The sequence below is a fragment of the Mauremys reevesii genome, linkage group 1 (genome assembly GCF_016161935.1).
Source record: "Mauremys reevesii isolate NIE-2019 linkage group 1, ASM1616193v1, whole genome shotgun sequence".
NCBI classification, from domain to species: Eukaryota; Metazoa; Chordata; order Testudines; family Geoemydidae; genus Mauremys; species Mauremys reevesii.
Window position 1 is genome coordinate 213,558,263 of NC_052623.1, and position 54,163 is coordinate 213,612,425.

Sequence of the window (54,163 nt, forward strand, 5' to 3'; positions counted from 1 at the left end):
TGGTGGAGAGGGAGGACAGTTTGCCACCCAAGGGAGAATGTTGTGAGAGCTCAGTGAGATGTATCAATGAGTGATTATGTTCCTAGTAGTTATATGGTTAATGAAGTGTCTTTGCTATAATGTCCCATATGACATGCATGGCTAAACATTCACATCACAGCCAATGTTTTGTTTTGCCATATTAATTTCTCTCACACACACACATGTCAAGATGGGGAAACTGTCCCTAAGAAGTGGGTATGTTTGGGTGTAGCCAAAGGAAAAATGAGTATTAGAGAGGCACACATAGACAGGTGGCTGGGTGCAGCATGGGGAAATGCGTACGGGCAACCATATTTTTTGGGTTTTGTGTCATGCACAGAGGTAATAGTCAACTGAATATTTTGGAGCAGCTAGGCTTTGGGGTGGGGGTGGGGAGTTATAGGGTAGATGAGCCAGAGCAAGCGTTTCAATCCTGGTCCATCTTGAAGGCGTATATGGTACAGGACATATCTCCTTTATCTGAAAGAGAAGCTTTAAGGGTTGAGAGGGGAGCAGAAGAGACCTTTAAAGATACTCTTCAGTGGCCTTCTCAAGGTTGACCCAAGTGCCTCCAATTTTGATAATATGTGCCCACTCCTCTCTCACCCACTTTGAGGATGTTTTAAATGAACTCACTGATGTGAAAATGTGGCATGTGGATGGATCAGAGAAATAATGCACGGCCACACTGGAGACAATGGGGTACATCGGGGCCATAGATTCCAAGGCCATAAGGGACCACTGTGATCATCTAGTCTGACCTCCTGCATAACACCATTCCTAGAACTTCCCCAAAATAATTCCTAGAGCACGTCTTTTAGAAAAACATCCAATCTTGAGTTAAAGTTAATTTAGCCCCCTGTGTGTAACAGTTATCAGCCTATGTGAATCGATTATAATCTTCTTTCAAAATACTATAAAATGCTCTAGATCACTGCAGCAGAGTAGATTGGCCTTAGACTTATCTTGAGCAGAGACAAACAAAGGTCTGTGGAAATGCCTTGGTTAAAACCTCATTATTCTTTTGTTACTATTGTTGTTGTTAGGTTGTCATTTTTTGTTTTTGTTTTTGGGGGTTTGTTTTGGCCAGGGCAAGAAAAATAAACCTTCCAGGTGATATTGCCATGTAAGGGCTTTTTTTACTATCTGCACTGTTAGCTGAGGAGGAATATTGTGGGGAACACAAGGGTAATCTGAACTTGGAGAGACACCTTTTCAAGATAGGGATTAATTAACCTTTTCATTGCTGTGTGTGCCTACACCTGTGACAGGCAGAGCTTATGATTATATGTAGAAAAACAGCAACAAATTAATTAAGTGACCAACATATTAAAATGACATTTGATAAAAACAATTAAACAGCAGGGAGAAAACTTAAAAATACACACTGTGGAACAATTTTAAAAGTAGGCTCTGCCATTGAAGCCAAAGGTACTCAACACTGCTAAAAATCAGGCTACATATATAGGTACTTAAATATGGACTTAGGAGCCCAATTTCAGGCACCCAATTTTGAAAATCTTGGTCTCTGGCTTTAACTGAGTGAAAGAAAATGGCCACTAGATGGCAGGAATAGCTAAAGAATAAGACAAGTAGGCTTCTAGCCTAACCCTGAGACTAGTTTCCAAAAGACATGTCTTGGTTCAATAGATCATCTGCGAAATGGTAAACATAACTGAGACTCACCTGGCAGAATCACTTCTGCAGACTTTACGAATTACCAGAGTCACCGGCCAAGGCACAGTTGCATTCAATGACTAAAATTAAAGTATAAACAGGAAAACAAACACACATATGTCCATGGCCACTGCACAGATGAGAGCTGGAAAATAACGTATGGCTTCCTTCTGTCAATACTCATAATTTACATAGGCTGAAGGGAGTGGATCAGGGCTGGCCTTACCATGAGGTGAACTGACACAACTGCCTCAGGTGCCAAACTGGGGAGGGGGGGGGGCGCCACTAGGACCCAGAGTGTAGAAAATTGTGTCTGCTGCTGGTGCATATGTATTCTCTCTGCTCTAGGTGCACAGAGATGGTGGAGTGCTGTGCTGGAGGAAGGAGGGCACAAGAGACATAACAGGCAGGCAGGAGAAAAGGTGAGAGGGAATAACACAAAGCGGCAGGAGCTGCAGGGAGAGAGAGGAGGAGGAGCATCTTATGTGCCTCTCTAGCACCCCCAGGAGCCTGGACTGATTAACACCAGCTTCTCAGGGAGCTTCCTGTTTCCTGCTGCTTCCCTGAACCCACTTGAGGAGAACTGGCAGTCAACTGAAATAGTAGGAGCCAGTTAGCCCCTTAAAAGCAACAAAGAATCCTGTGGCACCTTATAGACTAACAGACGTTCTGCAGCATGAGCTTTCGTGGGTGAATACCCACTTCTTCAGATGCAAGACTTGCATCTGAAGAAGTGGGTATTCACCCACGAAAGCTCATGCTGCAGAACGTCTGTTAGTCTATAAGGTGCCACAGGATTCTTTGTTGCTTTTACAGATCCAGACTAACACGGCTACCCCTCTGATACTTAGCCCCTTAAGATGCTGATATCTTCTCTCACTCAGGCCCTGCTACCAGCCTGCTTATTTGTCCCCTTCAACTGAGTGTTGAGAACCACTATAGCTGGCACAGAACAGCAGTCATGAGTGAAAGAAGAAAACACTCCTCTGGGGCAGCATTCAGAAAAAGAAAGAAAGCAAAGGAAGCTTTTCTATCTAATCAGGAAGGAGCTCTCCTGAGATACAGAGACAGAAATGTTCACGGTGAGCCTTCTGGCCCTAGTGAGGATATGAGTGGTGAGGAGATGCCTGATCTTCCAGTTAGTCAGAGTGCAGGTGACCTGACAGCTACTACAGCATCCATATCTCCATCTCAAATGGATGTAACCATGCACGTTCCTGAAGAAAAGTGTAGATCACAGAGGAGTGTGGTGGAGGCACAAGAAACAGCTGCTGATGAGTTTAGTTCCTTAAGTCTAAATGATCCAGGATTGTGGACCCACTTGAGCAGTAGCCTGAGGGACTTCCTTGTACTGCATGGGTCACAGCAAGAAAAAATTCATATTCCCAAAAGATAATGAAAATAGAAGTTTCCATCGAACACATTACTGGTGTGAAATCCCAATGATGACAAAGTGGAGAGGCCATGGCTTATGTACTCAAAAACCCAGAATGTTGCATACTGTTTTTGTTGCAAACTCATCCAGTCTAATGTTCCAGCCTCATTGGGTTCTGCAGGAACACAGGACTGGAAAAATCTGGCTAGAAATCTGGCATGCCATGAGAAGGCAACAAATCACCAGAGAGCATTCCATAAGCAGAAAGAGCTTGAGATGAGACTAAGGTTAAAGGCAACCATAGATGATCAGCATCAAGAGAAGATTGGATCTGAGTCTCTTTACTGGCAAAATGTTCTGAAAAGGCTCATTGCCATTGTGAGAATGCTTGCTACCCAAAACCTAGCACTGTGTGGCACTTCAGATCAGCTGTATGTGCCAAACAATGGAAATGAAACTTCCTTAAAATTCTGGAGTTTGATGCTGTACTCCAGGAGCATCTAAAAAGAGTCACCACCCAAGAAATGTACACATAGCACTACCTTGGAAAAACAATTCAAAATGAGATCATAATGTTACTGGCAACAAAAGTCAAACAGAAGATTGTGGCAGATCTGAAGTCAGCAAGATATTACTCTGTTAGTCTGGACTGCCCACCTGACATCAGCCATATGGAAAAAATGACTTTAATGGAGTGTTTTGTAACAACAACAGAACCTAGTGAAAATGTCTCTGCAGTGGTGACTGTCAAAGATCATTTTCTAGAATTTGTTGACATTGATGATACTACAGGAGCTGGTATGACAAATGTGCTTCTTAAAAAGCTGGAAGATACGGGAATTGCAATAGCTGACATGAGAGATCGGGGCTACAATAATGGAGCCAACATGAGAGGAAAGAGCAGAGGAGTGCAGACACAGATCTGAGAGTTAAACCCTCAAGCTTTTTTTGTCCCATGCAGTTCTCATTCATTGAACTTGGTGGTCAGTGATGCAGCATCAGCTTCTAGTGAGGCTGCTGAATTTTTTAATGTAGTTCAAAGTATCTATGTATTTTTCTCTGCATCAACTCATCAATGGCAAATTTTGAAGCAACATCTGGGAACATCCTCTCTGACACTGAAACCACTGAGTGCCACAAGATGGGAAAGTTGAGTGGAGACGATAAAGCCTATCAAACACCAAATTGGGAAGATAGATGATGTCATAGTTGCCATTATGGAGGATAATGCTATGACAGGAACTGTTCGTGGGAGAACAGTGGCAGAGGGAAATGGAATCACCAGAAACATACATAACTTCAAATTTCAGTTGTGGCAGGACATACTGTTTGAAATAAATGTTGTAAGCAAGAGACTCCGAAGTGTTGACCTTGATATATCTGGAGCAATGGAACAACTGGACAAAGCAAAGTCATACCTACAGTCTTCCTGGTGAGATGAGGGATTTCAAAACATTCTGAAGCGTGCACAGATGTTGGCAGAGGAACTTCACACTGAAGCTATTTTCCCACCCATTCAAGAATACAAGAGTCACCGAAGAAGACATTTTGATTACAAGGCACGGGATAATCCCATAAGAGACCCCAAACAACAGTTCAAAGTTGAATTCTTTAACCAGGTGCTAGATTGTGCAATACAGTCAGTTGAAGAATGTTTCATGCAGCTCAAGGAACACAGCAGTATATTTGGGATGTTGTATGATATTCCAAAACTCCTCACTATACCTGAAGAAGACCTACACCAGCAATGAGGGCACTAGAGACTGTGTTGACACATGATGACATGCACGATATTGATGCGAGTGATTTAGGTGACGAACTGAAAGCCCTTTCAAGATACATTTCAGCAGGATCGACTCCAAAGGCTGTTCTGGAATATATGTTCACAAATAAGATGACCACCCTCTTTCCAAATGCTTTTGTTGCTCTGAGCATACTTCTAACACTTCCTGTAACAGTTGCCAGTGGAGAACGCAGCTTCTCCAAGCTGAAGTTAATAAAAAACACATCTATGCTCCACAATGACACAGGAGAGGCTGGTTGGCCTTGCAACCATCTCAATAGAGCATGAGCTGGCCCAGACTGTGGACCTTCAGGAAGCAGTTCAACTCTTTGCAACCAAGAAGCCATGGAAAGCACCACTTTGATTATTCAAACAGATAAAAATGCCAGTGTTTACTATGCAGACAAGAAAAGTTATATTTGCTGTTCAGGCGTTTGAAAGTTTAGTGTTACTTAAAAATTTTGAACAAGACATTTTAAGTTGTTAGTTCTCCTTTATTGGGGTAGGTAGCAGAGCAGTACCATGAGAGGAGTAGAACAGGAAGAAGGCAGAACTGAGACCTTTCAAAGTTTTGGCCCAAGCGAGGGGACATGGGGGCGTCATTTGAACTCCCCACCTCCAGTGCCAATATATTGTGGGCCAGCCCTGGAGTGGATTTATCTTTCAATGGATAATGTTCATGTTTATTTCCAAGTTTGGGGGTTTTTTAAATAGTTTATATCTACATAAAGTGCAGTTCTACTATGAAAAGTGACTTTGCTATCATAAGGCCCCATATTTTTGGAGTCACCAGTGACTCCAGATCAAATGTATTCAGTTTGCAGGTAAAGAAATGGATGAAAAGGTGATTCTAATTGTCACCACTACATAGTCATCCTGTGGTCTGAGAGTCAAACTGGGTTCTGTCCTTGTGCACCTTCACCAGCAACCCTGATCTAGTTTGATGTGTACAATAGGTGCAGTTTTGATGCAATAGAAGTCCTAAGGAAAAGGACCCATGTCATAAAGGGGATTGCCATTCAAGTCGTCTTTCACCAGCCAAGACCATGAGCTCTCCACCTGACAACCCCAAGAGGGGAAGAAGCTTTGATTGGGCCTGTGTCTAAAAACACCTTGCAGCACACACAGAATACTAAAACTTAAAACAACTTGGACACCCAGCAGTGTCTTTCTGCCAAACATACAAGCAAAAGATCCACCATGGAGGCCAGACCTGTCCACATGAATGACAGCCCCTCTAGATGGCTCCCAGACAGCCTAAAAATATAAAAACAGCCATATTGGGTCAGACCAAAGGTCCATCTAGCCAAGTATTCTGTCTTCCGACAGTGGCCAATGCCAGGTGCCCTATAGGGAATGAACAGAACAGGTAATCATCAAGTGATCCATTCCCCTGTCGCTCATTCCAAGCCTCTGGCAAACAGAGGTTGGGGACACCATCCCTGGACCTATCCTCCATGAATTTATCTAGTTCTTTTTTTAACCCTGTTATAGTCTTGGCCTTCACAACATGCTCTAGCAAAGAGTTCCACAGGTTGACTGAGCGTTGTATGAAGAAATACTTCCTTTTGTTTGTTTTAAACCTGTTGCCTATTAACTCCTGCTACAGCCCTGCTGCTATTTGTAGGGTCAACCTGTGGAGACACTACTGTTACTACAGCGGAGGAGACCCAGAGAGAATATTAACTTCATATTGGATTTCCACGGAAATCTGTCTGGTGTGCTGGGAATGGTTCCAAGGAAAGCAACTAGTCTGATCCACTGTCCCCTCTATCCTGACCCCAGCGAAGCCCCTTCTGCACAGAGCCACAGCAAAGTGGTATCTATGGGTTCATGGGAAGGCAATGGATGGTGCCACACAAGTGAGACTCTTCCCCACATTCTACATTTCAAGTAGGAGTCTCTGGAGTAGAGTTACAATCTTCCCTCCACCCCCTCCTCAATAAGTGGAAGGGCTAATTGGTTCATAAATCCCAGTGTAAAGGTTAGGGTTATTACAAAATTAAGTAAGGGCAACTGACATGATTTATTTAAAGTTATAATTTTGCATAGGGGTTAGGAAATTCAGAATGGAGAATGAGGAGACATTTTAAGTGTGGGTGGAGGCCCTGTAAAGGATCAGAACAATACTGGCTCAGACTAATGGACCATGTAGCCCAGCATCCTGTCTTCTGACCGTGGACAGTGTCAGATGCTTCAGAGGGAATGAATAAAACAGGGCGCTTATTGAGTGATCTACCCCCAGCCTCCACTCCCAGATTATGGCCATCAGAGGTTTAGGGACACCCAGGGCATGAGGTGGAGTCCCTGACTATTTTGGCTAATAGCTACTGAGGGATCTATCCTCCAGGAACGTACCTTTTTTAACCCAGTTATACTTTTAGCCTTCACAACATCCCCTGGCAATGAGTTCCACAGGTTCACTGTGCATTCTGTGAAGAAGTACTTCCTTATGTTTGTTTTAAACCTGCTGCCTATTAATTTCATTGGGGACCCCTGGTTCCTGTGTTATGTGAAGGGGTAAATAACACTTCCCTAATCATTTTCTCCATACTATTCTTGACATTATAGACCTCTATCATATCTTCCCTCAATCGTCTATTTTCTAAACTAAATAATCCCAGCCTTTTTAATCTCTCCTTGTATGGAAGCTGTTCTATACCCCTAATAATTTTTGTTGCCCTGCTCTGTACCTTTTCCAATTCTAATACATCTTTTTTGAGATGGTACAACCAAAACTGCATGCAGTATTCAAAATGTGGGTGTACCGTGGATTTATACCGTGGCATTATGATATTTTCTGTTTTAGCTAGCCCTTCCCTGATGGTTCCTAATGTTCTGTGATCTTTTTTCATTGTCATTGCACACTGAGCAGATGTTTTCAAGTTATTTACAATGACCCCAAGATCTCTTTCTTGAGTGGTAACAGCTAATTTAGATCCCATCATTTTAAATGTATAGTTGGGATTATTTTTTCCAATGTGTATTACTTTGTATTTATCAACATTGAATTTCATCTGCCATTTTGCTGCCCATCACCCAGCTTTATGAGATCCCTTTGTAACTCTTCCCAGTCAGCTTTGGACTTAACTATCCAGGGTAATTCTGTATCATGTGTAAATGTTGTCACCTCAATGTTTACCTTCCTTTCCTAGATCTTTTATGAATATGTTGAACAGCACAGGTTCAGTACAGTGAAAACTGCCTATTTATTTCTATCCTTTGTTTCCTATCTTTTAACCAGTTACTGATCCATGAAAGGATCTTCCCTCTTATGTCATGATTCCCTACTCTCTCTAAGAGCCTTTGGTGTGGGGCACTGTCAGAGGTTTTCTAAAAGTCCATGTGCACTATATCCACTGGATCTCCCTTATCCACATGCTTGTTGACACACTCAAAGATTTCTAATAGTGTGTTGAGGCATGATTTCCCTTTACAAAAGCCATGTTGACTCTTCCCCAACATATAATGCTCATCTATGTGTCTGATAATTCTGTTCTTTACTATAGTTTCAACCTATTTGCCTGGTACTAAAGCTAGGTTTACTGGTCTGCAATTGCCAGGATCACCTTTGGAGCCTTTTTTTAAAAATGGCATTTCATTAGCTATCCTCCAGTCATCTGGTACAGAGGCTGATTTAAGTTATAGGTTACATACCAGTTTGTAGTTCTGCAATTTCATATTTGAGTTCCTTCAGAATTAGTGAATACACCTCTACCCCGCTATAACACGGTTGTGGGGAGCCAAAAATCCCTACCATGTTATAGCTGAAACCCCATTATATTGGGGTAGGGGTGGCAGGGCTCCGGCTGTGATTTAAAGAGCTCCAGGCGAACCCGTGTTATATTGGGTCGCGTTATAGCGTGTTAGAGGTGTACCATCTAGTCTTGATGACTTACTGCTGTTCAATTTATCAATTTGTTCCAAAACCTCCGCTTATTGTCACCATGGTGGCATTTTTTTGGTACTCATTACTGATTTTTTTTATTTGGGGTATACATTTAGTTTGAGCCTCTATTGTAGTGTTTTCAAATAGTTTCCATGAAGCTTTTGTGACTGTTCCTTTTAATTTCCATTTAACTAACTTCCTCATTTTTGTGTAGTTCCCTTTTCTTAAGTTAAATGATACTGTGGTGGATTCCTTTGGTATTTCTCCCCCACCCAAAAAATGTTACATCTAATTACATTATGATCTCTGTTACTGAATGGTTCAGCTTTATTCACCTCTTGGACCAGATCCTGAGCTCCACTTAGGATTAAATCAAGAAATCTCCCCTTGTGAATTCCAAGACTAGCTGCTCCAAGAAGCAGTCATAATAGTATCTAGAAACTTTATCTCTGCATCCCATTCTGAGGTGACTTGTACCCAGTCAATAGGGAGATACCTGAAATTCCTCATTATTATTGGGTTTTTGTAGTCTCTCTAATCTCCCTGAGAATTTCACAATCACCATCACAGACAGCTGGTTGGTAGTATATTTCTTCTGGTATACAGTTATTATTTGAGCATGAAATTTCTATCCCTACAGATTGTCTAGCACAGTTTGGTTCATTTGAGATTTTTACTATAGTTGACTCTATGCTTTCTTTCACCTATAGTGCCCCTCTCCCACCAGCTCAACCTACTCTGTCATTCCTATATATATTGTACCCTTGTATTACTATGTCTCATTGATTATCATTGTTCCACCAAGTTTGTTTTACCTATTATATCAACATCCTCATTTAATAACACTCACTCAAGTTCACCCATCTTGGTATTTAGACTTCTAGCTTTTGTATACAAGCATTTACAAAATTTGTCAATATTTAGTTGTTTGCCTTCATATGATATATTTGAATAGAACTTTTTCACTTGACCTGTTTCTCTTCAGTTCCTACACGTACTTTATCAACTTCTGTCCCCTACTCTTTACTAGAATACAGCGTATCCCCTTTAATAAATATGCACCTACTTGAGGTCTCTGTCCAAACCATGTGCTTCTTCACTCCTCTCGGCTTTCCTTGAGCCCTGAGTTTAAAAACTCCTCTACGATCTTGTTAATTTTACATGCCAGCAGTCTGGTTGTGTTTCGGTTTAGGTAGAGCCCATTCTTTCTGTACAGGCTCCTCCTTTCCCAGAGGGTTCCCAGTCCCTAATAAGCCTAAATCCCTCCTTCCAACACCATTGTCTCATCTACACATTGAGACCCTGCAGTTTTGCCTGTCTAACTGGCCTCGGGGGTGGAACTGGAAGCATTTCAGAGAATGCTACCAATACCATGGAGGTCCTGTACTTTAATCTCTTACTTAGCAGCCTAAATTTGGCCTCGAGGACATTTCTCCTACCCTTCCCTATGTTATTAGTACCTACATGTACCAGGATCACTTGCTCATCCCCAGCACTGCAAATTAGTCTGTCTAAGTATCTCACAAGATCCGTAACCTTTGCACCTGCCAGGCAATTGACCACACAGTTCTCCTGGTCATCACAAACCCAACTATGTATATTTCTAATAATACAATCCCCCATTGCTATTACCTGCCTCTTCCTAATAACTGGGGTTCCCTCCCTCAGAGGGGTATTCTCAAAGCAAGATGATATCATGACATCATCTGGAAGGAAGGTCCCAACTATAGGATCATTTCCCTCCACTCCAGCTTAATGTACTTTTTTCCTGAAACTTTCATCCTCCTTAACAGCACAGAGACTGTCAGTCTGGGGGTAGGACCGCTCTACTGTGTCTCTGAAAATCTCCTTTATATACCTCTCTGTCTCTCTTAGCTCCGCCAGTTCAGTCACTCTGCTCTCAAGAATACATGCTGAATTCACTGCAATAAAATGGATAGCCCCGCTCTGCTGCTGAATGTCTACCTGCATTCTTTTTATTCCTGCGGTGGGGGGTGGGGAGGGTGGGTGTTCTATATTTGGAAGGTTATCGGCCTAAATTCAATCAATGTTTGTTTGGTGTATCTGCCTCTCATGCTCCCTCTCTAAACTAACTCGCAGAACTCCTGTTTGTTACTGTTCTGGTCACTTTTTTTAAACTCCTGTATTCCCTGAGTTAGTCCCTCTCCCTTTTCAAGGATCCTGAAGGGATTAGGGATCAAAGGATGACAAGCTAGACAGTAAACTCTCAGCCTAGCCTAACTCATCACATGGCCCCCAAAACAGAGCACTCTATAAACTTCAATCAAGCAAGAACATAGCACACAAACAAACCTGCTCTATAGTCTCTTTCAGTTTTATGAACATTCATTACAGAGAGACCACACTGTCTCCATAGATAATTCTGCTGCCAGTTTCCTATTCTAAGCACTATAGTTAGCTTCCCTGTAACTTTGGCTAGTGAAATTGGCAAGGGCTGAAATTTGCCAAGGAGAAAATTGCCGGAAATTTTCTTCCACGTGGGAAAAAAAACTGTTCTCTCTGTTGCGGAATATTAAAATAATTACCCTGGTTTAGAAATTTGATGGGAGTCTACCTCCTTGTGTTTCTCTAGATCAAAAATCCCCTTTCAATCTCACCACATAGTTAAGTCACCTTAAAAATTCATAAACTAAATTTAAAGAAAACAGGTTGTAATTTAACAATTGCATTTAATTGTAAATGTGTGTGTGTGAAGGGTTTGCTCTCAGGTGGTTGGTTGGGTAAGAGACTGCTCTTTATATTGCTTGGCTCCAATCACCTGGCCCAGGTGACAAAGATTAATAGGGTATATTTGCATGCTCCTTGGAGAGCGGGCTGCAGGTTTTCCAGGGCAGAGGCTCTACTCCATAGAGAGAGAAAGGAGGGAGGCCATGGCTGGCAGCTCTGTGGGCCCTCTTGTGTAGAGGGGCGGCTAAGCCGCTTTAACCTGCCTCCCTGCACCCCAGATTTCTACCCTCCCGACCCTGCTTTGGCGTGAGGGCCACGCATTCTCTGCCTTCACAGTTCTGCCTGCCCCTATGCTGGAGCGAGAGCAGGATGGGCTCGTGAAGGCAAAGCAGGCCACACGCTCCCATCGCCCTGTTGCAAGTGCACTTGGCCCGCTGCTGCTACATGCCAGGGACTGGAGAGGATAGTGCCCATTTCACCTTGTGACTCTTTGAATACTACCCTACCCGCCGCCCCCCCTCCACATCCAACCCAGTCTGCTCCCCTTGCATGCCCCAGCCAAACCCAATCCTCCCACTGACTGAACCCAATGTGCTTCCCTTCCCCACCTAACCTCATACCTCACTGACTCAACCCAGTCTGCTTCCTTCTCCTCCCGGCCAAACTTGAACCATCACTGACTGAATCCGATCTGCTTCCCTTCCTCTCCCCAGCCAAACCCGATCCTCCCAGTGACCAAACCTGGTCTGTTCCCCTTGGACGCCCCCAGCCAAACCCAAACCCCCACTGACCAAACCCGGTCTGCTTCTCTTCCCCACCTAACCCAATATCCCACTGACTCGCTCTGCTTCCCTTCCCCACCAAACCTGATACCGCACTGACTCAACTCAGTCTACTTCCCTTCCCTGTGGAAAAATAAATGCTAAATAATGTTACTCTGTGACAGTGTATTGTGTATAATGTATGTTATTTACTTTACGAGCCATGCTATGTTGTGCCAAGTGAAAACAATAACAGTGTCAGCACTGTCAGGTTATTCATTTTCATTAAATATGTCAACTAAATAATTAATACATTTTCAGGCCAAATGTGTATTAATTCTAATGAACCATGCCACATTATGCAATAGTCATTTTTGAAAGTTTTTAATAAGCGATGGGGGGGGCACAAGGTGGATGTTTCATCTAGGGGGCAAAATATCCTTGCACCGGCCCTGAACTAGGGTTAATGCCAAAAGACCCGCTGCTTGTCTGCCACGCTGACCCAGTGCAGGGCTGCGATCCTGGGAGAGGAGTTCTGCCCACGCCCTTCCCCGGCGCTGCTACTGCCCGGAGCCACTTCTAGTGCCCCAGACTGGCCCTGCCCAGACTCATTCGGCGCTAGGCGGCAGCCGGGCTGACGCGAGAGGCTCTTCTCAAAGCCTCCCGCCTGCGCGGCGAAGGATTTTGCTGCGCGGGTCACGGAGCGGCGGCCCGGGCGTCCTCTCCCGCGGGCAGGGCTCTCCGAGCAGGGACCGAACCAAGCGCGAGCGATACCGGGGGGGGGGATTCAGCCACAGCCCAGCGCGCGCTCCGGGGGCTGCGCCAACTCTCCGCCCCCCCCCCGCGGCTGCGCCACAGGCGCTGCTGCCGCCTTGCGCTCAGTCCGCGCAGCCCGACCAATCCGAGCCGGGGCTGGGATCACGTGACGGAAGCTTGGTCGCTGCGCTTTGGCTTGCGGCGGGCTCCGGGTTGCGCCGCCGCCGCCGCGATGAGGAGGTGCGGGGGGCTGACGGGCGCCCAGCCGGCCACCCCGGAAGCGCAGCAGGTTGCCGACGAGGTGAGGGCGCGCGGCCGGGTTTCCGGTCTTCAAATAGCGGGGGGGGGAGGGTCCGGGCCGGACTGAGCCGCCGAGCGGGGCCTCCCCGGCAGCCCAAGCCCCTCCCGGCTCGCCCGGCAGCCTCCGCTCGCCGGCGGGGCGGGGCGGGGCGGCGGGCCAGACGCGCCGCTCGGAGCGGGGTGGGAGAAGGGGCGCGGGATGCCGGGGGCGCTGAGCTGCCTGTTCTCCCTGATAGCGGCTGTTCCCTGCGCAAAACCCTCCTCCCCCCCCCCCCCCGTCCTGCCTGGCCCTGCCGCCTCTCCCCCAGGTTACAGCTGGTTTTAACGCCGGTGTTACCGGTTCGTGTCTCTCTGTCTCAGGCCGCATTCAACGTGTAACTTATTTTACTTAGAGCAATGGCTGAAGAGATCATGGTAAGACTGGATCACCCCCAGGGCCACCCCCGAGACTGCCCCGCCTCTGCCTCCCCCAAGCCCCCCGGCGCCCCGCGCCCAGGAGCGGCCCCGGACAGAGCTAGAGCCCTGTGGCGGGGGCGGGCCGAGCTCCTCCCTGCTCAGGGCTGCCTGGTGAGGGGGCGGGGCTGCGAGTCAGGCCCCACTGGAGTCAGGCGGCTGCAGCGCTCCCCAGGGCTGCTCCTGGACGCAGCGTGCTGAGGCACTGGGAGGGAGGGAGGGCGGGGTAAGCAGCCTGGCCGGGGCGGGGTGGGGTTGGATAAGGGGCAGGGAGGGGGCAGAGGTTCTAGGGCGGGGTGGTGGTCAGGGGATGGGGAATGGGGGTTGGATTGTGGGTGTTCTGGGGGTTTGTCAGGACTTGGGGGGGGGTGGATAGGGGTTGGGGCAGTCAGGGGACAGGGAATGGAGAAGGGGTTGGTGGGGGGGCTGTGGGGGGGAAGAGGGGGTCTTGGGGGGCAGTGAGCAGACAAGGAGCAGGATGAGTCAGGACTTCTGAGGGGGGAGTTGTGGGGCAGGAAGTGGATAGGGGGCAGGTCCAGGCTGTTTGAGGAGGCACAGCCTTCTCTACCCTACCCTAAAGCTCATTCAGCAGTTTAAGGCTTGCAGAGAGCTATTTAACACAGAGCCAAGCTGTTATTTTTTCTGTGGGAGCGGGATTGCCTGTGAAGAGCAATATCCTACACCACCTACCTCCTTCCCAACCCTACCAAGGGAGGACCCTCCCTCCCCTGCATTCCCCAAGGCTCCAGAGGGGTTAATTCATTGGTTCTCAAACTTTTGTACTGGTGACCCCTTTCACATAGCAAACCTCTGAGTCTGATTCCCCCATATAAATTAAAAATACTTTTTTAAATATATGTAACACTATTATAAATGCTGGCGGCAAAGTGGGGTTTGAGGTGGAGGCTGACAGCTTGTGACCCCCCAGTAATAACCTCATGACCCCTTGAGAGGTGCCAACCCCCAGTTTGAGAACCCCTGGGTTAATTTAATTTTAGCACCCTGTGTCCATTCACATACATGTGCTATTTTGAGCATTTCAGTTTTCACAACATAGGCTCATCCCAGATTCTGGAACAAGCTCAAATGCTCAGTCTGTGGAAATATGTACATAAGCTATATTAAAGACAAACCCACAGTAACCATCTCCAGTTTGTGAGGGACGCTGTGGAGCCAGTCTCTAGGAAACAGATACATTCACCGAGGTTAAGTCCATTAATGGCTATTAGCCAGGGTGGGTAAGGATTGGTGTCCCTAGCCTCTGTTTGTCAGGGGTGGAGATGGATGGCAGGAGAGAGATCACTTGATCATTACCTGTTAGGTTCACTCTCTCTGGGGCACTTGGCATTGGCCACTGTCGGTAGACAGGATACTGGGCTGGATGGACCTTTGGTTTGACCAGTATGGCTGTTCTTATGTTCTAAGCTAAATGAACCCAAAGTTGTGGAGACAGATGTGAGTCAAGGATGCCAGCAGAGTATCAGAAACCTGGAAAAATCTCTGACTGGATGGGCTCAGGCGTTTGGTCACAAGCTGAGGTGGTTCAAAAGTTTTGGATTTTTTTTAAAGCAGGTTTTTTTTATTGTTTCTTTAAACAAACACAGCAAGCAGCAAATATTTGGCCACACACTTCTGAAATCCCAAACCATGTTCAGGTTTTGGCAGACTAATTTCATCTTTTCAATTAAAAAAACACAACAAATTTTGAAGGAAAGCAGACATTCTGTGATTTTTTTTTCTGCTTTTTAAAAACCGCTAGTTTTCGATCCAAAAAAAGTTTTGACAGAAAATATTTGTCCAACCCTTTTAATGAGCTTTAGAGCCTTTTAGCACTAGCTGATGCTGAGAACCAGTGATACCTTGTAAAGGTGACTTGAACAGAAGTTTTCTCAAAACTGAGTTTGTGCCGAGATGCAGAAGATTTTTAAATGTTTATTTTTCCCAGGGCTGCCGCGGGGGGGAGGGGCGGGCAGCAAGTGGGGCAATTTGCCTCGGGCTCCGCAGGGGCCCCCATGAGAATATAGTATTCTATAGTATTGCACATTTTATGGAAGGGGCCCCTGAAATTGCTTTGCCCCAGGCCCCCAGAATCCTCTGTGCGGCCCTGAACACTCAGCATTCTAAAGAGGCTCTGTCCTTTACACTTTGTGAATAGGAAAAACAAAACTTGTCTTTGAACTTTATTAACCAATGTAATTGCTTTTAGCACATCAGGAAGAAAGGCGAAGACTTTAAGACCTGTTTGTATAATAATGAAAATATTATGGTTTCTCACTGGCTAACAGTTAAAACATCATTTCTTTTGTTTACAGCCACTGGCAGTAGCTATGTAATCCCTTACCCACAATGGTCTTCTGTAACGTTTGCCAGGGCTACTGTCTAAATTCTTGCCAAGCTTTTCGTCAGATCCACAGAACAGAGATTAAATTAATGTAACTGCTAGCTTCAGTTCATACTAGTGCTTGTAAAAACTGCTTCGTCAAAGCACTTAGTTCAATTTTGCAATAAATATCAGAATCCAATAAAGACTATTAAATCTGACTCATTGCCTACATATGTATTATATTTGGAGACGCAGTCAGCTATTATTCAACAGTGATACAAACTGTGGTGAATATAAGACCTGGTCTATAAAACTTCCTCATAAAAACTCACTGCAAGTCATGCATTCGGAGAAGAATTAAGTGCAAGTCTGAAAATGGCCAATATTTATATTTGAAGATTCAAGTTCTTTGATCTGGCAGGAAGGTGAATATGAATCCAGAAGAAAATAAAAACATTTGAAGTGCTTAGCTTTTGGAGATCTTCTCGGAGCTTTCTCTATTAACGAAGATTTCAGAGAACTTTTTGAAGTTACTTCTATTCTGCTTTTATTTACTGAAAGAGATCCCCTTTTCTATGAATATTTATCAAGGTTTTTATTACAATGATGGAGAATGACTATTTTTGTTTATGGGAGTGTAGCAGTAATTTTAAAATGTGACTCCCAAACTGTTGAGGACAAGTGCTATGGCTGGCATGCAACTCAAGTCACTGAGGTCAAGGGACAGGTAGGTAGTGGGATCCTAGGGGGGGTTGTTGGGGGGGTGGTCTCAGGGGAGGCAGTTGGGGGGGTGGTCTCAGGAGGGGGCAGTGGGGGACAAGGAGAAGGGAGGCTTAGATAGGGGGTAGAGTCCTGCGGGGGGCAGTTAGGGGCAGGGGACCTGGGAGGGGGCAATGGGGACAAGGAGCAAAGGGGGTTAGATGGGATTGGGGGTTCTGTGGGGGGGAGGGAGTGGCTAGGGGGTGGGGCTGCCCCCCCTTCCCCTTGGAGTGTCCTCTTTTTTGAAAGTTCAAATATGGTAACCCTAGGTTAGGGAGCCACTAATCTGGGGAGGAGGGACATTGGGAGGCCTTTGGCCTGAGCACGCCTGTTTAAGAGGTGGAGGGGTGGGGTGACCATATTTCCCCTCCTTATGCTGAATGTGAGACATCTGGTAAAATTACTCATTTTCAAATGAGTTCAGCGGCAGTCAGTCAGTACAAACGTTCAAATTGACATCAAGTTAACTGAGCCCATGTTAAAAAGACAGTGAGAGGGAGAGCACGTAAAGGGCTGAGAGGTGGGCAGGAGAGGTGACACGTAACTGGCCGCCACCTGGTACCTGCCTGCCCTCGCCAGCCATCGCAGCTCACGGCACGCAACCAGTGCTGGCTGGAAGTAGGACGAGGGGGCAGGGTCCTGCCGGCCAAAAGCCGTCATGCAGCGGGGGCTTCACTGACAGACTAGCAGGAGGAGCAGCCCGTACCTGCATGCTGCATCTTTGCCCTGCCACCAGCCTTGCACACCCACCATCGGCCACTGGACCTGCTCCTTCCTCACACTCCCCGCTGGTGGGCAGGCGGCTGGCGAGCAGGGATCCGACCAGCAGCAGGACCCAGCAGTACTGATTCGGGGGGAAGACAGAAAATATGGGACAATTTGCCCATTTAAAAAAAAAAAAAGTTGGCACCCCTGCAGGAGGGCTTAAATACGGGACTGTCCTATTTTTAAAGGGACATCTGGTCACCCTACAGAGAAGGAAAGATGACCAGGCACTACAAAATAAAAGCAACTTATTTTTTTTTTTTTGTAAACAGCATGTATAGAGAATGGAAACTGAGTGACAGGCGGAGTTGCTGTTCAGGGCATGAGATGCTTGTCTGCTGCAGAGAGTCAAAAAGTGTGGTGATGCCAGTGATGATTTCTCAGAAGGGTCGCATCTGCACGGGAATGTGGGGTCTGTAAATCAAGAACAGGGGCCACGGCCATCCCCAGCTATTCTGGGGCCCTACACAGCCTCCCCTTCCCCCCGGTGGGGTGTATGTGGGGGCCCCAGGCCTCCGCAGGGAAGGCAGGGCTGGCTTGGGGGGGAGGAGGGAACCATCCCCAGCACTCAGAGGTGGTGTGGCTGGGGCTGGACCGCGCTGCTGCACTTCCCACCACCAGGGAGTGCAGGCCCGGCCCTGCTTCAGTCTTCAGGGGAGTGGGGTCAGGCTGGGGTGGGGCAGAGCAGGGGCGGAGGCCATGGGGAAGAGATGGAACAGGGGCTGGAGCAGCATGCAGCTGCATAGGGCGCAGGTGCCCCAAACTTCCTGGTGCCCTACACAGCTGTGTACTTTACATATGAGTAAGGATGGCCCTGGCAGGGGCTGTCATTTAGGGACACTTTGAATGAGGGAGATTGTTTGTTTTGCTTAAAGAAGACCAATTAGAGACTGTTTTATGTCTTGTTGAAACACACAACGAAATCCTTCTCCACCGGAAAGGAGAGGTTTCAAAATGTGCCCAAAAAATTCTTCAAAAATGACAAGTCATACATAATTTAATAAAGACGAAATCAAAAGGGGTTTATAAAAATTACTCTAAAATGCTTATAGGCTCAATTCTGGCTTTGCTATGAGGCTTGGGCAAGGGCATCGGAGTCTTCCCAAAAGTGGCCCTCCCAATGCCCCAAGGAGCCCGCCCAGGGTGAGCCGAAAACAGCCCCCGGTGTTCCTTCCCCCTGGCCCCCCTGCCCAGTGCAGCTGTAGGAACCCAGGCTCCCCACAGCTGCCTGCACAGGTCTTACCATGGCTGGGCAGTGGCCCCGAGGCCCCTCCCCCACCCCGAGAGCCGTGCGGGTAGCTGTGGGGAGCCCACGCGGCGTCACGGACCTTCCACCTCCACAGCCCAACGGGGATCCTGGGGGGCGGGGACACAGGCCTGGGACTGGTGTAGGATCCACGTGCAACTGCCCCAACTCCCCAGCCAAGTTCCACGTTGGCCTGGCTGGGAAGTGGGGCCTCAGGGGGAAGAGGAGGGAGGGGGGCAGAGTCTGCCTTGGCAAAAATTTGATGGGTCAGGCCTGTCCACTTTCAAAAAGTGGGAGGGCTATGGCCCCCCTGACACCCCTGATTCTGGGGTCCCTGGATCTGTATAAGGTCCCAAGGGCAGACCAGAAACCAAATTGGAATTTAGACTCTCCTTGCTCCAGGGGAAAAGTTCTCTCTGCCAGCCCTGTATCTGGAACAAATTACAGTAGAGCCCCGTTTATCTGATCTAATTGGGACTGGGGCCAGATCAGATAATCCAAAATTCAGCTCATCAGGAGAATGGGCAAAGAGCTTTTTATCCATTATTTTAAAATGTGAAGTTGCTTTTAAACTAGCTGACCTTGCCCGGAAAAGCGTTAAAACAAACATACCCCCTATTAAAATAATAGAATCATAGGACTGGAAGGGACCTTGAAAGGTCATCTAGTCCAGTCCCCTGCCCTCATGGGAGGATTAGATCATCCCTGACAGGTGTTTGTCTAACTTGCTCTTAAAAATCCCCAATGATGGAGATTCCACAATCTCCCTAGGCAATTTATTCCAGTGCTTAACCACCCTGACAGTTATGAATTTTTTCCTAATGTCCAACCTAAACTGTCCTAGCTGCACTTTAAGCCCATTGCTTCTTGTTCTATTCTCAGAGGTTAACGAAAACAATTTATCTCCCTCCTCCTTGTAACAATCTTTTATGTACTTGAAAACTGCTATATTCCTCTTTGGTTGTCTCTTCTCCAGACTAAACAAACCCAATATTTTCAATCTTCCCTCATAGGCCATGTTTTCTAGACCTTTTAATCATTTTTTGTTGCTCTTCTCTGGACTTTCTCCAATTTGTCCACACCTTTCCTGTAATGTGGTGCCCAGAACTGGACACAGTACTTCATTTGAGGTCTAATCAGCATGGAGTAGAGCAGAAAAATTACTTTTTGTGTCTTGCTGACAACACTCCTGCTAATACATCCCAGAATGACGTTCGCTTTTTTTGTACTCTCCCATATGTGATTCTGACTGGCCAGCCTCAGACTTTTCAAGCTACAAGAGGATGTGCAGCAGGTGGAATATAGAAATGTAGGGCTCAAAGGGATCTTGAGAAGTCAGTCAAGTCCAGCCTCCTGTGCTGTGGCAGGACCAAGTAAACCTAGACCATCCCTGACAGTTGTTTGTCTGTCTTGTTCTTAAAGCTTCCAGTAATGGGATTCCACATCCTCCCTTGGAAGCCTATTCCAGCGTTTAACCACCCTTATAGTTAAAAAGTTTTTTTTCCTAATATCTAACCTAAATCTTCCTCGCTGCAGATTAAGCCCATTACTTCTTGTCCTACCTTCAGTGGACATGGAGAACAATTGATCACAGTCCTCTTTAAAACAGCCCTCGACATACTGGAAGGCTGTTACCAGGCCCCTCCTCAGTCTTCTTTTCTCAAGACTAAACATCCCCAGCTATTTGAACCTTTCCTCATAGGTCACCTTTTCTAAATCTTTTGTCATCTTTATTGTTCTCCTCTGGACTTGTTCCAGTTTATCCACATCTTTCCTAAATTGTGGTGCCCAGAATTGGACATAGGACTCCAGCTGGGATCACACCAGTGCTGAGTAGAGTGGGACAATTACCACCTGTGTCTTCCATACAACGCTCCTGTTAATACACCCCAGAATGATATTAGCCTTTTTTGCAGCTGCATCATATTGATGACATATTCAGTTTGTGGTCCACTATAAATCCTAGACCCTTTTCAGCAGTTCAGCCACCTAGATCAGGGGTCGGCAACCTTTCAGAAGTGGTGTGCCGAGTCTTCATTTATTCACTCTAATTTAAAGTTTCGCGTGCCGATAATACATTTTAACATTTTAGAAGGTCTCTTTCTCTAAGTCTATATTATATAACTAAACTAGTGTATGTAAAGTAAACAAGGTTTTCAAAATGTTTAAGAAGCGTCATTTAAAATTAAATTAAAATGCTGATCTTACGCCGCCAGCCTGCTCAGCTCGCTGCCAGCCTAGGGGTTCTGTTCACCTAGGCCGGCAGCGGGCTGAGCAGAGCCTGCAGCCGGGACCCCGGGACCCCAGACTTGGGGGGGCGATTCAGGGGTTGGGGTTAGGGTAGATGGCTGGGGGAGGGGGTTCAGGGCAGAAGGCTGGGGGGAGAGGGGTTCAGGGATCAGGGCAGAGGGCTGGGTGTGTGGGGGAGTGCAGGGCAGAAGGCTGGGTGGGGGAGTTCAAGGGTCAGGGCAGAGGGCTGGGTGAGTGTGGGGGTTCAGGGCAGAGGGATGGGACTGTGGGGATGCAGTGCAGAAGGCTGGGTGTGTGGGGGAGGTTCAAGGGTCAGGGCAGAGGGCTGGGGAGTATGGGAGGTGAAGGGCAGAATGCTGAGTGTGTGGGGTGGTCAGGGCAGAGGGCTGGGGGTGTGCGGGAGTGCAGGGAAGAAGGCTGAGTGTGTGGGGGGTGCAGGGCAGGGGGCTGGGGTGCTCGGCTCATGGGGGTGCTTCCAGCCCCCTGCCCTGAGCGGCTCACGGCAGGGGGCTGGAAGGGATTGGCCCTGTTCCACCCCCTTCCCCAAGGCTCCATCCCTACCTCTCTCTGCGTCCTCTATGGAGCTGCCTGCACGCTGCCGCTCTTCCCCCCTCCCCCTCGCAAGGGCCATCAGCTGATTGGCGCAGGGACGGAGAGGGGGAGGGGCAGGAAAGCACCACACTGGGGGAAGAAGCGGGGGAGAGGGAAGCTTGGTTGCCGCAGAACCAAGCTTCTGCCTCCTGCCCCTGCAGGGGAGAGCGGTGGGCGAGGGGGCTGAGTTAGGCCGGGACCGCAGCAGGCAGCTGCGTGCCGCTCAAAATCAGCTCGCGTGCCATGTTTGGCACGCGTGCTGTAGGTTGTCGACCCCTGACCTATATAGTTATTTCCATTTTTTAGTTGTGCATTTGATTTTTCCTTCTTAAGTGAAGTACTTTGCACTTGTCTTTATTGAATTTCATCTTGTTGAATTCAGACCAATTCTCTAATTTGTCAAGGTCATTTTGAATTTTAAACCTGTCCTCCAAAATGCTTGCAGCCCTGCCTATAATGTCATCTGCAGATTTTATAAGCATATTCTCTACTCCATTATCCAAGTCCTTAATGAAAATATTAATTAGTACCAGACCCAGGAATGACCCTTGCAAGTCCCCACTGGATGTGCTCTCCCAAGTTGACAGCAAACCATTGATAACTATCATCTGAATACCAGTTGTTCACCCACCTTATAGTAATTTCATCCAGACCACATTCCTTAGTTTTCTTTTGTAAATGTCATGCAGGACTGTGTCAAAAGCCTTACTAAAATCAAGTTATATCATGTCTACTGCTTCCCCCCGGTTTGGTCAGTAATCCAATCAAAGAAGGAAACTAAGTTGGTTTGGCAGGATTTGTTCTTGATAAATCCTGCTGACTGTTTTTTACATGCTTACAAATTGATTGTTTAATAATTTGCTTCAATATCTTTCCAAATATTGAAGTTAAGCTGATTGGTGTATAATTCCCTGGCTCTTCCTTGTCTCCTCTTTTTTAAGATAGGTACTTTTTTTGCCCTTCTCCAATCTTCTGGGACCTCACCTGTCCTCAAAGATAATTACTAACAAGATTGCATCAGCTAGTTCCTTAAGGATCCTAGGATGAATGTCATCTGCTGGAATAGAATAATAGATTCTTAGGGTTAGAAGGGACCTCAGCTGGTCCAACCCCTTGCTCTCAAAGTAGGACTAATCCCCAAATAGCCCCTGAAGGATTGAACTCACAACTCTGGGTTTAGTAGGCCAGTGCTCAAATCACTGAGCTATACCTCCCCCCTCTAATATAACTAAATATTCTTCAACCTGTTCTTTCCCTAGTTTGACTTGCATTCCTTCCCCCTGGTTGTCAATAATTGTGTTGAGTATCGGGTCATCGTTAACCTTTTTAGTGAAGACTGAAGCAAAATAGGCATTAAGCACCTCAGCTTTCTTGATGCCATCAGTTCTCAGTTCTCCTTCCCCAGTAAATAGAGGACCTACACTTTCCTTCATCTTTCTCTTACTCCTGATGTATTTAAGTAACCACTTCTTATTGCCTTTTATGTCCCTTGCTAGGTGTAACTCATTTTGTGCCTTAGCCTTTCTGATTTTGGTCCCTACACACTTCTGCTGTTCTCAATAGGAGCACTGCCAGCAGATCAAGGGAAGTGATTATTTCCCTGTATTTGGCACTGGTGAGGCCACATCTGGAGTATTGCATCCAGTTTTGGGCCCCCCATTACAGAAAGGATGTGGACAAATTGGAGAGAGTCCAGCAGAGGGCAACGAAAATGATCAGGGGGCTGGAGCACATGACTTATGAGGAGAGGCTGAGGGACCTGGACTTGTTTAGTCTGCAGAAGAGAAGAGTGAGGGGGGATTTGATAGCAGCCTTCAACTACCTGAAGGGAGGTTCCAAAGAGGATGGAGCTCGACTGTTCTCAATGGTGGTAGATGACAGAACAAGGAGCAATGGTCTCAAGTTGCAATAGGGGAGGTCTAGGTTGGATATTAGGAAACACTATTTCACTAGGAGGGTGATGAAGCACCGGAATGGGTTACCTAGGGAGGTGGTGGAATCTCCATCCTCAGAGGTTTTTAAGGCCCAGCTTGACAAAGCCCTGGCTGGGTGTTGGTCCTGCTTTGAGCAGGGAGTTGGACTAGATGACCTCCTGAGGTCCCTTCCAACCCTAATCTTCTATGATTCTATAACTCTTTTGAACTGATTTTTTCCCTTAGATATTCTCCCCATCGGACCTTAACTACCAGTTCTCTGAGTTTGTTAGTCTGCTTTTTTGAAGTCCGTTATCCTTATTTTGCTGCTCTCACTCCTTTCTTTCCTTAGAATCATGAAATCCATCTTTTCATAATCACTGTCACTCAAATTGCCTTTCACATTCAGATTCGCAACCAATTCTTCCCTGCTGATCAGAATCAAGTCTGAAATGGCTGTGCCCCTGGTTACTTCCTCCACTTTCTGGAACAAAAACTTGTCCTGAATACATACAAAGAACTTATTGGAGATTTTGCTGTATTACTTTACCAACAGATGTCTGCAGTTAAAGTCCTCCATTACTACCAGATCTTGTCTTTTGGATTTTTATTATGTTTTAGAAATGCCTCATCCACCTCCTCTTCCTGATTTGGTGGTCTGTAGTAGCATCCTCCCCCCTCCCACACCATGACATGAACCCTATTTTTTTAACCCTTTTAATTTTATCCAGAGACTCCCAACTGGTCTGCCTCCTTCTGGAGCACAGAACCACTTCTCCCTGTGAGCTCCCCTCCCTCCTGGGACTGTCAGTCACATGCCCTTGTGAGTCAGTGTTTCTGTGGTAATAACATCAGCCCCCAGGCTGCATATGACTGGTGGCTCATCTGCATCTGTGGAGCCAAGTGTTTTGCTTTAGGGTGGAAAAATAAAATATGCTGATCCAGGATGTCTGCCTAACCTCTAACACTCAGAGCAGGGTCTAGAATCACTGAGGGGGAGGCCATGATATTACTGGATTTTTCTTTCTGTTTAGTGGTGCAACATTAGCTCATTAGTACTTCAGTTGTGTTTACACAGAATGTTCGCAGCAGCAGCTTGGCTGCTAATGCAGTGACGGGTCCAGTGTTGGGCTCTTAGTAGTATCCTTACCTGTAGCACTGTAGGAAAAGGAATTGGGCTAAGACCGACTGTGCCCGCTGTGGGTTGTATTCACCCATTGTAAAATACAAGATTGCTTGGGGGTTATTTACATTTTGCATGAGGGGAATCAGGCCCAGAGGCGAGTTAGAGCTTCACCGCTTCAGTTTTAGAGTTTCATAAGAGTACATCTCATTGTGGGGGGGGATGCAGGTGGGGATGGGAGCTCTTCCCCTGTGACACACAGTATACAGAGTGGCCAGAGCTCCCTCTCATGCCCTATGAGAGAGAACGTGCTAGTATGAGTGGCCTAGAGCTTAGCTCAACTGTGAAGTGAGCAAGTTCTTGGTTCTGTCTTCTTCTCCTGCAGGGGGTGGGGGAAGTCCCGGATGCAGGAATCTTTTAGGTACATTTCCACTCCACAATTACACGGAGCAGCCTGAGGAGCAGCCAGCTGGAACCCTCTGTGTTTGGGGAGTGGGAGCAGGTGCGCTGACTCAGCAATACAATGGCAAATGGTTTTTTCCTCCTGTTTAATGGATATTTACAGGGAACAGGAATTTCCTTTTCTGAGCTAGATTGTGTATATGCTCCTTGTGTTTCTGCACAGCAGAGAACTGTGAGAGGTGGAGAATACATAGCCATGCACCCAAAGGAGATGAGATCAGCTGTGCTGAACGGGGGTTGAGGCAGGGACTACAAGGCTGCATTACTGGTCAGTATCATTAGCTTGCCTTGTCCTTGTAAGTAAAGTTTGAAATTATCCCTCTCTTCAACCTAAAGCCTATGCTGTAGCTCGTGTGTTTCAATGAACTGAGCACAGAAAGACAAACAGTAATTTGTGAATTCTCCCAGGTTCTATCACTGCCTCTATGATACTAGACAAGTCACTTCCTCTCTTTGTACTTCAGTTTTCCTTTCTGTAATATGGGCATAAGAATACCTAACTCACAAATATCAGAGGGGTAGCCGTGTTAGTCTGGTTCTGTAGAAGCAGCAAAAAATCCTGTGGCACCTTATAGACTAACAGATGTTTTGCAGCATGAGCTTTCGTGGGTGAATACCCACTTCTTCGGATGCAAGCACGAAAGCTCATGGCACCTTAAAGACTAATTGATGTATTTGGGCATAAGCTTATGCCCAAATATATCTGTTAGTCTTTAAGGTGCCACCGGACTCCTTGTTGTTTTTATGGATACAGACTAACAAGGCTACTCCCTGATACCTGACTGTTCTTTACACCATTCTGGCAATGTAAAGGAGCCTTAAAACTTTTACACCTGTTTTATACTCCAGGGGGAATTCACTAAGACAATGGGAACAATTCACTAAGCAGGCAGGCCACTACATTCTGCTCTGAGGGGAACAGAGCTTGCCCCACGCTTACCTCCTCAGAAACACCCCAAAGCCCTTCACCTCCATGCAAAGTGTGCTGCAATAGTGAGCAAGAGGGACAGTGTGTGTGCGTCACACGCACACACACACACTGCCCACTCTCCACCGGCAGTAATTTACATTTCTACCAACTGCTCTGGCTGCCCAAACAAATCAGCCTGTGCTGCCGGGGATCAGCATGTGACTGCTCTTGTGCCTTTTCCGTTGCTTCCCCGTCAGAATTCATTCTTCTGCGGGGAAGCAAAGAAATCTGCAGGGGACATGAATTCTGCGCACCTGCCATGACGCAGAATTCTCTCAGGATTAAAAACTATTATACTTGTATGTCTCATACAAACAAAGCCATGCATGCCATATGCGCAGCACATCTGAAAGGAGACAGATGTCAAATTACTCTCAACTAAGGGTATGTCTACACTACGAGATTATTCCGATTTTACATAAACTGTTTTTTAAAACAGATTGTATAAAGTCGAGTGCACGCAGCCACACTAAGCACATTATTTCGGCGGTGTGCGTTCAGCGTCCATGTACCGAGGCTAGCGTCGATTTCCAGAGCGTTGCACTGTGGATAGCTATCCTGTAGCTATCCCATAGTTCCCGCAGTCTCCCCCACCCATTGGAATTCTGGGTTGAGATCCCAGTGCAAAAACAGTGTCGCGGGTGATTCTGGGTAAATGTCGTCACTCAATCCTTCCTCCGTGAAAGCAATGGCAGACAATCATTTCGCGCCCTTTTTCCCTGGATTGCCCTGGCAGATGCCATAGCATGGCAACCATGCAGCCTGTTTAGCATGGCAACCATGCAGCCCGTTTAGACTTTTGTCACTGTCAACATATGTGTACTGGATGCTGCTGACAGACGCGGTACTGCAGTGCTACACAGCAGCATTCATTTGCCTTTGCAAGGTTAAAGAGACGGTTACCAGCTATAGCACCGTCTGCAATTGGAAATTGGTAATGACATTTATCAGTCATTTTGCACTGTCTGCAATTGGAAATTGGCGATGACGTTTATCAGTCCTTTTGTACTGTCTGCTGCTGTCATGGGTGCTCCTGTCTGGCCTCGCTGAGGTCGGCTGGGGGCGCATGGACAAAAATGGGAATGACTCCCCAGGTCATTCCCTTCTTTATTTTGTCTAAAAATAGTCAGTCCTGCCTAGAATATGGGGCAAGTGTACCAGAACCAGAGAGCACAGCCGCTCCGGGTCAGAGCCCCAGAGATCCCACAGAAATTATGCTATTCTAGGGGGTGCCCCTGCAACAACCCCACCCATTGCTTCCCTCCTCCCCCAACCCTCCTGGGCTACCGTGGCAGTGTCCCCCCATTTGTGTGATGAAGTAATAAAGAATGCAGGAATAAGAAACACTGACTTTTTAGTGAGATAAAATGAGAGGGAGGCAGCCTCCCGCTGCTATGATAGTCCAGGCAGTACAGAATCCTCATTAGACATGAAGGGTGGGGGGGGCTGATGGAGCTCAGCCCCCAATTACTATGATGAGGATGGTTTTCAATCCTTTTGCACCGTCTGCCAGGAATGACCAGGAGTCATTCTCATTGTTGCCCAGGCGTCCCCGGCTGACCTCACCGAGGCCAACCAGGAGCACTCACGGGATGATGAGGACGGTTTTCCACTATTTTGTACCGTCTGCCATCAGGAAAGGAAGGGGAGGGGATGCTGCTGTTCAGCGCCGCAGCACCGTGTCTACCAGCAGCATGCAGTAGACATACGGTGACATTGAAAAAAGGCAAGAAACGATTTTTTCCCCCTTTTCTTTCACAGGAAGGAGAGGGGGGTAAATTGACGAGATATACCCTGAACCACCCGGGACAATGTTTTTGACCCTTCAGGCATTGGGAGCTCAGCCAAGAATGCAAATACTTTTCAGAGACTGCGGGGACTGTGGGATAGCTGGAGTCCTCAGTCCCCCCTCCCTCCCTCCATGAGCGTCCATTTGATTCTTTGGCTTTCTGTTACGCTTGTCACGCAGCACTGTGTTGAGTCCCTGCTGTGGCCTCTGTCTGGAGATTTTTTCAAATGCTTTGGCATTTCGTCTTCTGGAACGGAGCTCTGATAGAACAGATTTGTCTCCCCATAAAGCAATCAGATCCAGTATCTCCCGTACAATCCGTGCTGATCAGTGCTCCACGCTGGGCAAACAGGAAATGAAATTCAAAAGTTCGCGGGGCTTTTCCTGTCTACCTGGCCAGTGCATCCGACTCCAGATTGTGACCGCTCTGGACAGCAATGGTGCACTGTGGGATAGCTTCCGGAGGCCAATACCGTTGAATTGCGGCCACACTAACCCTATTCCGAAATGGCAATACCGATTTGAGTGCTACTCCCCTCGTCGGGGAGGAGTACAGAAATCGGTTTAAAGAGCCCTTTATATCGATATAAAGGGCTTCGTTGTGTGGACGGGTGCAGGGTTAATTCGGTATATGCTGCTAATTCGGTTAATGCTGCTAAATTTGGTATAAACCTGTAAGGTAGACCAGGCCTAAGTGTGGCTTTGTGGGTTAGTTGATTCTTGCATATCAGAACTATTACTGCTCTTTTGCTTACACCCTAGATTTCCACCATGGAATGAAGCACATACTTCTGTTGTAATATTCAGTGGATGCCCCTTCTGAAACACAGATGTTTTAGTTTAAAGATTTATTTTAAATGCTTGATTACATAGTACTAAATACTTAGGCCCAGATTTAGGTTCCAAGTCCTGGTTTTGGCTCCATTGCCATCCACAAAACTTCCACCAAATCCTGTAGGTGCCTAAATTCACCCAGTGCCAAAGTATTCAGGGTAAAAATTCCCAAGGTACCTAAGTTTCTGCCTCCGATCATGTGCATTGCTGCCTCTCTCCAGGCATCCAAATGCCTATCTCTATCCTAAGCCTCCGCATGATCCATGAGCCAGAGCCAGACAGTCAGCCGTGTAAGTCACGTGCAGGGCCTGTGCTCTGGTAAGTGTGCCCAGAGGCCATCTACCAGACAGAGTTTCATTCAAAATCTGGCTGAAGGAGGAAGTGGCGGTGCTGTGTAAGTACTTGGTACACCATGGAACAGTCATTGGGCGAGTAAGTGTGAGAGAGAGAGTGTGACTCTATAGCCAGGTGGCTCGGGCACCCACTGGTGAGGTAGGCGGCCCTGAGTCTAGTCCCCCACTCTTGACTCTTTCATCATTGATCCACAGCAGAACAGCTTCAGCAGCACAGGTTGAGGGAGCCCCACATCAGAAGACCACATAATTCAGTGGTTATCACACTCACCTAGGATGTGGGAGACCCAGGTTCAATTCCTCTCTTGGCTTGAGGGGAGAAAGGATTTGAACAGGGGTCTCCCTTCTCCCCCTTAAGTGAAGGAGGGAAGAATCTAGTTCTCCCACATCCCAGGTGAGTGCTCTGAACAGTGGGCTGAAAAGCCTGGCTCTTCCTCCTCCTGTGTCCCCCCTCCCCATTTTGTGTGGGCAAGGCAGGCACCTAACTCATTCCCACAAGAAACTATTTAGGCGCTTGACACCAGATGGAATCACTAAACAGAGAGTGACGCCTCCCTGCAGCCTGGACTTAGGCACTTATTTCCATTGGAGGAGTGGAGGTTGGCATACCCCTCTTGTCAGCATCGGCTAGCCTTGGTTAGCTTAGGTAGCTCCCTGCCTAGCATGCTGGCTTTGTGTGGCTTGCACTCTAAGATGCCCCTCTCTCTCCATTCATTGTACAGGGAACCTAGATGCCTAACTCAGGCTCTGGTTTGCAGTGAGATGCTGTGAAAATCACAGATGCACAACAGGCGCCGTGACTCTGAGTGTTACAAAGTCTGAGTCCTTCTGTGCCTCCAGGTATTAATAACAGTTTTTAATTTTGAAAAGGAAGATGGATCTGAAGAGGACTCTTGTTGCCAAGAGGAATGGTTTTGTGTGTTTTTGACACCTAGTGTTTTTTAGCTGTAGATTTCAAAGCACTTTGCATAGGTGGATCAGTATGATTTTCCCACAGTAAAGAAAGGGAAGCTGAGACAGACAGAGGAAATAACTTGCCAAGGGTTATTACATAGCAAGGTAGGTGGCTAGCTGGATTTAGAAGCCAAATCTCCTGACTTCCAGCCTCATACCGTGTCTGCTGAACCATGCTGCTGCCCCAGTTTCACTACCTATCTAGAACTGGGGCCACTTGGTGCCTCTATGTCACAGCTCAGGGCAACTGCACTTGTATTTCCCCTCGGTGCTCCCTCAAGGGCACCTACTCTAGGCTCCCTGCGCCTTAGCGGTCACTTCTCTTGGTGGACACACATGCCTTGTTCCCTCCTGAGCAGGGTTTTTCCAAGCTGCAGAGTTCCCTGCCCACACTGTGATATTTCCAGCAAGCCAGACTGCCTAAACAGGCCAGCGTCTGGCCTTTGCTTTCTCTCCACAGGCTATGAACAGCTGCAATTGCCAGCAGTTACAGGTTACCACCGGCTCTTCGTGGTAGCAGTCAGTCCTTCAAACCGCATACAGGGGTTTTGTGATTGAGTTCATAACAGCCTTTAGCTCAGAATGGTTCAGTCTCTCCTTTATACAGCTTGGGCCTTTGATCATGAGACTCTGGGTACAGGTGATCAGCAGAAAATGGTCCTCTCCTCAGGGTGTAGCTTCAAACGTCTGGGTTTTTGGCATAATTGGAGGTGGAGAATTTGCTGTCGCCTCCCCCTGGAGATACCCCAGGCAAAGTACTTGATACTGTTTGTCCCAAAAGTTCATTCTTGCCTGGCACATTATTAAATACAGTCAGTTGAAGGTCATAACACTTCCCAGAGTTCCTATCGCATGTCCCCCCTAGAGAGAGAACATATAGTCCCAGCCCACAATAATACATAATCTTTGTATTTAATGCACTGGATCGCAAAGATACTTGAACTTCATTCAGTAAAGTTTTTTCAGGGATATTGCAAGAAATTGTCGCATCTGTTATATCTTGCTTTATGGAACATCTCACATTTTAGCCATTATGTTTCTGAGAAACGTGAAGAGCAACATGTCCAGAGACACTGCAACAATGTGACCTGTACCGCGCCTTAGAAACACTAACAGTGGAGCTCATGGGTTCCAGACTTTACATCTGCCTTGAATAACTAGTAAAACCCTCTCCTATCTTTTATTTTCTTAAGGTGAAGCTTCAGGTGGAAGAAAAAGAAGGGAAGAAATTTGAGGTCTTCACTGCTGTGGAGTTTAAAACTCAGGTGGTTGCTGGAATAAACTACTTCATCAAGGTACAGGGCAGTGGGGAACGGGTTCTCAGTTTGAATTTTATATGCGTACTATCTTATACTTGATTCTTGTTCAATTAGTTAATTACAAAGAGGTTCCTGTGATTTGGCCCTTAGAATGGGGGTCACAGGGACTGGCCCCTTTAAGAGGGAATGGGGTCCAGCACACCTATTGCTCATCAGCTAACCCCCCATTTGGGCTTAAAAGAGGGTACTTGGACCCTGAGGAGGGAGAGGTGAGATTGGCAGGTGAGAACTGTTTGAGACCATGGGAGTGGGGAGAGACACACACCCACACACAGAAACAGGAAGCAGCAAGGAAGAACTGGCAGGAGTTGCTTGGCAGAGAGCCGAGTTTAGAAGGAGAGCAGTAACTATGAGCTGCTGGTGAGGAGCTTGGAGGAAGGCTGTTGGTGAGAGGAGACCAAACCTGGGGATCCCTGGCAAGCAGAAGCCCCAGGCAGTGTCTCCTAGGAAAAGGGGAAGAACTGGCCCAGTCAGGGAAAGTTGAGTCCAGAAGTTGAGGATTCTTGCAGGAGGGTGGATTCCCCTGAGTGGAGAGGGTTAGGTCTGACAGGCAGGTTGGCCTGGAGGAGTGGAATGCTGGAAGAGAGGGAGCCCTCAGGGTGAAGACCTGAGCGAAAGGCTGTGGGAGGACTGGTCACTCTCAAACAAAGAGGCCTGGAAAGGGGGACCCAGATTGTGGTCCCAGATTAGATTAGAGCATCTCACTGCATTAATAAATCAACACCACCCCTGCCAGGTAAAAAAGTCTGATTATCCTTGTTTTACAGATGGGAAACAACCTTTCTGTGCCTGAGTGTCCTGCCCCAAAGCCACACAATGAATGTGTGAAAGAGCCAGGGAGTGAGCTCATGACTCCTAATCTGTGCCCCAACAAGAAGACAGCCCCTCCTCAGCCCCCTCTTCCCTTCCTCCAACCCAAAACACACACACGCTAAAATGTCCTGTCCCTGGAAGGCTTTTATTCCATGGAACTTACTGTCCCTTTCTTCTTACCTTTCAGGTCCATGTTGGCAATGAGGAGTTCTTGCACTTGCGGGTGTTCAAAAGCCTTCCCCATGAGAACAAACCTCTGAGCCTCTCCAGTTATCAGAGCAGCAAGACTAAGCATGATGAGCTGACTTACTTTTAGCGGCTCTTTGGAAGAGCCTCTCTCAATTTTCTTTTTTTTATAGGCTACAAAGTGATGTTTCCTATACCAATGAATAGAATGAAAGTGCATTGAAAAATCTTGTCTGAAATATCAATTCCTTTTCTAGAGTTCCCTCCCTCCTCAGTATCCCAAAGAAGGGGCCTGGTTCTCTTCTCACTTACACTAGTGTAAAACAGGCAAAGTTCCATTGAAATCAACGGATTTACACCAGCATAAATTCCATGTAAGTGACTAGAGACTCATGCCCATAGAATCTGTTGTGAGCTGAAGAGAAAAGGGAGTATAACCAGTACAACTGTGACGTAGAGCAGTATAAGAATTAGAATTTCTTCTAGCCCTGTTACAGAATGACAGTGTTACTCAATACATTGTAAAGAGCAAACACATGTTATTGTTAGGGAGCTAAAGATGGCAGTTTACAACACTGGAGCAAACTTGGAAAAGTGAAAAGAAATAGGATCATAGTCATTTGAAATAGAAGCATTTCCTAGGCAATCAAATCCATCCCCCTGCAAGGATATGATATAGTTCCCCATAGAGGACATGTCAGATATGACAGCGCTTCTTCACCAGATCTTAACCAAAAGTCCTTGTAAGGCATTAAAACCACATAGCCACTTCTAAACAGATAATATTTCTACGGAAAGTACAAGGTGTATTTAGCAGGAGTTTCACTCTGTTCTCTTAGCTGTTGTTGAAAATATATGTGTTGATTTGGATTGTTTTCTTTATAAAGGCCATCTTCCTCACAGCCCCAAGAAAGGGCAATCTCCCTGACAGACCAGCTGCCATTAAAATGCAGATTAAAAGTGCTATATAAGAGTTAAGTATTATTATTTATTAATTGGTTGAACAAAGGTTATGCTATATTTGTAGCATGCTAGCTCAATCAGTTAGTCCTGTCCATGCTTTGGCACCAGCTCAACACCCTGGTCCCAGCCCCGGATTTCCTGGCCAACCTCCGGAAATTAATTCTGGAGTTCTTTTGACCAGGACTGCACTGGGCCTCTGCAGGGGTTTTCCACCTGCCCCTGGAGGCGGGAGGGCAGGGCCTGAAGTGTCTGCGCACTCTAGTCCATGTCTTCCACCTCCAGGCCCTGCAGAGGCTCCTTTTATGGTGCAGGCGTGGAGCGTACTGGCGCACGCCTTTCTGCGTCACTTCTGAGGACTCTGATATGACTGGAAGCTCTTTTGTCTCCATCTGAGAGGTCTTCCGTGAGACCTCTCCCAGCTGCCGGTCTTCTACCAGGACCTCCTCCAGACCTGGGAACTGTTCTCAACGACCAGGTCCATGGCAGCCACCGAGGGGGAAGATCTCCTTGCGGAGCCCCTGCTATACAACCCCCTACTCCATTTGCAGGTGGTGGAGTCCCCCTCAGTGCACCAGAGGTTGGTCCTGGGAGAAGTCACGAGAGTCGCAGACCTTCTGGACCAGGGAGACTGGGTGGATCACCTGATGCTTGCTCGGCATATGGGGCTCTCCAGACCTTGTACTCCCTGGCGCATACTTCAGGAGGTGAGGTGAGGGCTGCTTTACCGGCGGCTGCTCGGGCCTACCTTGACTGGGTCCTGTGAGAGGGCACACCCCGTCCACCCGCCACCCTAGGCCCTGCCCTGTGGACCTGGACGGATCCCCCGCCCCTTCACCGTGAGCCAGCTGCACAATTTGCAGCCAGTTTGTTTCCAGGCCGTGCCAAGGAAACATCTATACATGCTCATGCGCCACACTCCAACGCAAAGTGGAGGGACCTCCTGCCACCTCTGGAAGGTGAGAAGCCCCAGTGGGCCAGCCTATATTCCACCCTGGTCCCAATGCCCACTGGGGATATCAGTTGGTGGCTTCTTCATGGAGCTGTGAGCACAGGCGTGTATTTGGCATGGTTTACCCCTATCCCAGACACCTGCCCTTTCTGCAGTGAGAGGGAGACCCTGATGCACGTTTACCTGGAGTCTGCCAGGTTGCAGCCCCTATTCCGGCTCCTCTTAGATATTCTGTTACGTTTCTGGCTGCACTTTTCCCCTCACCTCCTTATCTACTCACTCCCTATCCATGACCCCACACAGTTGTGTGACCTCCTTGACACCCTCCTCCTAGCACTGGCCAAAATGGCCATCTACAAGACCAGGGAGAGGAGGTTGGCTGACGGGGTTTCCTGCAACTGCAAGACGTATTTCTGATCATCCGCTCACATATCCGGGCAGAGTTCCTCTGGGTGGCATCCGCTGGCACCCTTGACACCTTTGAGGAGCAATGGGCGCTGTCTGGGGTTCTCTGGTCGGTGTGCCCCTCAGGTTCCCTTCTTTTAGCCCTGTGATCTCACTCCTTTCCCTGTTATATCTTTAGTTGTCCCCTGTAATTAACTGAGATCCCGGATCTTGTGGATCCTCCCATTCTGCCCTCCCACTTCCAAGATCCCAACAGGACCACTCTCACAATGCTGGGAGAAGCATGAGGAGCTCCAGGTCCTCAAGGACCGTCAGGCCTGGGGCACATTTGAGAGATGGATTGCGGCTCCCATTTCTTCTATGCCCCAGAGAAAAGGAGGGGGGCTTAAAAGAACATCATCTGCCTGTTGGTGGAGGATGACATCCCTCTCATGGATCCAGTGGAGATGCATGAGAGGGCCAGGGCCTTCTAGGCTAGCCTTTTCTCCCAGATCCGACTGATGCCAATGCCTGTGGGGTGCTTTGAGATGAACTCCTGACAGACAGCGTGGGTGACTGAGACTAGCTGGAGCTACCTGTCACTCTGGCCAAGTTCTTGGAAGCCCTCCGCTGCATGCCCACCAGTAAATCTCTGGGCATAGACAGGCTGCCAGTGGAATTCTACTGCGTGTTCTGGAGTGTCCTCAGCCCAGATCTTGTCACCATCTGGACTGAGTCCTTGGGGACTGGGGTCCTCCCTCTATGGTGCATGCGAGCGTGCTTGCCTTGCTTCCGAAGAAGGGGGACCTCCACGACCTTAGGAGTCCCATCTCTCTCCTCAGCACGAACTATAAGGTTGTGACAAAGGCCACCTCGCTGTGGCTGGGGTCTGTGCTGGTGGACTTAGTCCATCCTGACCAGACCTACACCATCCCGGGCTGCACCATCTTCAACTACTTCTATTTGGTCCGGGATCTCCTTGAGCTTGGGTGTAGGGATCATCTGTAATTTGTGCTCCCATCTCTGGATCAGGAGAAGGCGTTTGACCGGATGGACCATGGGTATCTCCTGGGCACTCTGCGGGCATTTGGCTTTGGGACCCAATTCATGGGTTTTCTCCAGGTGCTGTACGCTTTCGTGGAGTGTTTGGTCAGGCTCAACTGGACCATGATGGCATCTCTCAGCTTTGGGTGAGGAATGAGTCAAGGCTGCACTCTGCCAGGCCAGCTCTAGGGTCTGGCCGTGAACCCTATTATGTCCTTGGGGCAACAATTTTAGGAAGAAATCACTGGAGATACAGGGTACGTCTACACTACGGGATTATTCCGAATTTACATAAACCGGTTTAGCAAAACAGATTGTATAAAATCGATTGCGCGCGGCCACACTAAACACATTAAATCGGTGGTGTGCATCCACGGTCCGAGGCTAGCGTCGATTTCTGGAGCGTTGCACTGTGGGTAGCTATCCCGTAGCTATCCCATAGTTCCCGCAGCTTCCCCCAGCCATTGGAATTTCCGGGTTGAGATCCCAGTGCCTGATGGGGCAAAAATCATTGTCGCGGGTGGTTCTGGCTACAGCCTCACCCCTCCCTCCCTGAAAGCAGCAGACAACCGTTTCGCGCCTTTTTTGCATGGTGAACTGTGCAGACGCCATAGCACAGCAAGCATGGACCCTGCTCAGCTCAATACCGCAATCGTGGATGTTTTAAACACCTCGCGCACTCTCGTGCAGTATATGGTGAACCAGGACCTTCAAACCGAGGCGAGGAGGCGGATACGGCAGCGGCGATGACAGTGATGAGGCGTAGACACAGAATTCTCTCAAACCGCGGGCCCCTGCGCTTTGGAGATCCTGATGGTAATGGGGCAGATTCTATCCATTGAACGCCGATTTTGGGCCCGGGAAACAAGCACTGACTGGTGGGACCGCATTGTGTTGCAGGTGTGGGACGATTCCCAGTGGCTGCGAAACTTTCGCATGCGTAAGGGCACTTTCATGGAACTTTGTGACTTGCTTGCCCCTGCCCTGAAATGCCATAATACCAAGATGAGAGCAGCCCTCACAGTAGAGAAGCGAGTGGCGATAGCCCTGTGGAAGCTTGCAACGCCAGACAGCTACCGGTCAGTCGGGAATCAATTTGGAGTTGGAAAATCTACTGTGGGGGCTGCTGTGATGCAAGTAGCCAAAGCAATCACTAAGCTGCTGCTACGAAAGGTTGTGACTCTGGGAAACTTGCAGGCCATAGTGGATGGCTTTGCTGCACTGGGATTCCCTAACTGTGGGGGGGGGGGGGCGATAGATGGAACCCATATCCCTATCTTGGCACCAGAGCGCCAGGGCACCCAGTACGTAAACCGGAAGGGGTACTTTTCAATGGTGCTGCAAGCACTGGTGGATCACAAGGGACGTTTCACAAACATCCAGGTGGGATGGCCAGGGAGGGTTCATGACGCTCGCGTCTTCAGAAGCACTACTCTGTTTAAACGGCTGCAGCAAGGGAATTACTTCCCAGACCAGAAAATAACAGTTGGGGATGTTGAAATGCCTGTCGTTATCCTGGGGGACCCAGCCTACCCCTTGATGCCATACACAGGCAGCCTGCCCCATGAAGCCATACACAGGCAGCCTGGACAGTGGTCAGGATCTGTTCAATTACAGGCTGAGCAAGTGCAGAATGGTGGTGGAATGTGCATTTGGCCGTTTAAAGGCGCGCTGGCGCACATTACTGACTCGCTCAGACTTCAGCCAAACCAATGTCCCCTATGTTATTGCTGCTTGCTGTATTCTCCACAATCTCTGTGAGAGTAAGGGGGAGACCTTTATGGCGGGGTGGGAGGCTGAGGCAAATCACCTGGCCGCTGATTACGCGCAGCCAGACACCAGGGAGATTAGAAGAGCACACCAGGAAGCGGTGCGCATCAGAGAAGCTTTGAAAACGAGCTTCATCAATGGCCAGGGTACAGTGTGACTGCTGTGTTTGTTGATGAACACCCAACCCCCTTGATTGACTCATTCCCTGTAAGCAACTCACCCTCCCCCTTTGAGTACAGCTTACTTATGCAAATAAAGTCACTCTCATTTAAAAATCATGAATTCTTTATTAATTCATTATAAAAAGAGGGAGAGAAGTAAGGGTGTGGTTTGGGAGGAGGATAGGAGGGATGGAGAAGGCCATTAAAAAATTTCACAGTAACGACAGCCTTCTGGTTGGGCTGTCCACGGGGGTGGAGTGGGCGGGTGCACGGAGCCTCCCCCCACGCGTTCTTACACGTCTGGGTGAGGAGGATGTGGAACATGGTGAGGGGGGAGGGTGGTTATACAGGGGCTGCAGCGGCACTCTGTGATCCTGCTGTCGTTCCTGAAGCTCCACCAGATGCCGGAGCATGTCAGTTTGATCACGCAGCAGCCCCAGAGTTGCATCCCGCCACCGCTGATCTTCCTGCCGCCACCGCTGATTTTCCTGCCGGTCTTCCTGCCGCCACCTCTCATCTTGGGTGTCCCTCCTGTCCTCACGTTCACTGGCATCTTTCCTGTAATTTGATACCATGTCCTTCCACTCATTCAGATGAGCTCTTTCATTGCGTGTAACTTCCATAATATCCGAGAACATTTCATCTCGCGTCTTCTTTTTCCTCCGCCTTATCTGTGCTAGCCTTTGGGATGGAGGAGGGACGCTTGAAAAATTTGCAGCTGCATGAGGGAGAGAAATATTTAAAAAGATACATTTTACAGAACAATGGTTATACTCTTTCACAGTGAACAGCACTATTCACCTTACATAGCACATGTGATTTCCCTAGAAGGTTGCATTTTTCATCTTAATACTGAGTGCCTGCAGCTCTGGAGTTACAGATCTCACAGACACAGGTTCGGGCATCAGAATTCAGCTTGCATGCGGCCAAGGTAAGCCACTGTCTTTCGGCTTCTGTAGTGATTTACCCCTCCCCCCAACGCATGGCTAATACCACGCTAGTTCCCTGCTAATCAACACCCTTCCCACCCCCCCACCCACTGCGTGGCTGGTAACTTGGGGAAGATCCTCGCTGACCAAACACAAAAAAGATCATTGGCATTTCACTCCTCCCCTCCCCCCGCTTGGCTACGTGCAGGAAAGGATTTTTTTTTAAGCTGCTGCAGTCCACGAACCCAGTAGGAAAATGGCCATCCCCCTTACTTAAATTCCTGATTTTTAACCAGATTATCCTGAACGATATCACTTTGCTGAGGATAACACAGCGTGATAAAGAACGGATGCTTCTTGAATGCCAGCAATCACCGGGACCATACGCTGCTATGCTTTGCCATGCAATGATACCTGATTACTTGCTACATGCATGGCGTGGTAAAGTGTCCTACCATGGTGGGCGGAACAAGGCTGCCTTGCCCAGAAACCTTCTGCAAAGGCTTCTGGAGTATCTACAGGAGCGCTTCATCGAGATGTCCCTGGAGGATTTCCTCTCAATCCCCAGACATGTTAACAAACTTTTCTAAGTAACTATACTGTCTGCGAATGCATCCCAAGTCCTCAGGGCAAATCAATCATTAAAAAACGCTTGCTTAAAAAACAATGTTTGCTATTTGCAAAGGTACACTCACCAGAGGTCCCTTCCATGGCGTCATTGTCTGCGATAGTTGCTTGGGAGGGCTGGGAGGAGGATAATTCCGTCAGGGTGAGAAAAAGCTCCTGGCTGCTGGGGCTCATGGAGTGCTGTGTGCTCTCTGCTAGGTCGTCCTCCTCTTCATCTTCATCTTCCCCGTCTGCATAATCCTCAGCCATGGCAGAGATTACAACCCCCACCTCGGAATCCACGGTCAGGGGTGGGGTACTTGTGGCGCAGCCCCCTAAAATTGCATGCAGCTCAGCATAGAAGCAGCATGTTTTTCGACCTGCCCCGGACCTTCCGTTTGCTTCTTTGGTTTTCTGGTAGGCTTGTCTGAGCTCCTTAACTTTCACTCTGCACTGCACTGAGTCCCTGCTGTGGCCTTTATCCGTCATAGCCTGAGAAATTCTTTCAAATACTTTTTCATTTAGTCTTTTGGAACGCAGTTCTGTTAGCACTGAATCCTCTCCCCATAGAGTGATCAGATCCAGTACCTCCTGTGCAGTCCATGCTGGGGCTCTTTTTCGATTCTCAGGAGACTGCATTGTTACCTGTGCAGATGAGCTGTGCGTGGTCACCTGTGCTGATGAGCTCTCCACGCTGGGGAAGCAGGAAATGAATTTCAAAAGTTCGTGGGGCTTTTCCTGTCTACCTGGCCAGTGCATCAGAGTTCAGAATGCTGTCCAGAGCGGTCACAGTGGTGCACTGTGGGATACCGCCCGGAGGCCAATACCGTCGATTTGCGGCCACACTAACCCTATTCCGATATGTTAATCCCGATATTAGCGCTACTCTCGTCAGGGAGGAGTACAGAAACCGATTTAAAGAGCGATTAAAATCGATATAAGGTGCCTCCTAGTGTGGACGGGTGTGGCGTTAAATCGGTTTTACGCACCTAAAACCGGTTTAAACGCCTAGTGTAGACCAGGCTACAGAGAGCTGTAAAGCTTAAAAGCAGCCATTTATTGCCACACACTGAACTAACCAAAAACCAGTCAGAACTGGCGGGGCTATCCCCTAATAATCTAACTCAGTTGCCATAGCAACAAGATTCTATTACCACGACAACCAAATACACAACATATTCCTCCCCCCTTAATGAGAACATCCCCTAAATAAAACAAACACTAAACTAGAGAAAGAGGGTAGACTGCCTCCATTCCTGGCTAAAGCCCAGGGATTATTTTGCCCCGTAACCGTGGGTTAGCCCTAGCTAAAGATCCAGCCATTGAGGAGGCCTAGGTGAATTACGGAAGACTTCTGGTGGTGTTGCACCCAAAAGTGTCTTGGGCTCAGGGTTCGTAGTGCAAATGGGTGAGGATGTGGTATCAGCTCATTCTGGGCAGGGGTGTATCTCTGCAGCTGGCAGTAATGGAGGGGGAAGGTCAGGAACAGGTGACTCTTGATTCAGTGTCTCGCTGGAAGTGGTGAAGTCAGGCAACTCAACTGAAGATGTGTCCTGAGGACTGGTATGACCTGGCAACAGCTAATCTACATGTCACCACCAGGTGAGCTCCTCTGCAGTCCAGGCTGTGTAGGAAACAGGTCCTGTTTGAGCGATGACAGTGGCAGGGACCCATTTAGCTCCAGAAGTATAATTCCAAGCCAAATCCCGCTGTCCCGGGCTAAAGGTTCGGTCTTTTGCTCTGGGTGCACGCCTGATGACTTGATCTTGCTGCTGACGTTGCACAGTTTGTTGGGGTTCAGAAGGTTTCAGCAGATCAAAGCAAGTGCACAGCTGTCGTCCCATCATTAAAAAGGCCGGGGATGCCTTGGTTGTAGCATGAGGTGTTTTTCTGTAGGATAGGAAGAAGGTGTCCAGACACTTTTGAATGGATGCTTGTCCCCTTGCTGATTTCAAAACTTGTTTCATTGTCTGTACAAATCTTTCAGCCAATCCATTGGTGGATGGATGATATGGTGCTGAAGTGATGTGGTGTATCCCATTTGCCTTCATAAAATTTTGAAACTCCTGAGAGACGAACTGTGGTCCATTGTTGCTCACAAGTTGTTCTAGCAGACCAAAAAGACTAAAGAGTCCCCATAGGTTTTGGATAGTACTCTCTGCAGTAGTGAACTACATTATAGAGACTGGGCATCTACCACCACCAAGAATGTGCTTTCTTCAAGTGGGCCAGCAAAGTCAACATGAATATGTTGCCATGAGTTTTCAGGTCAGTCCCATGGATGTAGGGGTGCCCACTGGGGTGCATTCCTCACACCCTGACATGACATACAAGCTCTTGCCTTCTCTTCAATAGCACTGTCCAATCCAGGCCACCAAAAATAGCTTTGTGCAATTTCCTTCATGCAGACTATTCCACAGTGACCGGAATGTAGCTGTTCTAACATCTATGATCTCAGTGGTGGTGGAATAATGACACATCTCCCCCACAACAAGCAACCAGATTGGATTGATAACTCCGTCCTCCTGGACATGTAGGTAACAAGGTCGGGTGAGCCTGTAGATGTTGGTCAAGATGTTCCGTGCATCACCAGGTCCATAACTTGGGACAATACTGGGTCAACACAAGTTGACTTCTTTACCTGAATAGCGGTGATGGGTGTGTTCTCTTCTGTTCAAAGTAAAAGATTTCCTTCTGGGCAATATCTTGATGTTTGACTGACAAAGACAATCTTGAGAGACCATTCGCATTGCTGTGCAGAGTGGATTTCCAATATTTGATATCATATGTGTGCATGGAAAGCAACAATGCCCAACGCTGCATATGACTAGCAGCTAATGGGAGAATGCCGGTATGGGGTCCAAAAAATGAAGTCAGAGGTTGATGGTCTGTGAGAAAAGTAAACTTCCATTCGAACAGGTACTGATGAAACGTCTGAATTCTGAAAATGATTTCCAATGCCTCAAATGTGATTTGGGCATAGTCTGTGCTTTGCTTAGAGTGTGTGAAGCAAAAGCAATAGGTCTCTCTTCTCCCGAAGACATAATGTGTGACACGACTGCTCCCACTCCATAACGGGAGGCATCACAGGCCAACTGTAGGGGTAAGGATGGATCAAAGTGCGTCAGAACTTCAGAATTTAGCAATGCACCCTTAGCTTTATTAAATGCAACATCACAGGCTTCAGTCCACTTCCAGGCCTTGTTCTGCCCAAGGAGTTTGTGAAGTGGTTTTAGCAGTGTGGCTAACTGTGAGATTAACTTTCCATAATAGTTTAATAGTCCTAGAAATAAGCGAAGCTGGCTAACATTTTGAGGAGGGGAAGCCTCCATACTAGCCTTAACTTTTGCAGGGGCCTTACGAAGACCTGTAGTATCAATGATGTGTCCCAAATATTCAACAGAGGGCTGGAAGAATTCACACTTCTCTTTGCGGACTCTTAGGCCATACTATTCCAGTCTTTGTAGGGTAGCCTCTAAAGTCTTTAGGTGATCCTCATTCCTTCCAGTGACCAGCATGTCGTCCAGATAGCACTGGACTCGCAAGCCATACAAGATCTGGTCCATAGCCCTTTGAAACAGCATGGGAGCAGACGTTATTCTGAAGGGTAGGCAACAGTAAAGCCCTTTATGAGTCACAATAGTCAACAGCTCTTGGGACTTTTCATCAACGTGCATCTGTAAATACACTTGACACATCAATCTTACTGAACTTTTGTCCCCCAGCCAAGCCCTCAAAGAGGTCATCGATGCAGGGAAGCGGGTATTGCTCTGCACACAACACTGTGTTGACAGTGACTTTAAAATCACCACAAATCCAGAAGGAACCATCTTTCTTCACTATTGGAACAATAGGAGTTGCCCATGGACTATGGGTAACTGGTATTAGGATTCCATTTGTGACCAGATGCTCCAAGTCTGCTTCAACTTTTGGCCTGATGGCATATGGCACAGTTCTGCCTTTCAGATATTTTGGTGGACTGTCAGGTTTAATGTTCAATGTCACAGTGATTCCCTTCATACTTCCCAGATCCTCTCCAAAAACAGCAGCATGTTTTCTTAGTATAGTGGTCAGATCGGTTTCTTCTTTAGTCATCCGGTGCACATCTGCCCAATTCAGCTGGATCTTCCTAAGCCAAGACCTACCCATTAAGGCTGGGTAATTACCTCTCACCACAAACAATGGAAATTTAGCAGCCTGTACATTGAGCTCCACCGTAACATCAGTAGTGCCCAACATGGGCACAGCTTCTCCCGTATATGTCTTCAGCACTGTTTTTGTTGCTTTAAGCGGAAGATGCTGTAGCTTTTCTTTATACACAGTCTCTGAGACCAGTGAAACAGCTGCACCGGTGTCCAGTTCCATGCGTATAGGTTTGCTCTCAAACAACGAGGTTACCCGGTATTCATGTGAGCCACTGCCAAAGACAAAACGTGGAATGGCACTTCTTGTGCTGAGGTATCTCCTTGGTCATCCTGGGTTTGCTCTAGGATATGCAGATTTCCCTTTTTGGTTAGTCAGACCACAGGCCTCTTTTTCTTTTGTTTACAGGCACGCTCAATGTGTCCCTTTTGCCACATTGTCGACACACCAGGTCCTTACACCAGCATTCTGATGCATGGTGACCCGGCTTACCACAGCGGTAACATTCCTGACTCCCCACAGTTTTGTGGGTAAGTTCTTATGACACCTTATGCACCCTAAGGGTGTATACACCCAATGTATTATGCCTCCTTTGTAGCCAGTTCCATGGAGACTGCAATGTCAATGGCCTTCTGTAAAGTAAACAGCCATTGTCAATAGGCACTTCCCTATAGCTTCACTGTGCAGACCACACACTAACCTGTCACGCAGGGCATCATTTAACATCTTAAATTCACAGTGTTCTGCTAGCTTTTTCAAAGTTGCTACAAATTGTACAACTGTTTTGTCCTCTTTTTGGTCTCTTTTTTTGTGGAACTTATACCTTTCAGCTATTACCAGTGGTTTTCGAGAAAAATGGGACCCCAGGATTTCCACAATGTCACTATAAGTTTTAGTCTCTGTAGTAAGCTGAGTAGCAGGGAGTAGGTCTTAGCCCCTACATCATTTAAGAATATTGGCACCTTCTTTTCCTCTGTAATGTCATTTGCAATAACAAAAAGCTCAAAATGCTCAGTATATATGTGCCATTGCACTATAGTCTCCTCAAAAGTTTCCAGTGGCCCTGTAAGTGTAGCCATGATTTTAGTTTCAGTTTGCACAGTCAGTGCAAACAAGCCAGTCCTCACCCCCTTCCAGCAGCAAAAAGATTTTTTTTCTCCCTTGACTTCTACTTTCTTCTGTTGCTGGGGCAGCACAGAGATCCCATCCTCATTGCCATGTTCATAGAATCATAGATTATTAGGGTTGGAAGGGACCTCAAGAGATCATCTAGTCCCACCCCCTGCTCAAAGCAGGACCAATCCCCAAATGGCCCCCTGAAGGATTGAACTCACAACCCTGGGTTTAGCAGGCCACTGCTCAAACCACTGAGCTATCCCTCCTGCCTTATGGGTAACAGCTTTAGGAAGAAATCACTGGAGACACAGAGAGCTGTAAACCTTGAAACAGCCATTTCTTGCCACACTGAACTAACCAAAAACCAGCCAGAACTGGCTGGGCTATCCCCTAATATTCTAACTCAGTTGCCATAGCAACAACAAGATTCTGTTTCCACTGTGACAGGTTGGAGCAAAGAAACCCTCTTTGGGAGCTGCCACCTGATGTGCTGAGACTACTGTTTTCCCTGCCAGCTTGAGACTTCAGTCTCTTCCCTGGTTTGAGCCAGACACGCTAGCCTGCAGTAAACACAGATCCAAGTCTGAACCACATCCCCCACAAGCTGCAGGTTTAACTGAAAACAGCTTAAGAAGTGCTCCTGTCTCCAGCACTCAGATACCCAACTCCCAATGGGGTCCAAACACATCCATTTTACCCTGTATAAAGCTTATACAGGGTAAACTCACAAATTGTTCACCCTCTATAACACTGATAGAGAGATCTGCACAGCTGCCCCCCCCCAGGTATTAATACATACTCTGGGTTAATTAATAAGTAAAAAGTGATTTTATTAAATACAGAAAGTAGGATTTAAATGGTTCCAAGTAATAACAGACAGAACAAAGTGAATTACCAAGCAAAATTAAATAAAACATGCAAATCTAAGCCTAATACAGTAAGAAAGTGACTACAGATGAAATCTCAGCCTCAGAGATGTTCCAATAAGCTTCTTTTACAGCCTAGCCTCCTCCTAGTCTGGGTCCAGCAGTCACTCACACCCCTGTGGTTACTGACCTTTGTTCCAGTTTCTTTTGTGTAACCTTAGGGGGTGGAGAGGCTACCTCTTGAGGCAGCTGAAGACAAAATGGAGGGGTCTCCCAGGACTTTATAGTTTCTCTCTTGTGGGTGGAAACCCCTCCCTCCCCCTGTGTAGAATCTCAGCTACAAGATGGAGTCTTGGAGTCACATGGGCAAGTCACATGTCCATGCATGACCTCTCTACAGGGATATTCCTAGGAAAGCTCAGATGTGGATTGGTGTCTTTCAAGGTCCATTGTTCGCCAAGTACTTCCATTTACTTGAATAATCTCTTGACACTATGTTGATCAGATCTGCCTTATGTGCTTTCTACAGCAAACATTTTAAATATAAGCATAGAGCCAATGCTCATAACTTCAGATATAAAAATGATACATGCATTTGAATAGGATGAATATATGCAGTAGAACATAACTTTTGCAAAGATATGTTACATGGCATATCTAGCATAAAAATATTACAGTTATGTCATATTTACATTCATAAGCATATTTCTGTAAAGCATTAGGGGGTGCAGTGTCACAACTACAACAACCAAATGACAGCTTTGCGAACAGGGGCTGCTAACAGGGAGTTTCGCAAGGGAGTTCTCCAGGTGAAGGAGGAGCAAATACAGCATCTGTGGGGTAAGTGACTGTGTGTAGTGTGTGTGTGTTTGTGTTTGGGGGTTACTTGCTGTGTGCTGAGCTTGTGTTTGTCAGTCTGTTTGTTTGGTTGGTTGTTTGAAGGACCGTGTGCTCTGGCTGGCAGTTGGAGGCCGTGAGCGTCAAAGGAAGGTTTGAAAGCTCGAAGCCTCTGGTAATTGGCTGAGCCTTAATCAGTGGGCGGGGCATTCACTCAGGCCAGGGCTTTATAAAGCCGCGCACAAGCGACCAGGGGCTGCTAACAGGGAGTTTCGCAAGGGAGTGTGGGAAGGGAGTGGGAGTCCCTTGATGGCCCTAAACCCTTCCCTGTAGTCCCCTTAAAACCTATAAACCAAACTACATTCCAAAACCTCATTCTGTAAAACACCCTTCCATTAATTAGGAGACAATGCAGGCAGAAGCCCAGCAGCAGAGTGGGGGCTATCCAGTTTATTGCGCTGAGTGTAGCATGTATGATTACCTGCCCTGTGGGCGGGTGGCATATGTATGCAGTCGGTGCAAGGAGCTCCTGGCCCTCAGAGACCATGTACGGACTTTGGAGGCCAGGGTGGCGGAACTGGAGGAGCTAAGGGATGCAGAGAGGTATGTTGATGATGACACTGTAGAATTGTCCCACCTCCGCTCAGAATTGTCCCACCTCCGCTAAGACAGCCCCTGCACTGTTGAGGAGGAAGAACGGCCCAGGGAAGCAGAGCAGTCAATGGGAGCAGAGGGAAACCTTCCCATAGTTGGGATCCTCCTTCCAGATGGTGCTGGGGTTGCCTCTCGCACTGAGGTTGCCTCTCCGGGGGAGGGAACTCCAGTTTCTAGGAAAAGGCAGGTGTTAGTCATGGGAGATTCGATTATTAGAAACGTAGATACCTGGGTTTGTGATGACCGGGAGAACCGTATGGTGACTTGCCTGCCTGGTGCGAAGGTTGCGGATCTCTCGAGGCATCTAGACAGACGTATGTGTAGTGCTGGGGAGGAGCCGGTGGTTGTGATACATGTAGGTACCAATGACATAGGGAAGGGTAGGAGAGATGTCCTGGAAGCCAAATTTAGGCTGCTAGGGAAGAGACTGAAATCCAGGACCTCTATGGTGGCATTCTCAGAAATGCTCCCAGTTCCACGCGCAGGGCCAGGTAGGCAGGCAGAGCTTCAGAGTCTCAACGCATGGATGAGACGATGGTGTAGAGCGGAGGGGTTCACGTTCATTAGGAACTGGGGAAACTTCTGGGATGGGAGGAGCCTATACAGGAGAGATGGGCTCCACCTAAACCAAAGTGGAACCAGACTGCTGGTACTAAACATTAAAAAGGTTGTAGAGCAGTTTTTAAACTAGGAGATGGGGGAAAGCTGACTGCTGCAGAGGAGCATGTAGATCGGACACAGACTTCTCTTAGGGAAGAGTCTGATGATAGAGAATCTCCAGGTTATAGTCAGGAGCAGAGGACTGAAGGGTATAATGTAAGGGCCGCATCAGATGATAAACAGTCACATAAAAAAGAATCTGGCACATCAGAAAAAGGCAGGCTAATAAACAGGGACAAGTTTTTAAAGTGCTTGTACACAAATGCGAGAAGTCTAAATAATAAGATGGGTGAACTAGAGTGCCTTGTGATAAAGGAGGATATTGATATAATAGGCATCACAGAAACCTGGTGGACTGAGAGCAATCAATGGGACACAATCATTCCGGGGTACAAAATATATCGGAAGGACAGACCAGGTCGTGCAGGGGGAGGAGTGGCACTATATGTGAAAGAAAGTGTAGATTCAAATGAAGTAAAAATCTTAAGCGAATCCACATGTTCCATAGAATCTCTATGGATAGAAATTTCATGCTCTAGTAAAAATATAACATTAGGGATCTATTATCGACCACCTGACCAGGACAGTAATAGTGATGATGAAATGCTAAGGGAAATTAGAGAGGCTATCAAAATTAAGAACCTAATAATAGGGGGGGATTTCAATTATCCCCCTATTGACTGGGAACATTTAACTTCAGGACGAAATGCAGAGATAAAATTTCTCGATACTTTAAATGACTGCTTTATGGAGCAGCTGGTACGGGAACCCACAAGGGGAGAGGCAACTCTAGATTTAATCCTGAGTGGAGCGCAGGAGCTGGTCCAAGAGGTAACTATAGCAGGACCGCTTGGAAATAGTGACCATAATACAATAGCATTCAACATCCCTGTGGTGGGAAGAACACCTCAACAGCCCAACACTGTGGCATTTAATTTCAAAAGGGGGAACTATACAAAAATGAGGGGGTTAGTTAGACAAAAGTTAAAAGGTACAGTGACTAAAGTGAAATCCCTGCAAGTTGCATGGGCCCTTTTTAAAGACACCATAATAGAGGCCCAACTTCAATGTATACCCCAAATTAAGAAAAACAGTAAAAGAACTAAAAAAGAGCCACCGTGGCTTAACAACCATGTAAAAGAAGCAGTGAGAGATAAAAAGACTTCCTTTAAAAAGTGGAAGTCAAATCCTAGTGAGGCAAATAGAAAGGAGCACAAACACTGCCAACTTAAGTGCAAGAGTGTAATAAGAAAAGCCAAAGAGGAGTTTGAAGAACGGCTAGCCAAAAACTCCAAAGGTAATAAAATGTTTTTTAAGTACATCAGAAGCAGGAAGCCTGCTAAACAACCAGTGGGGCCCCTTGACGATCGAAATACAAAAGGAGCGCTTAAAGACGATAAAGTCATTGCAGAGAAACTAAATGGATTCTTTGCTTCAGTCTTCACGGCTGAGGATGTTAGGGAGATTCCCAAACCTGAGCTGGCTTTTGTAGGTGACAAATCTGAGGAACTGTCACAGATTGAAGTGTCACTAGAGGAGGTTTTGGAATTAATTGATAAACTCAACATTAACAAGTCTCCGGGACCAGATGGCATTCATCCAAGAGTTCTGAAAGAACTCAAATGTGAAGTTGCGGAACTATTAACTAAGGTTTGTAACCTGTCCTTTAAATCAGCATCGGTACCCAATGACTGGAAGTTAGCTAATGTAACGCCAATATTAAAAAAGGGCTCTAGGGGTGATCCCGGCAATTACAGACCGGTAAGTCTAACGTTGGTACCGGGCAAATTAGTCGAAACAATAGTTAAGAATAAAATTGTCAGACACATAGAAAAGCATAAACTGTTGAGCAATAGTCAACATGGTTTCTGTAAAGGGAAATCGTGTCTTACTAATCTATTAGAGTTCTTTGAAGGGGTCAACAAACATGTGGACAAGGGGGATCCGGTGGACATAGTGTACTTAGATTTCCAGAAAGCCTTTGACAAGGTCCCTCACCAAAGGCTCTTACGTAAATTAAGCTGTCATGGGATAAAAGGGAAGGTCCTTTCATGGATTGAGAACTGGTTAAAGGACAGGGAACAAAGGGTAGGAATTAATGGTAAATTCTCAGAATGGAGAGGGGTAACTAGTGGTGTTCCCCAAGGGTCAGTCCTAGGACCAATCCTATTCAATTTATTCATAAATGATCTGGAGAAAGGGGTAAACAGTGAGGTGGCAAAGTTTGCAAATGATACTAAACTACTCAAGATAGTTAAGACCAAAGCAGATTGTGAAGAACTTCAAAAAGATCTCACAAAACTAAGTGATTGGGCAAGAAAATGGCAAATGAAATTTAATGTGGATAAATGTAAAGTAATGCACATTGGAAAAAATAACCCCAACTATACATACAACATGATGGGGGCTAATTTAGCTACAACGAGTCAGGGAAAAGATCTTGGAATCATCGTGGATAGTTCTCTGAAGATGTCCACGCAGTGTGCAGAGGCGGTCAAAAAAGCAAACAGGATGTTAGGAATCATTAAAAAGGGGATAGAGAATAAGACTGACAATATATTATTGCTCTTATATAAATCGATGGTATGCCCACATCTCGAATACTGTGTACAGATGTGGTGGTCTCACCTCAAAAAAGATATTCTAGCACTAGAAAAGGGCAACTAAAATGATTAGGGGTTTGGAGAGGGTCCCATACGAGGAAAGATTAAAGAGGCTAGGACTCTTCAGCTTGGAAAAGAGAAGACTAAGAGGGGATATGATAGAGGTATATAAAATCATGAGTGATGTGGAGAAAGTGGATAAGGAAAAGTTATTTACTTATTCCCATAATACAAGAACTAGGGGTCACCAAATGAAATTAATAGGCAGCAGGTTTAAAACAAATAAAAGGAAGTTCTTCACGCAGTGCACAGTCAACTTGTGGAACTCCCTACCTGAGGAGGTTGTGAAGACTAGGACTATAACAATGTTTAAAAGGGGACTGGATAAATTCATAAAAAATATATATATATATAAAAAAAAGTGGAGATATACCAATCTCCTAGAACTGGAAGGGACCTTGAAAGGTCATTGAGTCCAGCCCCCTGCCTTCACTAGCAGGACCAATTTTTGCCCCAGATCCCTAAGTGGCCCCCTCAAGGATTGAGCTCACAACCCTGGGTTTAGCAGGCCAATGCTCAAACCACTGAGCTATCCCTCCCTCATGGTGGCTAAGTCCATAAATGGCTATTAGCTAGGATGGGTAAGAATGGTGTCCCTAGCCTCTGTTCATCAGAGGATGGAGATGGATGGCAGGAGAGAGATCACTTGATCATTGCCTGTTAGGTTCACTCCCTTTGGGGTACCTGGCATTGGCCACTGTCGGTAGACAGATACTGGGCTACATGGACTTTTGGTCTGACCCTGTACGGCCGTTCTTATGTTCTTATGTTCTTAAATACACAACAAGCCCTTACTCCATCTCCTCCAAAAGAGGTTGATGGGGATGGTGCTCCATGAGCTAGAGATGTGGATGGTCCTATCAGTGTACACCGATGATGTACTCTTCGTGGTCCAGGACCCGAGCAACCTGGTGTGGGTGGAGGCCTGCCAAGCTGTGTACTCGGTGGCATCCTCCACCCAGGTCAACAGCTCTGGCCTGATGGTCAGGAACAGGTGGCAGGCAAGCTCCCTGCTACCCACGCTTCAGACCATTCAGTGGGACACCGGTTCCCTGCTCTATGTTGGCATTTATCTTTCTGCCATGCATCCTTCTCCACCAGAGATCTGGCACGATTTGGAGAGCAGAGTGGTTGAGTGCTTGCGGAGGTGAGCAGGATTGCTCCAGTGCCTCTCCACTTTGGGGAGGGCACTGGTGCTCAATCAGCTAGTCCTGTCCATGCTCTGGCACTATCTCAACACCCTGTGCCCAACCCCAGGATCCCTGGCCCAGCTCCAGAAGCTGGTTCTGGAGCCCTTTTGGCCAGGGCTGCACTGGGTCTCTGGGGGGGTTTTGCGCAGATCCGTGTCTTCCGCCTCCAGGCTCTGCAGAGACTCCTTTATTGTGCAGGTTGCTCAGTGTGGAGTACGTTGGCACACACCTTCCTCCGCCACCTCCAAGGGCTCTGATATGACCGGCAGCTCTTTTATCACCATCCGAGAGGTCTTCCATGAGACCTCTCCCAGCTGCTGGTCTTCTACCAGGACCTCCTCTGGACCTGGAAGCTGGTCTCGGAGACCAGGTCCGTGGCAGCCACCGAGGGGGCAGATCTCATGGATCCCCTGCTACACAATCATCATCTTTGTGTTCAGGTGGTGGAGTTGTCCTCGGTGCACCAGGGGTTGGTCCTGGTGGAGGTTACCAGGATCTGAGGCCTCCTGGACTACAACCAGGGGGACTGGGTGGATCCCTATGCACTCGGTTGGCGCACAGGGCTATCCTCCCTTGGTACTCCCCAGGGCGTACTTTGGGAGATGGAGGCAGCCTTATTGCCCATTTCTAGATCTTTCCTCACGGGGGTTCTGTGAGAGGGTATCCCCCACCCACCCCTCACCCCAGGCTCTCTGGATCTTTTCATCGGGCTCCTGCCCCATGAGCCCTCTCAACCCCCACCCCTTTGTACCCCAAGCCAGTTGTGCGATTTGCAGCCAATTCACTTCCGAACTATGCCACAGGATCATCTCTACATGCTCATGGTCCAAACCCTTCATTTCCCCACCTTCGTGCCCCGCCCCGACACAAGTAGTGGGACCTTCTACCAGCTGCAGAGGGTTGAACGGCCCGCCAGGGTCATTAATTAGCTGGTCCTTCATGGAGCCATGGGTATGGATGTGTACCTGGCCCAGTTCACCCTCTTCTCGACGCCTGCCCTTTTTGTGGTGTGCGGGAGACCCTGGTGCATGTCTATCTGCAGTGCGCCTGGTTGCAGCCCCTCTTCTGGTTCCTCCAGAACCTCTTGTTGAGGTTGTGGCTTCACTTTCCCCTGCGCCTTTTTAGATATGCACAACCCATCCATGGCCCCACGAAGTTGCAGGACCACCTTGTCAACCTCCTTCTAGCCATGGCCAAAGTGGCCATACGAGACACCAAGGAGAGGAGGTTGGCTGAGGGGTGGCCTGCGACTGTGAGGCCTGTTTTTGTTCATTCATCCATTCATGCATCCGCGCAGAGTTCCTCGAGGCGGTGTCCACTGGCTCCTTGGACGCTTTTGAGGAGCAAGGGGCACTGTCCAGAGTTCTCTGCTCAATGTCCCCTTCTGGTTCCCTAGTTTTGGCCCTTTGACCCCCCAACCCTGTTTTTTCTTCATTGTTCTCCAACTTCAGTTGAGTTCTGAGCTCAGTAGTTCCTCCCCAGGCGGGGGAAGGGGCCTTTAGCTTATGCCCGCCAACTTCGCAGAACCCAATAGGACCACTCACCCACTGCCAGGAGAAGAGGGAGGAGCTCCGGGTCCTTGAGGACTGTCAGACCTGGGGCACGTTCATTCAATCCCTCATCCTTCGAGAGCTGGATCGCAGCTCCCACTTCTATGCCCTGGAGAAAAAGAGCGGGGTTGAGAAGCACATCATCTACTTTTTGGCAGCGGACAGCCCCCCCTTTCACGGATCCGGAGGGGATGCATGGATAGGCCAGGGCTTTCTACGCCAGCCTCTTCTCCCAGGATCCAACTGACATCGATGCCTGTGGGGTGCTTTGGGATGAACTCCCGATGGTCAGCACAGGTGACCAAGACCAGATGGAGCTGCCTCTCACTCTGGCTAATAAATCTTGGGGTATGGACGGGCTGACCGTGGAGTTCTACCACATGTTCTGGGATGTCCTCAGCCCGGACCTTGTCACCGTCTGGGCCAAGTCCTTGGGGCACAGGGTCCTCCCTTTGTTGTGCAGGCAAGCAGTGCTCACCTTCCTTTGTTTGCAGGCCTCCCTTGGGTCAGATGAGAGAGACTGTTTCCCATGTCGGTCCCTGCAAATAGCAGTGATGGTGAAAATAGCTTTTGAACAACATACAAAAGGAGATTATTCTTCAGCTACGCACCAAGATATGGATTCTAGGGCTCCGGGTCCTGAAATAAACAATTGCTTAAGACAGCATATTTGAATGTGTTGGTGGTGCTGATATCCCTGGAAGCATCAGGGAGATCATAAATACCTCAGTGCAGTTTATGTACAGGGTTATTGACTTCACTCTGAGAATCAAGTTGCACATTCACATAAGCTGCCATTAAGAGTTAGTTGGTAGGTGTCTGTTATATATCTGTGACTAGACATGAAGCAAGTGTCCCTGTTAAATCCATGGGTGTTAGCACCTAGCAATGTTATTGTCATAAATAAACAGATCAGGGTTAAGGTCTCTTTTACCTGTATAGGGTTAACATGCAGTACCTGATGACCACCTGACCAGAGGACCAATCAGAGACAAGATTTTTTTCAAATCTCTGTGGAGGGAAGCGTTTGTCTGTGTCCTTTGTTAGAGAGCTCTCTTTGGATCTAAGAGAGGTCAGTCATGTCTCCAAGTTCTCCTGGAGTAATTTCTACTATTCAATAGTAAGTATTAATTAGAAAGGCGAATTAGTCTTATAATTTGATTTCTACATTTGCAATTGTGTGTTTTGCTAAAGGAATTTCTTTATTCCTGTTTGCTGTTACTTTGCTTTCACTGAGAAAGAAAGGGGGAGGGGGGATTGTCTCCAGAGATTGATAAGTTTAGACTCTGTATTGTTCCATCTTGGTTACAGAGACAGTGACTTTT

At 47.4% G+C, this 54,163-nt stretch overlaps 1 protein-coding gene across 1 annotated transcript; it reads left to right on the top strand.

Annotated features, from left to right (window-relative positions):
- The first annotated feature begins 12,991 nt into the window (after positions 1-12,991).
- LOC120392322 (cystatin-B-like) lies at positions 12,992-33,327 on the top strand. The gene is made up of 3 exons (XM_039517046.1): positions 12,992-13,251; positions 31,229-31,330; positions 32,355-33,327. Exons 1-3 carry the CDS (start codon positions 13,183-13,185, stop codon positions 32,481-32,483), a joined length of 300 nt encoding a protein of 99 aa, XP_039372980.1. The 5' UTR covers positions 12,992-13,182; the 3' UTR covers positions 32,484-33,327.
- The last annotated feature ends 20,836 nt before the right edge of the window (positions 33,328-54,163 follow it).

Excerpts from the sequence above, each read along its gene's own strand:
- LOC120392322 (XM_039517046.1), top strand. The coding sequence starts at position 13,183 with ATGAGGAGGTGCGGGGGGCTGACGGGCGCCCAGCCGGCCACCCCGGAA. Across the intron at positions 13,252-31,228 it reads CGCAGCAGGTTGCCGACGAG|GTGAAGCTTCAGGTGGAAGA; the intron begins GTGAGGGCGCGC and ends TATTTTCTTAAG. Across the intron at positions 31,331-32,354 it reads GAATAAACTACTTCATCAAG|GTCCATGTTGGCAATGAGGA; the intron begins GTACAGGGCAGT and ends CTTACCTTTCAG.